General features: G+C 43.5%; 1 pseudogene; it reads right to left on the reverse strand.

The window, feature by feature from the left end:
- Positions 1-21839: 21839 nt before the first annotated feature.
- On the reverse strand, positions 21840-48629 carry LOC106112495 (ankyrin repeat domain-containing protein 26-like; annotated as a pseudogene).
- Between the last annotated feature and the right edge of the window lie 23460 nt (positions 48630-72089).

The following is a 72089-nucleotide window of genomic DNA, read 5'->3' on the forward strand; positions in this document are numbered from 1 at the left end:
TCAGCTCAACGGTCCTTGTACTCACCAAATAGCAAAGGAAGTAGCAGGACTGCAGGGCTGGAACAGGGGAAACGCGAGATTTGCCCTTCAACTGTTATATCGGACAACTAGTTTGCTGTTGCTGCAGCTCAGACACACTTTTCCCCTGGATTATGGGACACTCACCCACACATGGTAGTATACTATGACTCCACTACTTACTTCAGGAGAACAACTTCATAGTCGTTAGCTAGCCAAAACCAAGCTTACTCAGCTTCAACAAGAATGTTGGGCTGTTGTATTAGAGATGGGGGCTGCCAAGCAGCAGCGGCCTTCAGTGCCACAGTCGAAAAGGGCAGGAGAAACTGAAGGGAAGGAAGTACTCAGCAGCCTTTCCCTGACCTGCTATAGGCTAGACTCACCGTTTTACTCAAAAAAGGACAGATTCCCTGGGGATTTAAAAAGTAGCACACAGAATAGAGATTTGACCTCAATCTCCTTATTCCTAGGTTAAATATATATATATATATATATATATATATGTCTCAGACATGATAAGAATATGTTAAGGGCAAAGGGTAGAGGGGCAGAATGTCTTACTCTCTTCCCTCCCTCTCCCAGCAGACAGCAACATCATTCTCGCTACAGATGTGTTACCAAATCAACTGTGTTACCTTGACACACATTTTCCATTATGGTTAAGACGCTATGCATATGCGCCATTTTATAATATCTCTGTATAACTTACATTCTACAAGCTTAGTGAAAAGTGACAAAAGGAACCCTTGTTTTTTGCATCATCCCACTTTTCATCCAGCCATCATAAAAACTTTTAAGCATTTTGTCCTTGAAGTATCTTCAAAAGCTTAAATGTCCTGATAAATTCACGTGATAGGCGTTTGGCAAATAGGCAAAGAAAACAGAAACACAGAGGCAATTGATGAAAATGCATCAAAAAATAATTGTCTTATATTTTAGGCCAGTACATCCTAGACCTAAATTCTTTTCTTCTCCAAAAGAATAAAGATTGCATTGATATTCAGATACTAAGTTAGAACAGATACGTATTGCCATTTTAGACTTCTAAAGAGTGTGGAGATCTGTGGCTAAATGAATCTCCCCACTAGCAGAACAGTAGCAAAGATGCTGACTATGTGCTATTCATTATATAAACTAATACATTTGACAGCTGAACTGAGACTCTCGCTGTTACCTTCAAACTTGAACTTCGACTTGACCTAATCCCATATCGAATGGTAACAGTTTACCATCTATCCTTGGTCAGCCCAATGGAAGACTTCAAAGGATAGATTTAGTAGCATATAGTTTGGCCTTGACATGCAGACAGTATCTGTTCTTACCTAAAGAACAATAAACCCTTGTATTTCATTTCTCTTTTTTTTCTTGTTTTTTAACAGATGGAGGGCTGGTGTCTTATTCCATTCTGTCTCCCCACCTGGATGCCTTAAATGTGATAATAAGGGAAGCACGGGGTGAGCCCACCAAAAGCTCAGTTCAAGTTGGGATACAGTGAGAAAGGAAAGGAAATAGACTGATACCTGTCTTGTGTCATGGCAAATTAAAGCCTTAAATAGGCTGCCATAGGAGAACGTGAAGCAGAAATCAGCACTGACTTCTGAATTAACGGTGGCAGAACATAACAATGCAGGACTGGAGTGCACTGCACCCTCTCAAAGAAGTACAGATGCTCCATCAGTGACACCTAATTGAAAATAAACATTTTTGTCAGTCAGTTTATGTGGCACATTTCAAACCAGCAAACTGCAAGTCTAAACATCACCGGAATCACTTTCTGGTTACTATTCCTCCTGAGATCTCACCTGGCTGAGTTTACCACAGGAAAACCTTCTTTGGGAAATTCAAAGAACGTGTTTCACTCTCACTGCAAAATTAACTATTTTGCTCTTTTCTGAATGAGCTTTTCATGATAATCCAGAGTTCAAAAGTTCTTTTGTGAAACACCTTAATACAGCCATGGCATTTTTTGTAACTCGGAGTAGTAGATTTGGTTAACATTTTTCAAAGGATGAAGGATTACTAAAACCACTTAGTCTGAGCTACTATCTGTTTAACACAGGGCAAAGGGTTGAATCCCGTCATTCCAAAAGGAGAATATATTTTCATTACTCTGAAAATGTAGTGGAGTAGTAGTATGATTATAATAAGGATCGTACCAGTGCATGCTGACTTCTTTGTCTGCAAATGCTCTGCAGAGACAACTAAGGATGAGGTCTTCTCTTTTCACATCTCTGAAGTAACAAACATATTCAGTAGTGCTATAAAATAATAAATAGCAAACAGGTTTATTTTTAGTGGTCATTCAGAGTTTACTTAGGTCATTTACATATGTGGACTTCAAAGTCCCCTTGAATTGCAGAACAGTGAAGCAAAACCTTATCGATGGTGCTTTTGTGTTAAGGTGATGCAAGAGCTTCAATCCCCAGTTACCTTTAACTTAAGACTTTCATTCTAGTGAGTCCTGACATTAAGAAACTTGGGGAAAGACATGATGGATGGCAGGATGACACAAAAGCAAAAGATTCATGCATATTAGTAATTTATCCCCATCCCTTCCTGGTGTTTGTACCCCTCAGTAGATATGAAAAAGCAATGTAATTCTCTTCCATCCTAGCAAAGGATGTTGGATGAGTCACCATGGACAAAAATGCATCATAATGTTGTCATGTCAATCAAAGCTTTGACAGACAATTCCAAGTCAATTGAGCAAAGATTTATGAAATTATGAACCAGTTTCTGCTCAATGAATCTCTGCATAACTCCTCTAATCATATTTGAGAATATTATTTACCAGGTGAACCAAAACAAAAGAATAAATAGACAAAAATCAAATGCATCCGAACCAAATATATTTTTGTGTTTTCTGTAGCAAAGATAAAATCACTGCATTTTGTTTGGACTGAAATGAATCATTATGGTAACTTCCCCCCACCCCCTTAAAAAAAAAAAAAAAAAAAAAAAAGAGCAGAGAAAATGAAAGTCTAAATTGTTACAAAAGTGCTGATGCCAACCTGCCCCATTGTCACCTCTGACTTCTATTCACAAATTGCAGTGCTTGGGTAGATCACTTGGAACGGAACAGCCCTGTTTTCAGTCTCCCAGGACAGCACCCCAGCCCTGAAGCAATAAGGCTATTTGAGGTATGAATCTCTCCTAGGGACATTGTTCCACTTTGGGAAATAAGCATTTCCTAGACCAAAGGCTGAAACTTGAGTGAGTATCTTAAACACAAGACCGCATAATTATTTTATATAAAACATATCTAGCTTGAAAGCTGCAATGTAATCTCAGCTTCAAAATGCACTCTGGATAGGGAGTTACGTACTCTTCCGACACACAGGAAGGGCTTGATTTAAATCCCTGTCGTTGGTTCCTCTGTAAGAGACTGCACGACAACGCTTCCTTCAAGAGCAGCTCTGAGAAGCCAATTTTTCAGGAAATAGTGAGTGAGTGTGCATCTGCGTGTGTGCTGCCACTTCTGAGCAGTCAAGAACTGGGAAAGGAGGATCTGAATGTGAAAACATCTGTCCTCTACCAGTACCTTGGGCACTCAGCTTGAGGCAAGCCAGCCAGCACCTAAACGCCCAAATCCCCAACACTCACCTGAACCATGAGGGAATGGCACCTGCCAGTATTGCAAAGTGGAAATCTTCAGAAAAGTGTTTGTTCATGGTAAGGGATGTTTCTACCTCCTTTTCTCTTATGGACATCTCTCCTATTCACTAGCACGCTTTTACTGGTGTTCTTGTGGAAGTAAGCCCGTCTGCTTTGAGATAAAACCTGCAATGACGCTGGGATCAGCACCAAACGGGGGGAAAGGAAGCATCCAAAAGCCCTTTACCGAAGATCTCAGCTGATCTAAAAGACTCAGTCTGCAGCTCTTCCAAAGCAGATCTGTTTTTCTTAACGATCTGTCCTTTTTCGCCTGCAGAGAGAAAGTCAAGTGTGTCCTCGTACCCTGTTTTAGTAAAATGGATGTGCAGTACTCACTTCATTATAACCACTGTGAGGATTAAAAGTAACTTGAGCGAATGGCCTTAACTCCTTGTAATTATCTTTTGAAGGCATTCGAAGACAAAAGAAAAAAAACCCCCAAACCCCCCAAACTAGCTCCAGAACAGCAGTGCTTGCCAAGGGACCAGTGAGCAGCTGGCAGGGGCTGTGGGCGCAGCAGTCCCCCCATGAGCCTGGCTCTCCCACACGGTGTCCAGGGCCGATGGCAGGGTGGCGGGACCCATGGCACAGGGAGGGTGCAGAGGGCCTCAGAGAAGGAGCTCTTCCATGGATGTGTGCGGGGTAAGGCTGAAAGGCCTCTGATGCTGCCCGCCTATGGCGTCGCTCAGCCCACGGGCTTCTGCGCTGACACCCCTCAGTCTCCAGGGCTTCAACAGGTCCCTAGCGCCACTGAAAAGGCAAAAGGAGGGGGTACGGGACGAGCAGTCGGTTATTCGTTCTGGCCTGGGGCCTCTGAACCATACTCCCAGATGAGTGACCCAGCTGGCAGAGCCCCACCTCTGCCCAGGCCCTCCTGGGGGGCACAGCCCTTCCCAGCCCTGGGGCCCCCTTCCCTCTGAAGTCTCTCAGCTGTGTAGCTCCTTCCCCTGTTAACCCTTTCAGAGGTAACGCAACAGAGAAGCAAGAAGCTGAGAAGGTTAATTGCGAGCGCAAATATTCTTTCAAAAACACACCTTCAAACCACGACAGGTCCAGGCCTGCAAGAAGCTCCTGACTGCAGCTGTGTGCCCCCTTACTGCGCCGTGCCAGGGGGGCGCAGCCCGGCCTGAGGCCTTGGGCCAACCCAGTACCGAGCCCTCTTCCTTCTGGCGGAAGACTAAGACCTCTTGCTTAAAGCTTGCTTTTCTTTTGAAAACAGTTTGTAGCTCCTTTCTTACTACTTGCTAGCAAAATTCCTCTTCTTCGTTGCCACAAACTGGCTGCAAGTGGAGTTCTCTGCAGACCCGACTCGTGGCACATCTCTACAGCTTTATGTAGACTCCCGTCAGTACAACCACTCGGCCCTGACCCCCGCTCTGGGCTCTTCTCAGCTTACTGAAAGGTCTTTCCACTACACCACTGGTCCCCACTGGAGTCAGTCGAGGCCTGTGGTTTATTGGCGGGACCTGGCTTTAAGTCCTGAATACACGTGAAGATTTATTAAATAAGCACACTGCTTTTCTGCAATGTGGCACAGAAGACTACAAGGTCAGGGAGTAGTCCAGCAATGACAGAAATTTCTTTATGCAGGCAAAGGCCCACAGCTACATTTTTGTAAATGCTCCTTGTGGAGAAGGAGGCTCAGACTGCGTACATCTCAAGCTATTTTTACTAGCATTACAAAACACCTTTCATTTAAATCAGACTTGTAAAAACAACGGAAGACCTTTATTGCTTTTTAACCTTATGCTGAGCATTGTTATTTCCCTTTTTGAGAAAACATCCTCTATAAATATATATTTAGAATTCTTCCCACAAACTTATGAACCTATTGCAATCATAGAATTACTAGAAAACTGACAAATTTTAAACAAATATTTCGAAAGGTAAACATACCTGATCTTTTATTAATGATGTACTAGCAGCTTCCTATAAAATAACAGCTATCATTTTGAAAAGACTAGATCCTCAAAATGCCAAGAAAATATACACCAGCTCAATGTCCATACTCATACAAAGAGGAAGGTTTCAAGAATGTAATGAGAGAGATTGCACTTATTGTTGCAAATAATTAAAGAATCAGAATTTGCTTTTGCACTATAAAGTGCAAAGTTATTGGAAACAGACTATTGAGTTTTCCCTGTTTCTTAAAGAGAGTTGAGAAAAGCTCCAAACCAAATCCAGTCTCAGCAACAGAGGCAGACACTGAAACCAGCACCATGCTGACTCCCAGCACCCTGCTGTAAGCATTAGGAAGTTCCCTCAGATAAAGAGGCAGAAATGTGCTGATTTCTGCCCTTCATAACGCTAGCGGAGTCCTAGAATTACAGTTAAGGTGATGATACAACCTAGTCAGTCAATCATCTCATGTCTGCCCAGGTAATTATATTTTAACTGTTAAAGGGCTTTTGTAAAGGGAAATTGTCAGCCACGTGAATGCTTGGTTGATGCAGCACATGCATTTACTATCTTAAGGTGATTAATGTAATTCCCAGCCCAGGGGAGGCCACATGATGAGTTCAATGCAACCCCTGGTATTTAAGAGCAACTGACCAAGAGAAATAATGCAGGACATACCCACACTGCTCTTCATTCGTGGCAGATAAAGGAGTTTAGAGAAGAACCTGTATAACTTCCACTACAGATAGCTCCTTAGCTTTGACTGAACAGACTGAGGCTGGTTTACTCCACAAGGCCTCCACAGGGCACTAACTTTGCTCCTAAATAATTTAGCTGGTCAGTGAACAAGGAACAAATGCTTTTCAGGACTTGTATGAAGGACCAGGAGATGAAGTGGCACGTGCTGGGTGGGGATTTCATACGCAGTTTACCACTTGACTTAGCATGTAGTGCTGCGCAATATGAACAGTGTTGCTGGTCCCGTTTCCCTGCCTTTAAAAGGAAGAGGGTACCTGGGAGCTAGATATGAGTTCCTCCTCCTAAGGCCATAAGGCTCAATGTTTGAAAAATAGCTTAGGAACGTTGGAAGAAAGGTGTACGAAATCAGTATTGATCCCAAATGTTTTGTATACTCTGTTGCTGCACTCAATAAAACACTCAAATATAGAACATGTTTCTGCAAAGCCAGCATGCAGAAAATTCTCTATTGTCTCTTTCTACTCTATCAAGCAGTCCATGGAAATCTTTAGAGTCCCCGGTCAATACTATTTAAAACATCAAGACTGATTTTACACTCCACATTCTTTGTAATTTCTCTTTCTCTCCAACAGGTAGTACACTTGTGGGAAGAATGCCTTCCCTTCATAACTATAACACACAAAGCTTCAGGCATGCACATTTGAGGTGAAGGCCTAAAATTCTGAAGGATCTCATTATCCTTCCAACACAAAAAGACTTTCCTGGGGACCACTGCTTTTCTGTGAAGGGATGTGTATTTTGTTTCCTTTCAATGTTACTGTAAAAGATAATGTCATGACCACCTCATAGACTTACTGGTAATCCATTTCATGAAAAATCAAATCCACCCACTGTATAAGCATACATTTATTATAATACAAGAACCCATACAGGGTAGCCAGGAAGCAAACTGGTTCCAATTTGTCCCTCCCAATCATTCAGCTTCCACTGCATGTCTCTAGGAGTCATGGGGCAAGCCAAGTGCATCTTGACAGCCCTGGAAATTTTTCTAAACCAGTTCATCATATTCCCCAACACTTCTGATTACAAAGTTAATAGCTTGAAATGGACATTCTGGAGTTAACCCTGTGACCTGCTTAGCAGAAGAGCAGCAAAGTGTGGTGCGAGTGCCATGCTGAGAGTGACAACACCTAGTGATGCTTGAGGCTCCAGTACTACAAGCAATGCCAGAAAATGGAGGTAATTGAGGGGATTTCATTTCTTCTTTCGGCCTGCCTAAGTTTGCTTTCCATAATTGACTTTCACATGCAACTTATGATGTGTATTTCTCAATAGGCAAATGGCAGTGATGAGGGGCAATGATGCAGCTTGATCGGGTATTTGGCTAATTCTCTACTGTCTGAAGGCAGAAGGGAATTTCTCAGAGAGTGTAGGGCTCTTAGGACAGAACATGTATTCAGAGCTGCCCAACAACTACTTTTGGCCAGTACCAGAATGGTTCACGTCCAGTCCAGTAACAGATGACATTAAAGTATTACGGGCCAGGGAAAAATATTTATTTCTTAGATAAAAAGGGCCTTTAAAATTTCCTTCTGAAAACAAACACCACCACCACCCTGACCCCTGTTTAAAAAAAGGGATGTACACTCAGCAGGTTTAGCCAGCTCACCACAGGCTCGAATGAGCAACACTGGCACGGTAAAGGGGGCAGGAACACGTAACTAGGGAGCAGCAGAAGGAAGCAGGACTGTGCTACTGACCCCATGAACCCATTAGATTAACTTTGTTGTAAAGCGAATCTGCTCTCTGACTGGTATCCAGGCTATCTATAGAAACATGTGAGACAGGAATCAACTGAATGAGTCTCATTCTCCAAGTGTAAGACTTGACAGGTCTGAATGTGGGTTTCAAATGCCTGAACAAGGAAGAAAAGAGATTCTGGTGATGGAAACTTTTTGCAGAACAAAAAGATTCCAACCTGAATCCACACTGTGTAAAGCATTAAGGACATCTTTTTATCTTTGGAAATTATTTTACAGTTAACTGAATAACAACTCTGAAAACAAAGCCTCTTTTTATTCTCTCTCCTTGCATTTGCAATGGGAAGGATTTAAAGAACTGTATTTGATCCACTAGGTTGAGGAACTCACAGCACTGTACATTGGTTTAGTGTACTAAATTTAGTTGACTTCTGTCTCTTTCAATTACCCCTCTAAAAAGGACAGGTGAAAAATGTCTCCCTTTATATCATTTTGTTTGCTGTTAATTCTTCTCTTCTGGTGCTTGCTTGTTTTTTAGGGTAGGCAGAACAGAGCAGCTTAAGGGGGAAAATAGCCCTATAAAAAGCTCTTTTGCTGCATTTGAGCTTGTAGAGTCTTCCATTTCATATTTATATCTCATCAGTAAAGTGTCAGGATTGCTGATAAGAACAGAAAAGTCAGACGGAGAATGGACTGAATCTTAACTTTGGTAAAATAGGCTAACTGTAAGACATCCTGAATGTAAAAATAAATTCCCATGCATGCTATCCTCATCACATTAATGGGAAGCAAAACTAAATACAAGTTTTACATAATTAATCCACTGACTTGTCCATTTCTTCCACAGCAAAGAACTGTAGAAGAAGAGCATGCCCTAATTCTCAGAACTGTGCTCCGCATCAGAGGTGCTCTTAGACATTTCAGAAACAGTTCACATTCCTTTTGGTATCACTTCTGTGTATGCCCTCTGTAGGCTATGTGCTACTCTTAACACCCCTCGACCTCTCAAAAGGAGCTAGAAAGTAGGCATGAATGCTGGGGCAGGTCTTGAACTCTACTTTTTCTTTGCAAACGATACAACAGTGAGAGGCAAAAGGTTTCTGACTGTGAAGTCCTCCAACCATCAAATGGTAATCAAATACTTTGATGAGGAGGAAGCAAAAATATTAATGTATTTTAGTGATCTGTTTAAATTTCCAGAACAGTAATCGTTGAATTTGACTGCTCTCAAAAACCTTGTTCTGAAAACAGAAAGATGCAGCAATGATTTGTTCCGAGTTTCTTCAGAGTCTGAATGACCAAAGACATATCGAAGTTTAATTCCTCCACCTTTTTTCCCCAGTACCTGTGCAGGACTCTTACTTCTGGTCCCAGGGCTCTGAACACTGCAAGCACGGCTCTGATTAGACATCAGTTGTATGATCACAAGTGCCTCAACTAGCAGTTAACATTGTCTGCACTTAAAGGGGGAAGAAATCCGATTGAATAGAACTGACAGAGATGAAGGGAAGAGCCAAGGTGGATGGCTCTGTCTTGTTTTGTGGTGAAGAGGAAGCAACGAGGCAACCATTGCTGTGGGAAAGGCCCACACCTTGGAACTTCAACCCTAGGCAAGGATCAGAGAGCCTGTCCAGGAAAGCAATTCCATTTCCTCAGCTCTAAGCACAACGCTCTGGTGTGCCCTGGCCTGTTTCAGTGCCTGCCAGTGCCTCAGGTCTGCTGTGGCTCCTCTCATTTTCAGTGCTCTTCAGGGCAATGTCAATTTCAATAAAGCTAATAATTAGCTTAATGAGGCTAAATAATTAGTCTAATAAAGCTAAACTACTGGTTGGAATAACCAAAAAATTCTCTTGGAAGGCAGAAGGAAGAAGTATATTGACATGAAGTAAGCAAAATACCTGATAAAAGAAAATTCCCTTCACCATCAGCACTCAACATCTCACATTCTAGTACCCGAGGTACTATGCACATGGGTAAGAAGACAACCACCTCTTGAAAGAGCTTAAAACAAAGCCGACAGGCAAAAACTGTGAAGAACACAGCAAAACCATGACACATTTCAATACATGTGTTTCTCATGCCTGTGGTTCCTCATTGCCTTGCTCACAGTACCTTTAATTTTGGAATGTCAAGTTCAAGCACAAGTTCTGTGGGTTAGCTTAAGAGTTACAGTCTTGCAGCATGCAATTTCATTAACAAATTGCTCATTCTGTTTTAGGGCCTCTCTTGCAATTTTGCTTCTATCACTGCTCTTAAAGATACATCAGCAGTGTGCTAAACAGCCAAAAATATCATCATCTTTCTTGCAGGCAAGGGGTGTATTTTTAGAGGAACATAAACCTGATTTTCAGTGATACCGGAGAACTGCAGCTCTTACTGGCTTCAAATGATATCTTGGGCACTACCACCTCAGAAAACTCAAGCTTTCCACAGAAACAATGGAATTCATCCCCAAAACAGAATAGTTTCCACACAGAGAAAAAAGTATTCTGGTCAGATTTCGAGAAAACCTTGTGTTGCACTTACACCAGAAATGGATGACAAGTTTCAAAGCTGTTTTTAGGAGGGCTTGGACTTGAGGAAAGGAAATAAGCAATCAGTGAGGTAACTCACTGCCACACATGGAACCAGCTAATGTATGAAGATAACAGAGGCAAAAAATGTTGTCAGTCTCTCAAGTGGTGTATCAAATAACATTTGGTCTGGATAAGAGAGAGTTTTAAATTCCACCTCATCCCAGGTTTGACAACACTGATTAAAAAAGCCCCAAATCCTACAAATTACTGATCATCAGCTCCATCGGTGACAAAAGGAACTAGCTGTTAGACCATGACCAGATATTTTCAGCACCATATTGTCTTCTGAATGTGGTGCCGTTTACTCTATACCTTTCTCTATGGCTATCACCAAGCATTATTAGAAGTGAGTCAGGGACTGCACATGTGCTAGTGCAGATCCACCTTCACCATTCCAAAGGAAACATTTCCATAACGACAGATTAGTGAGAATGCAGGAATAAAGGCATTTTTATAGATATATCTGTTTTCAGAAAGGAATTCAGTTTATTAATAAGACTATTTTTGTTGAAGTTTAGCAGCAGATAGACAAAATTAGCTGGAGGGTTACTTACTTTCAAGTAGATCCAGTGTTCCACTCCTCTCCTGGCAGAAAAGAAAAGTACCTTCAGGTTTTCAAGGCACAGATCGTGTATTTCTTGTGGTATGAACTAATTTCTTTTAACATTCAGCTGTGCAACTCACCAGTTCCAAGGACTGTGTGTTATACTTTGCATTCTAACAAAGCTAAGTACCTTCCCTTCCAGGGCTCTTTTGTCTTCTAAATGCATCCTCCTTGGTTGTATTTCATGTTACTGTGTTCTCACTGCTTCTCTATAAATGAACATATTAATCCTTAATTTTCTAGGTTTCTTGCTCCATTTGCCAAAGAAGCATTTTCCTTCTCTCAGGAGCTGCAGATGCAGATTACCACTGTGCCAGCTTCTTCCTGTCTGGAGTGGTTCGGCAAAAGGAATTAGTTCCGGAAAGTTCATAAACGTCTATTTTCTTTTCACTTCTACTACACTTCACAGCTGTCTCACTGTGCTCTTGTCACTTTTCTTTCGAGTATACTTATGAAAACCCATCACAGCAGCTAAGGTCTGCAGGGTTGGAAAGCTGACCTGCCAACACAAGGGGCAGAAATACGGGAGGCAATCTTTCTCCCATCAAATAACAGTTCCTCCACAACCCTTTTACTGTTTGGGATATCCCTGAGAAAATGCAAAGCCTCAATTTTGGCTTGTTGCAGCATTCACAATGATGGAGAAAAAGCTGTCAGGATTCACTTGTCAGCAGCTTAGGCAGTTGTGGAACTTGAGGTCCATTTGAAAATACTTCAGTTATTTGTATGCAGTAGACCTAGATGCAAGGGCATTAAAATCTGGCATGAAAGCCTATATGAGCAGGATATGCTCTAGTCTGAAAGAAGACAGGTTTTGATTGAGATAAGATGAAACACAGACAACCAGAAAGAAGTACAAGTGCAATACAGCGGGTTGACTTCACGTTTAAAAACATGGCACATCAGTGCAGAGAAAAACTAGTCTGTAGCATCCAATTAGAGCTGCTGCATTTTTCTAAGCTGTCCGGCTTACTCTGCATCCAGGCAAAACAGTTCACAGAAATAGTATATTCCCTTTTTTATGTATCACTTCAGGAGAAAAGGAAAAAAAAAACCAACCCAGACAACAAGACACACAAACCCCCAAAACTGTTGCTATAGAGGTATCATCTACAGAGATAAAGAAGGCCTAAAATGAAGCAAGAATTCATAGAATCACCTTTCTAAATCTTCAGTTGCTCAGTCTTGAAAATATGGGGGAAGAAAACTGAAATGCATGTGAGTTAGCATGTGGTTGCATAAAGCTATCCATGAGATCAACTAGGACTCTAGGAATTTCCAGAGAAGTTGATCCCACCACATCTGCTTTCTCCCTACCTGTGAGAAAGGACATCATGAAAATCAACCTTCAGACAGATGAGATTCCTTCTCCCTTTGAGTACTGCATCACCACAGAGAGCCCAGCACCCCAGAACAGCAAGAGAGATGAAGGAACCGGCACTTACTGCCACAGAGCATCTCCAGTCGGTTTGATACTGCAGGTCAGCTACAAGCAACAGGATCCAACTCACGTTCAAAGAGCTCCAGCTCTACGTCTTATTGAACAATGGAAGTGGTGCACTCTGGAAACTCTAATTTAGATGTCCCACTATATATGCTGGTAAAAGCATATATATATATATACACACATATATATACACACACACACACTGATTATTCAGACATAATCTGGGGTTTGCCTCACACCTCCTGCAATGAAGCCACTGATACTTACCTATCATCACACATACAGGGCATTGCAAACCAAACCATCCTTGAAAAAACTCATCAGCAACTAGTAGACTCTGTATTAAAACTGTAGCAGTATTAATATTTGATGTCTTCACAACAGTAAAGATTTATTTATTTTTTTAAAAGCAGAAAAGTCTGAGAAAGCCATTATTTGTCACGGGATGATCCAAAGGCTGTTAATCTCCTGTCTACACCTTAAAGAAAGAAAAGAGGAGAAAAATCTAATTTAAACAAGTGTTATTAGGGATAAAAAAATCAGACTGATGTTACATTAAATTATTTGGGAGGCTAAGGTATCCAGCCATGGTCTTCAGTATAAAAGAAAATTATAGGGTCTATCAACTAGAGAAGCGGTGCTCTGAGCCTATGTGCTGGCATGCTTACAGTTTTTTTAATGTCTGGCAGGTTGTTTTACAAACTAAACTCAGCAAGACGACAATTCCACCAGAAGGTGCTTCAGATGGTTTTGCTAATAATTTTGATCAGCTGAAATGGAGAAAAACATAACTTCATTTATTTGGCTTTTCCAGAACCTGTCAAGTCTGAGCAGAACCATTAATTTCCCCCTTCTGCATCTCCCCCACCTTCTTCCAGAAATGACGCACTTCAATTTTATTTTTTTTCTACAAGTATTCTGCATAATCAGCCTTTTTTCCCAAAACAAACTTTGGTCATTCTTTGTTCACTTCCTTTGCTAGAAGGAAGTGCCATTTCTTGAGAATGTTCATTGGAGGCTGGTACTGCTACTGCTGCAAACATGGGAGTGCTAACCACATCTATTGGCTTTTGTTTTAAGAGCCTTTGAACCAACTTTGTTAATGGACTGAATGCAATTTAGATAGGGAACTTGGCTAAAATGTAGCTTCAATTGGCTATTAAAATTTAAGAGCCAACTAAGATAGCTAATTACAAAAAAGCTCCAGTGATAATGCTAAGCAGAATTAGTAATAGCAAATGACAGTCTGTCTAGTCTTATTCCCAAAGGGAAAGAAACTCTTAACTAAGAAGTCGACCAGACAATGTGCAGAAAACCTAATTGCATTACTGTTATTATGGCATCCCAAATCTGGCAGCTCACCAGGATAAAACAGTGAGTAAAGTCTGTCAAACTACTCAGGAAAGCAACTGACCCCCTTCTTAATGCTAGCTGTAACAGACATCGGGAATTACCTTATCATTTTATATTAACTTATTGGGAAATATTCCTGTAAAAATTAGCAAAGCAGCACCATCTAAAAAATATCTTATACCCATCCTGAATTTGACTCTTTCGCCAGATATTTTCGATTAAGGAAAAAAAAATAGAAACAATCTGTCTGCAAAGCGTTCAAGCGCTAAAAGAAGCATTCCGTGCTTCATTATCAATAGCCTCATTACACCATCAGCTGAAGTGCCGACTAGCTCTCCTGTGAAGATTTATCATGTATAGTGGCCACTCTGAAACATAGGTAGCGGAGTCTTTTACATTCCCTACTCAAGAGTCTCCCTGCTGTGCTGGAAATGTCAGTCCGTTTTTTTCACGGCTGTGCGCAGATTGGAAACAGCAGGAGAGCTTGGGAGCATGACTGCAATACCAGTAAGGACACTTGTCTTCACGGCACTGCTCACGTGGCTCTGGGAATGCAGGACCCTGCTGTTCTCTAATATTTACACACACCTGGAGCCATCAGGAGCAGCAGATGCAGTCTAAAGGCAGCTTGCTTCTTTTGTGTTGGGGGCTTCACTTTCAAACAGGGATGGCAACAAAATCCTACTGTTTCCCTATCCCTGTTCTGCAAAACAACACACACGTGTGCAAGCACATACAGCACGCGGTATGTACAGTAGCACTACAGGGATTATCACAGCCTTCCGCTTCGCTTATCCTGACCATCCCACGCTTTAAAACATCATTGCAGTTCACAGTGAGCCAAAGACATTCTTGCTTGCCAAGACTGTAGTTTTGCAGTCTCTTGTGAGCAACGGCAAGCCCTGAAACAGCATTCACCTCGGATGGAAAGCACCCTTTTTCTTCGCAGAACACTTGCCAGTACAAACTTTTTCCAGGACTTTTTTGGGGTGGGAAGAGGCAGGGATGGCTTACGAAATCTGCACCTCAGAACATACATTTCAAATATATGGAAATATCTGTGTTTCCTGCATTTGGCTTTGGCAGTCTCAAAAGAAAACACACTGCTTGTAACCTTCAAAATAAAGAGAAAGTTTACTGGTAAGTAAGTTTCTAAAACAATTAAAATGTCAAACAACTAAAGTACAAAAGGATGACATTAACTTTGAGTATGCAAGACAGCAAGAGAATACCATATGCTTTCCTGACAACAGTTCTTCGGAATAGTGTAACATACTTTTTGAACAAAATGATTAAATGAAGTCATTAAAATGATAGTTTGGTTTGAGGAGTTTTAAATATGCGAGAGGCTTTAGCAGTCCTGTTTTTGCATCTGAAATGAAAAGAATGCTATGCTTAAAGTCACCAGCCACACTTTGCTGATTGAGTCTGTATAGCAGTCAGAGTAGAAACGAACTTTTAAATATGTTATTCCAGTTTTATTTAGAAAAAATGGATTCCCTTGTTTTCAAAACATAACCTCAGCATTCATTCAACATTTTATGCTACAACATATTTATTTCAGTAACGATTCAGACATAAAATCAAGCTAGCAGAGCACTGGACATCCACACAAATACACCACCCACTGGCTCACATGCATTCATTTTGGTTTGCCAAACTTCATAAAGCACTCTCCCTGATAAGAATAATGTTCATGCCCTAACTTTTTTTTTTTTTTTTTGCAGTATCTAAATGTAAAGTAGTGGTATTTCACACCAAAATTAAACACTGCATTTTTTTACTTCCAACTCTGAAAACGACTCAAAGCCAGGCAAGGAAGTACTTTTAAGAAAGTTTTTGGAAGGTTACATGCTTCTCAACTATGAAAAAAAGGTAAACCATTATTTTGTTATGAGAAGCACATGTGAGTCAAGCTTCCACTGGAACTAGACACTTTACAAAATTATTAATAATTACAGCTTTTCACTAACATAAAAAGAAAACCTGAGGGGGCAGTTGAGAATGGACCTTGGGTTTTGGTTTGTACTTTTCTTTGCCCTGGGCCCTATGTCTGAAATGCTGGTCTCCTCCTTTCCAGAGAAAATCTGAGTAATTAGAAAAGTGACACAAACACAAATACTATGAAAAAAGTAACTAACATTCACTACCTGTTCTCCAAATAATTGTTTACACATATTTTGTAACAAACTGGAATGCAAGGACGTGACTTTTGTCTTACATTCTCTTTTTTTAATTCAAACGCTTGAAAAATATTTAAAAGGTGTCTCTACCATTTCAGACTTCCTCTTGGTGTACATCTAAGTGGCCCTCAATAGGACTCACTCAAAATTAGAAGAAATCAGATGCAACACCACTGTTCTTTATAAAGTACCCACAACAAAAGTAAATAAAGCTTTATTTCTACATTATAAAGCAGAAAAAAGCACTTTAGTTTGCCTTTAAGACATGAATTTGTGTATATAAAGAAAACACATCCTCACTTCAAAGTTGGCAAAACTTTGCATTCGTATTGAAGTATTCATAAATCATGCAAATATTTTAATAAAACAGCTATTTAATAAACATCTATTTTAATAAAACATGTATTCTTCAAAACAGGTACAAACAACATTTCAGGATTCATCACTTTAAAAGGAAAGAAACAGATTCCAGTGCTACAGTAACTGAAAAAAAAAGACAACCCAGAGGTAAGGCAAAGAGCAACTTAATTTGTTGTTCCATCTATAATTTACTTCTGGACTCCCCTTCTGGATGCTGTGCCTTTCTTGGCTTTTGGTGAGGTCATCTTCCGCCTTCTGGTAGCTACTGCATCAGCAATTCAAACAACAACAACAAAAAAAGACAAGACTTTCTAAAAAATAACAGAAACAGATCAGAAGAAAATATGTATAGTCTTAAAGAGGACAGATCGACTCAGATCATGCATTTAGTTTTGACGGGGGGGCAGGCGGACACATGACAGGGACTCAGAAGAATTTACCACAACTTCTGGGCACAACATTTTTTCCTGAAAAACATGTTGTACAATTCAGCTTCTCAAACGGTAGCATTGCATACCTTGGAGCCAACTTAATAGCTCAGGTCCACTAAAGGATGAAGAATCAGATCCTCTTCAAAACCTAAACTCCTCCTTCGTCCCCATGCACCAACTTTTAGTTCCGCATTAAGCCATTTTTGGTGCTCTTTAGCCCTTGTGCTAAGCTGATCCAGCTCCACAATCTGGCAAAGAACTTTTCTTTGGTCCAATAGTCTAGTGAGCTGCAGCATCTTAGAGCATTCTGAACGAAGCTTATACAAGGGAGGTGGAAGGCACACCGGCAGAAAAGAGGAAGATTTTTGTTTGGCACTGTTGAGCTGTTAAATCAGCTCAGCTATCAGTGCAACTTCACCTACACATTTCAAGCTACTATTTGGCAATATTCTAACAAGTGTAACAAACAGTGCCATCTAAGTAAGATTCCTAACAAACTTGGCAGGCAGGTTGTTCAAAAAGACCATACTCAAGTGCAGCAATAAAAAACTCCCTGCACTTTGATTCTTTCCTGCCCACTAACAGGGAAAAGGGGAAAAAAACCAACAAAACACCACAGCTCATTTCTGTAAATCACATTCAACTGTAGTCACTTTGAGAAAAAAATATTACTTACCATAAAAATTGCTACCATTTTCGCAAATGCAGTAACAGTAATATGTTTTTCATCTCTTAGCCACAGTATTATTTGGTTTACATTTTTCTTTATCCTGACTTCCCCCTTGCAGTCAGTATGCCTAACTATTTAAGTTCTTGCTTGTAAAGCTATATGTAACTCTACAGTTCCTGTTAACCTTTTAATCTGGAGTACTGACAAAGAAAAAAAGATAAAATTGAGTTTCATGGAAGTCTGTAAGAAAGAAGCTGCTTGCGTAAGACAACAGCCTTTGAGCAGTAGGAGTCACGGATTGTTCAAGCTCAATGAGTATGTCTGGGGGAAAGTAAGAGGTGGAGAACAATACAAAGCAAACCCAAACAGTTTTGAGGCTGCCCAAAGCCAAAACCACACCAAGAAAAGCAGCAAACTACTGCAAACAGTTTTGCTTTCCCGTTTGCTTAATTTTACACAACTTAATTTGCTCTGAAAATGTTGATTTGAAACTAAAAATACCAAAATTAGCTTTGAAGAATTCTAGTCTTGAAAATAAAATGGAGAATGAAAAAATATTCTTGTTCCTTTTTTGTCCAAAAGCACTTGCTGCAGCCAACACATAACTATAAAAAATTGCCAGACAATACATCTTTGATTAATAAATCACTTTAAAAAACCCAACACAACGGACAGCTCTGGTGATAGTCTCTCATTGAGCAGAGCAGCTTTACCAATGAAAAATATGTTCTGGCAAAACACACCGCTGCCTCCCCCCCGGCTGCTATGTAAAAGTCAAACCCATTCTGGTACCCTTACGTAGCTAAAAGATACACAAGCAGGTATCATAAACGGAAGTAGTAAATTAACTGTGTAAATCTTTCCTTCTCTCAGCTAAAATCTGGTTTATGTTCAAGAATTATTTTATCATTTTCAGAGTCACAAAAGTATTACAGCTACTATAACTGAGAATTCTAGCAATAGACGGTTCTCCTGAGTTTTCCAATGGAGTATTCAGTGGTATGTAGGTCAAGCTGTCCTACCAGCTGCATGAGCTCAAAGTTTTCCTCTCTCCACCCCTCCCGAGATTTTTTTTTTCGTGGAATCTTTGTATTGCAACAGAAAGCAGAGAACGACCCAAGGTTTCTCTTCAAGAAAATACAATAACCTGATCTTTTCCCCTTTCATTAATCCCCACTGGTTATGACTGAGGTAACCGTGATTTTTCTTCGCATCCAATCATAAGACTGTGTGATCAAACACGGCAAAGACAGGTCAAGTTCATGGTTCTATTATCACAAAGATGGTCAATATGAAAATGATGAACTTCAGCAGGAAGGTGTCGGTTTATAGAGAAAAAAAGAAATGAGTTACCAGATTTTCACGTTTGTATTTCAAGAATGTAGTGTTTCATGGCTGTCACAGACAATACAAGCAGCTGCAGCTCACCCATCCCTCATTCAGCAAGGGCTTACCCATTTCTAGTGCCTGTGCTGGAACATCAAAAAGGAGAAGACAGCTGCCCTGTCTCTGATTTGTCCTTTATGTTTATTGCATTAATGAATTGTTTTCAAGGCTTTTCTAAACTGTTCCCTCTGCAGAGCATCAGTGGAACGGAGTGGCAGCGATCAGCAATGAATCATAAGCAAACGCCTGGATGTTTCAGGAGTCAGGCCTTGCTGGGTAGACATACTAGTGCTGCAGCAGCACTACTCAACCACTGCTCTGCCAATGAGAAACTGAAAAACTCATGTTTTGTAGCCACAATTCAACGTGGTATTTTGAAGACAGCAAAACCTGGGAAACTCCTGACACATTTGCTCATGAGGAAAAAGCAACTGGCATAATAAGGTTTTCTGAAACAGAGTTGTTTATTCCATACAACTGACTGCAAAGATCTGCAACCTGCTTGGAGCTACTGACCCCAAAGGGTTTCTAATGTACCTGAGCAAAGAAATCAAGAAACACGCTTGCTTTCTTCTTCGGAAAGAGATCAGGAAGTTCCTGAACCTGAACTTGACTGTTAGGGCACAAGCCAGAGAAAGCCTTGCTAAAGCCAAGGTAAGCAGCACGCGCTGCTCTTCCTCTGTCCACTCAGTTACTCACACATCGCTAGAAAGGTACCAGGTTAGTGCGGCATGATTTCACCCTGTGCAAACCCATGCTGACTCCTCCCTACCAACTTCTTGTCCCCAATCTTTGGAAACGGCTTCCAGAGTACGTGCTCCGCCACCTTCCCAGGCAGCACGGTGAGGCTGCAGTTCCCAGCTCCTCGGGCTTGCCCTTCTTGAAGATGGGACAGACATTCCCTGTCTTCCAGGCCTCAGAGCCTCCCCTAAGTGCCATGCCCTCTCCTGCTTCATCAGGAGTGTCCCCACAGTGACACCGGGGATGGACTTTCGAGCGCAGGAATTGCCTGGCCTTCTCTGTACCGCCCTCACGCCTCACCATAACTGCCATCAATGCCGGTTATGGCAGATGCCAACACCGAATTTCTGTTCTGCTGCTCCACCAGCCAAGAGCTCTCCCCTCTCACTAAGAGCTGGCAGCAGAGAGCGGTGAAGAAACTTGAGCACAGGCCACGTCTGAGTTTATCACAGTGACTGACAACACAACGTGAATGTCAAGATGTTCTGTCCCTGCTTCCTCTGTGGAGAGACACTAGAAAGCAGCAAAAGCTGAACTTCTCTTTGACCACTCTGGTGCAGGCTGGAGAAGTTTCTTTACACCTTTTTCCTTTGCAGGGGATCAAAACCTGTGCGATTTCCCAGCGTTCCACGGCCACCAGAAGCTCACCTGCTACCTTCTGCCCAAACCACAAGGAGGACTGCTCTAAAATACAGGGAAAGTCTGGGAACTGATCACGAGTACCCCAACACCAGCCTGTGGCCTTAACACAATTGTGGAAAAGGACATACACACATGCTGGCCTTTTGCCTGGCCTCCAGGACAGGCTGAAGGTGCAGCGGCGAACAGAGCTGAAAGGAGCAGAGCGCTCTGGAGAGCTGTACGGTTAGGGAAAGGGGTAGAAAGCGATGTCAAGAAGGGGAACGATAAAACAAAGACATATATTAGATGACAAAGTTTATTAAATTTCAAGCTGAAACAGAATACCTGGAATTAAATACAGTATATTAACTCCACAAATATGTATTCATATAAAGAGGAACAGCGTCACAGCAACATTCATTGCTTTCCTCACTGCCTGTTAACTCAGGTCCTTGAATTAGTGGGTAAACCCCCCAGATTTTTCCAGTCTTAATTGATCTCGGGACAACCATTCTTCCTTTCCCAGAACTGGGACTTTGTTCTGTCATCTTCTGATCACTACTGACTTCTGTGCACAGGAAATGACAACGCAGATCTTCAGTAACAGGTAACTCCCTGAAATAAGTAAACCTGCTTCTTTTATTGACACAAATGTCCCAGAACACTGGCTACCATCTGGGCTACCGCCACCGTATTGTCAGCTGCTAGCAGCAACAAAAAGATTGGCTGCCCTATCATACAAGGTTTGGAAAGTACTGAGGAGACTGGAAGTTAGTATTTTAACATTCATTTTTCCCGCACATGAAGTGTTTCAGGTACAGCGCAGCTGCCGATGTAGTAACTGGGAACGTCTACAGCTGCAGCGGCCTTTAACACAAACCCCAAGATGAATACCGTGAGGGGCCACGGGCACAAACGGAAACACAGAGGGCTGGGGCTGAACGTCAGGAAATGCCTCTTTCCGATCAGGGTGACTGGGCACTGGCACAGGCTGCCCATGGAGGCTCCATCCTGGGAGATACTCAAAAGCCAGCATGGTCCTGGGCAACCAGCTCTGGGCGGCCTTCCCTGAGCGGGGGAGCTAGAACGGATGACCTCCAGAGGTCCCTTCCAACCTCACCCGTTCCGTGGTCCTGTGATCCAAAACAAACATACCAAACCCACCACATAGCTCTCTCTGCACTGCTACACACTCACAGTAATGTTAAACCTAAGGCGCATAAGGTGACAGCAACGTGAAGTGCCCCGTCCTCCAGCATGACCACTGGTAAAGATTTCACTTTATCGGCAGAAGCAGTCACGGCATCTGGACTGAAGCAGCAGGCTCAAATCACATCAAATGATGTCCTAAGCATTAAAGTAACACTGGAAACATTAAAAACACATAGGGTGAAAGGATTAAGCAGAACAAAGGGAATGCTTTTGTTAAAACACAGAACATCAGTGGAGAAAAAATAATGCTTCTACGTTAACAAGAAACATTTTGACAATTCTGTCACGCTCAAGAATCAAGGTGAGTCATTCTGCTAGTCCGACAAAAATAGGTGTGCTTCTTGTGGCGAGTGCAAAATAAAACACCTATGCATCAATAAACCAACAGGCAAGTGCAATGTGCTTGACATCCATTTAATAGACTTAGAATTCACATTCGGACTGCAATAAACACATTTTCCCCATCTGAACTGTGGGATGAGAAACTATAGACGCACTATGTAAACAAAATGATTTCCAGAGCTTTTTTCCCAGCATTTTGTTCAAATCAGGTAATTTTTGGTTAAAACATCGCGGTGCTCCTGTACTGCCCTGCAAAGGGGATCCTGTCAACGTGGATACTTTCTGAAGATCCGTCAGAAGATACCATGGGAGAAGCTCCAGCAGATCCAGCTTCAAGTTCAGCAGTGGCTAGGGAGAAGAGAAACAACATTCCGGTGTTGCTTTTACACTAGACAGGGCCAAATCAGTCACTATGAAAACATCATGGATAACTGGAGAGACTACAGTCCAGAAAGAGATTTAAAAACTTCCAAGGGGACATAACAATCAAAGGGCTAGGCACAAAGGAAGAAACAATCTTTTTCCACATTTGCCTACCAGCCAACAGTATTTCTAAAGCCAGTGACAGAAATTCTATAGGCCACACACTGAACATCTTCAGGGAATCCACAAATGACTCCTGCTTACACCAGTGCTAAACTGAGCCCCCCTGCAGACCTCACGAACCTCCAGTATCTGTTTTCCTTGAATGTTCAAAGCAGTGATTTATTGGAACTCTGCTCCTAAAAACCAGCTTCTGCCTTCTCTGTGACAAACTTAAAAAGAATCCGCCGGTGAAAACGCAAACACCTTTGCAATGCAGTCAGGCCAGGACAAGTCTCCTAGCCTGGCACTTTCTTTGAGGGGCGTCTTTGTAACTCACCCTGGCAAAACCCTCTTTCCTCCACAAAAACACATACTCAAGGAAAGCAAGCCCACCTTTCCTGTTCTTCTCCAGCCACATTTTTCAGACAAGGTCCTGAAACCAAACGCACTCTATGACACCTAGCAGATGCACAGTCAGGTTCAAAATGCACACGGATGAAATGCAACGGCTTTGTGTCCATTCGGACACATGGAACGAGCTGTGAAGCTACAGCTGAACACTCTCTGCATTACCAAAAGCATGCAGGAACAGAAGGAAATTCTCGCAGGGGCTACCTGCTTTGAAATAGCACCAGTCACTGCAAAGCAAAGCAGTGACTCTGGAGGAACGACTACCCTGAAACAGGTGGAATTCCTCTTTCGACACCTGGCCTCATATTATAGAGCATGTTTCATGCTATGTGTTAAAAGCATTCAACTCATCTGATGTTTGCCTAAGTGCTACTAAATGATCTTTTCCCAAAGAAAGGGTATCTTTCATCACTGATTATATTTTTCTTGCTTATTCAAAAAAGACTGCAACATATAAGCTACAAATACAAGCAATGGACAAGAAACAGCAAAAATCCAGACCCAACAGCAGAGAATGGGCGCGGTATGATGTAGTGCGGAATGCAACCGACGCACATGGAAGAAGCAGTGATGGCTGAAGTCTATAAACGTCTTCTCTCAGGGCTTCTTTTACGTTTGATGTTTGTGCTCAAGGATTCACTCTAGAAAAACGTGACTTCAGCTTAAGCCAAGTGCACCCGTGTAGAGGAAGCGGGTTAGTTTTCTCTGCACTTGTCTTTTTCAGGCAACTGCATAACATTCTACACAATCTTTTGGTAAGCAGGAAATTTTCACATTCAAGTCTAAACTGGAAAGCTAGCAGAAAAACCTCCCTGTGCTTAGCACAGGAACTTGACAGCTTTCAAGCCATTACATTCAGGAGTTAGGAACACTCCTCTTTTTCCTTAAAAATGCCCCTAACAGTGACACATTACCTTGTTTAAGTTCTTTAGCGATTCTTTCATCTAGTTCCTGCCGTACCTAGAATTATACAGAAAATATAGTTAATATTTTAACAGTTACATTTTTCTAATATTAAACTTCTAAAACATTCTTAAAATCCACACATAACGAGAGAAAACCTAAAAATATAATTCCAAGTAGACACACCTTGGTTTGGGGTTTGATTTTTCTTGAAGAGAAACTTTTGGTCAGTCGGGCTGCAGCTGCCTCATTGCTCAGCAACGTTAACAAAACAATTTGTAACTCGCCAGCTGGATTATTACTGGGCATTTAACAAAATACACAGGAAGAAAGCAAGAAAGCCTAGCGCAGTTATAGCAGTGAAGGTACGGCTGAAGTTTATCATCAAACACACAAACAGGATGCCAGCTACATGCCGAGATATGTACAAATGCCACCCACAGGGACAAATCAGCCAGTTGAGGCTGGCTTCTGCAACTTCACAGAGAGAAGAGCTGCACCAGCAGCTGCTGCAGGATTGACATACACCATTTGTACAGAAAAAAGCGTGTGCCAATATTCTTCTTTTCTCCACCTTAAGATGGGAAATTGAAAGAGCTCCTACAGATGACGCCAAAACTTCTTTATTGTTATTGCAAATACCACGACACACATTTATAAAAATATAAAAGCACACACAATTTTTTCTTGCAAACTGTGTACTAAGAAAAACAACCGCAGCTACAGCTTCTACGCAGCGAGTGCTGTGGGGTTTATTATGTAGCTGGAATCAGCCTGGATCACTGCAAAGGAGCACTTACGCCTCTTCTCCCCTAGAAAGTGGGTATTGTTACCAATTAAGTTATTCTCACTTATGATTCTGCCTTCAGAAGCCTTCACAAGAAGGAATCACATCTCCTAATTTAAGAGTCACAGTCCAAGCGCTATATGCTGTTGTTTACGTTTGATGGTACTTGCTACTCCTACATTTTTTCCATCAAATTTGTGACACACAGAAGTGAATTTCCAAACACGTATCATACAGCTTCCAGGGCTACGACGGCCATGAAGATGCTGCAGGGCTTGGACCTTGTGAGCTATATGCAGAGGCTGAGAGCTGCAACTGTTTCTTTGCTGGAGAACAGGAAAGCTCAGGGGGACCTTATCTATGCGTCTAAGTACCTGGTGGGGGGAGTACAGAAGATGGAGCCAGACTCTTCTCAGCGGTGCCAAGCAAAAGAACAAGAGGAATAGGCACAAATCCAGATAGAGGAAATTTTAACACAAGGATTTTAATAATTATTATTTTTTAAAAAATTGTAAGCATGGACAGCCACTGGAACAAGTTGCTCAGAAAAGGTTGTGGAGGGTCCATCCTTGGAGATGTACAACACCTGGCTGGACAGAACAGTGAGAAACCTGCTACGGCTGACCCTGCTTTGAGCAGGGGTGAGGTCGGACTAGATCATCTCTAGAGGCCCCTTTCCACCCTCACTCCTTCTGTGACTCTCTTGATTTTAGTACTGAATTCCTGGGGGAAGGAGCATTTATTTCATGAAATGAGCAGACCCACCTAGCAGCATAACAACAACAACAAGAACGGAAACACTGCACAGGGTACTCGACAGGACAGAGAGAGCAAGAGCCTCAGGAAGGAAACCACTCTGCTTACCCTCACAAGAGCAGCAGTAACAGGCAGTAACTGCAAGGGTCAGAGGAGCGGGGCTGTAAACCAGCGAAGCGGAGGGAAGGGCTCTCTCTCCAGGAACACAGGGAAAGCTGGGACCAAATTCACCGGATCCTGCAGGAGAAGCACCCCTCCGTGATACTTCATTGAAATACTCTGTGCCAACAGAGCTGCATGAACAATGGAAAAGGACCCCCCAAATCTCTAATTGTTTTCAAGCAGGTACAAGCAGAAGCAAAATTCCGGGGAGAAAGGACCCCCTAACTCCTGAGATGAGACACAGGTAACAGAGAAAAGCCGGAAAACTAATGCCTAGACCAAAATACGGCCCAAACCCAGGACCAAGCCCAAGCAAAGTCGTAGTACTTAGTGGTGTTAGAAGAAACCACTTTCCCTGGTTTCCTGAGTCTTCACAATGACTAGAAGGTCCACAGGACCCTCCGCAACATGTACAAATCAATCAAGAGAAGAAAAAGGTCTTGTTTTCCTCTTATTCATTCCATCAACGTCTTTGTGATTCTCATCCATGTCTGAGGGAAGAGAAATAGGTGGAAATAAAGCCAACACACTGATTTCTGAAAAGGGAATGAATGAAGAGCCAGGCAAAATACACCTCCGAGGACCTTAACTTGCCTCCACTTTTCTCCTTCCCCCCAAACCCCCGGGAAAGGCATCACAGCTGAGTGTCCCAAACCTCCTGAGCAGGTACTTCTCACCTCACTGCACATCTCTTCAGGCGGTAACACACCAGGTGTTCATTTGCAGCAGGCACCTTCTCAACAGTTCTTTTTCAGAAAGTGGTGTTGACTTACTACTTATCCACACAGGCTGCTTTAGCACAGAGTAAGCTGGATCCTGTAAGACTCCGTGAAATGATGCTCCGAGTCTGGAGTACCAGTACTGTTCTGAAGTTGAGTCCCTAGACACAACTGCTGCGACCACCAAGAACTTTTTGTATATCAGAAGTGGCAAGGAGGGTAAACCAGCCTACTCCTAGAGCTCAAAGTTCCATTATAACAGATTAAATCCATAGACTATCATCTCACAGACGGTTAACTACCACCGAAGCCCTTGCGCTACACCTCACAGACGGTTAACTACCACCGAAGCCCTTGCGCTACACCTCACAGACGGTTAACTACCACCGAAGCCCTTGCACTACACCTCACAGACGGTTAACTACCACCGAAGCCCTTGCACTACAAATACATAAAGCAGAGAAGTCCCCTGCAGCAGTCATTCTTTCACTTGGACAAACTAAAGTTCAAAATATGCGCAGTGTTAGGAAAATGTGAATACATCAGTAAGTTTTAAATCAAAACCTAACAGCATAAACAGACAACACTTCCAGTATAAAATACCATCCCAACATTAAACAATGCTGGCTGCAAACCTTGCCATGTATCTGGCTGCAGAGAAGAGAGAGGGACAGATTTTTGATGAAGGAGCTGAAGAAGAAAGAAAAATGGCCTTATGTTCACATGTCTTCAGTGAGAAACAAGAACGTGGCCTACATGTAAATGAAGCAAGTAAAAAAGCTAACAACAAAGACTGCTACAAGAGTGCAGAAAGCCAAATCAGAAATGGAACAGAAATTGAAAGATGAAGAGGAAGCAGACATTTCCCTTCCCACATTAAACTGGTTTCATTTACCCACTGATTCACCCTGGTTGCAGAGTTCACTGTTCTTGTCTGTCAAGACACGCACGTTCATTTTCACCAGCCTTTGGCACAGCTGTTAGGATTTAAGCTTGACATTTGTTAAACCTAACAGCAGGACTCCAGTCCCAAAACCTCCTTGCAGCACTTGCAGGAGACATTCCTTGCCTTAGTCTACGGACTAAGGGAGCAGGTCTGAAATGCTGAATTGCTAGTTGCTACAGTCACTGTCTAATGACATGCACAGAATTTGTCAAGTACTTGTAATTTATTCCACATTACTGAAGCTCTAATACAAATAAAAACCACCAAAAACCCCCGAAGACATTTGCATGGGATTGGGATTCTACTGGTTAATAAGCTTGTGCCAATATGAACTTTTTTCTATTTTTAAAGATCCTTTTGCACTTCAAGGTTATTCATTTCTGTAGCGTATATATTTGATAAAGGGGAAGGGGCTATACTGGAATGGAACACATTTCTTTATGCTCTTTTAAGAATAACACGCTCATTTTTTACTGAACATGTGATACTACCATCTTCAACATGTACGGCTCTAAGTGTAATCACTGATAGTCATGCCTCATGTTTAGGAAAGCGGTGCAATCTTTCAAGCCTTTAAACACCAAATTCCTTAGTTAAGTCTAAAGAAGAAACTGTGTCCACTTGCTAGTGGAGCACTCCTTCCTCTTGTCAGCATCATTTACCAGTTTTTTCCAACAGCTGCAGGACCAATGATTACCATCATTTTGAATAATAGCAGTGTGAACTATTTTCACCTCTTTGCCCCTGAAGCTATTTCAAAGCTTGTGCACAAACGAAATTTACACAAACATCTTCCTCTTCAGAATGGCTGGCATGTTCCCTACTTCCAATAGCCTTTCTCACCTTGAGGAAGCTACTACAAGGAACACCAAATCTGCAGAGAGCTTTGACTAAAAAAAGTAGTGCAAAAGGACTGCCTGAGGCACACTGCAATTCCAGCTTCTTAACTCCCTGTCATTTAGAGCTTCAGTGGCAGAAACATTTGTCATCTCCAGCCAAGGCAGCACTGCGCATCCTGAATTTAAAGGCAAGGCAAATTCTGTAGAAGGGAACCAGGTTAGTGGCAAAACAAAGCTGAGGCATAACTGAAGTAAACAGTGAAGTGAAGAAAAGGCTTAGAGTCAGAGAAATTCTTCTGCTTTGAAACAGTCTGGTGAACAGACAGAATACCAGGCAGCACAACCAGCAAAGCATTTCAAAATAGACTAACACTATAATCTCTGATTTCTTCCCTCATGCTCCAACTTGCCTCCTGAATGGCACGGGACTCCTGCGGAAATGACAGCACAGACTGTGCATCTGGTGATTTTGCATTTGGAAACTGATTGAGATTTGCCACCCATTATTGTATGCAGAGGGATACATGCAGTTTTTCCCTTTTGTTACTTCCTGACTTCAAAGTCTTATGTTGCAATTCAATCCTCTTTTCTCAGATGCATGTTATGCACATGACATACTGCACCCGACTGAGAACAATTAAGCCCGCAGTTCTAAGCGAAATACTCACCTAGTCCTCTAGCAACTACTGCACCTCTGAGAACTCAGTTCCTTTCTTCTGAAGGACTCCAGAGAAGATCAGGTTTTAAGACTTCCCTGAATACACTGAACGTCAGGTGACTCGAGGCTACAAGCAGTGACACTACAATTAGTCTCAGTCGTTCCCTAACTGGTGATTACAGGAAGAAATACCATAAAAAGATGTGCAGCTGGATTTAGTAACAGGGAGGTTATTTTTTTTTCCTGTTTCTTCTTCAAAAAAAGAAACCACAACTGTTAAACCCTTTTCTTTTAAACTAGGACAGCTTTTTTCCTAGAAGTGGGATGGTTTCCTCCTTTGCCTTTTTCTTCTTGTAACATCTCGCTCCCGTCTCTCTCTCTTTTTTCCCTGCCCTCACTTGCTCCCTGTCCCTCTTGTTCCCTTGTCCTGGCTTTCTTCTTACTTCAGTTTTGCAGTGGATCCCTGAATTTCGCCTCCTTTCTGCTGCTTGCGTGCAGAATAATCCCTGCAGGTGGTACAGTACTAATTGCCTCCCACGTTCTTTAGGTAGTGTTATGTCCACCCCTCTGACACAAAAACCACATTCACAACGATACAGAAAAGTTCATCTCTTAACTGCCGCTGCTACGCACTACCTACACACTGCTTTGTCTATTTTTGTTTTGTTGTTTGGTTTGGTTTTTTTCTTTTTCTTAAACCAGGTGCAGTATGTAGACACGTTATTTTAAATGGATTCTTTCCAATGTAGGTGGGACCACTGAACCAGGGTAAGGCTTAAAGGTGACCAAATGCTTCTCACATCCATTCAACAACAGAATGTGCGAGGGACAGACACTGACTGAACAGGCAAGCTTGCCCATGCCTCAGTCCTATGCTAGGTGGGAAACCGATTACAACTACTGACATCTGTTTCCAAGTCTCATGATATCACGTTTACCATTCTGTGAGGGATGTGCTATCATGCTGACTGCTAATTACAGGGCATATTTTGACCAGAGGTATTGCAGAGGTTGCAGCTTTTTACCAAATTAGAAAGCTCTGTAGACTTCCTGAGGAGCAGTTACATATAACACCACATAGCAGGACCCACAAAATCAAATGCCTCCGAGGCACAGCATTCGTCCCGCACTCAAGTGAGAAGTAACGTGCCCTGTTCATACCATCCTAGTTTTGAAGCATCCCTTTGTTGGTATTGTACTAAAACCAGTTCCGGTGAAGAAACTGCTAGCATGAACATCAGTGAAGGGGGAAAAGGTGTCTCAAACAAAGAAGTCTATGATGAGTGCAAAATCCCATCAGAGATAGCTGTTTTAAAAAAGGTCATCCACAGAATGGCTTGGGTTGGAAGGGACCTTAAAGATCATCCAGTTCCAGCCCCCCTGCCATGGGCAGGGACACCTTCCACTAGACCGGGTTGCTCCAAGCCCCACCCAGCCTGGCCTTGAGCACTGCCAGGGATGGGGCATCCGCATTAAATTTTACTGAAGAGCTTATTTGGGAGCTTCCTATGCCACAGTATTCTTCACCACAGTTTCTCTTGCAAAAGAGAACTTGCAAAAAAAACCTGTTACGCAGTTCATCATTTAGAACTCAGTATTTTTTGGTCTTTGAGCGCTTCTGGAAATTTTATAACCCTAATGACCAGAAGTCTTCATTTCTACCACCTAGTTGTATACTGGTTTGATGAGCAATTTGGTTTAGCATATTAGAGCATATGGTTTGGAACTAGAAATGGATTCTAACTTTAGACTGAAAAGCACAACCTTGCTTACAGATACTCTTCAACACTAGTTGAGAACAGTATTTAAAAACGCTTACCTTAGCCACATAGGCTTCAACTCTGTTTCTTGATGGTAACGTATTCACGGTCGGGGTTAGGAAGCTTCCTCCTAGATTTAGACTTCTATTCAGTGCCGGATTGTTGCTAATATGTCCCAGTTCAGTTGAATACAGAACTGGAGCACTGACAGCGCTGCTTGCAATTAAAGGTTTGCTTCTATGGCACTCCTGAAGGAGCTTAGCGTTGGCTTCTGCTCATCTCTCATTAGCTCTGAAACATTCAGAAGCATACAAAGAATTATCTTTGGTAATAACACTTCCGCAAAGTTACCCTCCAGGTCTTTGACTATTATCTGACTTCTGAAAGTGGAAGGGATTAAGAGAGTTCAAAAAAAAATGTCCATAATTTGATCTGAGGTTTTTTGAAGAGCCTATTTCTAGGTAGCCACACTACCTGCAGGAAGCAGCAAGAGTTAACCAATTCTTTGGACTTCTCAGCATTAAGGCCTCAAAGCAGTCTGTGCACACCGTGTGTTTACATAGCTCTTCCTGAAAGGTACATCACCGGCGTAAGAACTCTGGGCTTCCCTTCCTTTCCCAAAGCAAGCTGAAACCTATGACATGCGGCTAAAATGGAAGCCATAAGATTTTTGTTGTTCTTCTTCATAGCACCAAATGCCGTTCTCTGAAGGGCCTATCCTTATTCAAGCAGTAAAGGACATGACATTCTCTTTTCTGCCGTACTTAGAATAAGAAGAGGAGATTAGAGACTGGCAAAAAGGCTGCCTGTTAAAACAAACTCAACTTCAAAAATATCCTATTAATGCCCATGATCGGTGGTGTTACTGCTGGAACACTGAAGAGAAACGAAGATAGTTCCAATGAACAGGGGGGAGCCTTAAGGTACTTTCACCACAAATATGCTCTCTTATGCATAATGCTGACCAGATGTAGAAAAGGTATTTAACGAAGAAAACTGCTTGAGGAAAAAGTAGTATCTTATTATCACGCCAAAAATGCATGGACTTACCCTTCCAGTTTATTTCCTAGGCACCTTCCATTTTTAACTTCCTCCAGATACAGGTCTTTGTACTTTTCCGCTTCTGCCTGTACAGATTCTTTTTGAAAAATACTGTCTCGTTGGGTATTTTTTATCCTGTCCAATTCACGTTCGAGGTCTCCAATTCTGTGTTCTAGCTGGCTTGTCAGCAAAGCATGACGACTGGCTCTGATTTGTTCTAATCTGTCCTGGGAGGCTGCCTGCATCTGAAGTAGATACACACTTTCAACCACCGCAAAGAAAAAGAGAACTCCCCTCGCCAGTCAATTGCACGTACCCAGTTTCAAGGGCCCAGCTCTATTCAGCGAGGCAACTGTGCCTCCTCACTGCCATCAGCGACCAGGGCAGAACCCTGGAACTACCACACTAAATGATTCTTTTCATTCAGAAAGAACCCCCATCTTAGCACTATTCTTCATCAAAGCTACTGATGGAAGAACACAATCTCTGTAGGACAGGGCATAGCATTCCTCAAAGAAATTATGGAGATGCCGCACCCCCAGCCCCCACCCTGCAGCTTTGGTGACTTCTTTTCTGAGCGTTGCCCCTTGTGCAATGACTAAGGAAGATGTGTATGCCTGGCTGTGACAACTCTAAGTTGCAATACCCATTCAAGGATAAACAATGAGAACAAGACCAGTGGACAGTGATACCCCTCCAAGAACTGCAAAATGAAATTCTACCTTGGCAAGTTTTTGATTCAGGGCCTGCAGGCACACTGCACGCACATGAAAGCATCTTGCCCAACCATATTCCCTTCTCCCACTGCCCTTCAGGAAAAACAGAAGTACAGCATAACACATGGAATCAGGCACCACCCCCCGCCCCTAAAAATGACAACCAAAACAGAAGTCTATAACAGACACACATAAGAAATTAACTTACCTGCAAAATCAGATTGACTTCTTGCCGTTTTTGTCTTATTTCTTGTTCAGCTCACTCTTCCACCTCTCTTTTGGATTGTTCTATTTGGCTGCGATCCACCATGTTAGTCTCCATATGGGTGTTTGAGATTAGCCACCTCTTCTTTCAGCTGGCTTTTGCTCTTCTCCAGTTTTTCATGGTTCCCACGCATGGTGGACAACTCCTCTCGCAAATCATGATTTTGTGCTTCTAGCTGCATGCCTTTTTTAGGCTCTATCTCCAGCTGCTGGGAAAGTTCATCAACCTGTAGACAGGAAAGGGGAAAAAACCAGGGAACTCAGAGGGATCTAAAATTAGTCAAATCTGTGAAAATTGGTAAAGGAGTTGGCCATCAAGACTATTTATCACAAAAGTGAAACCAGGCTCTTCTTTTAAAACAAGAACAGCTTTCACATAATTTCTGACAGCATTCCTCAGGTTCCCATCCTTCCTCAGTTCTGCAGTGGGTCACGGACCGAGAGGTACCAAACCAGCGGCATGACACCCGCAGGGCTAGGCTGAAAAGCACCAGGGCTATTCTTCTGCGAGGTGTTCATACGATCATAGGAAATCAAACACACCCATACCCAGTTACATCACAGCCACATTCTGGTTTCATCAGAAAAAAACCATGTGTCACGCTTCAGAGGAACTGTCACATGCTGTCACACGGTCAAAGCTTTGTCACAGAACTGACAAGGCAAGAAACGGGTACCCTTCTCTTCCATTACGCTAAACGATCTGGAAGTAGCGGTTCAGAACACCGCTTTTGCAGCAGTGGTGGCAGAAGACAGTCTCTTTAGGTCAAAGCTGCAGTTTGTTTTCAAAAGATTTCCAGGAAATATCAGACTTCCCATAGGTCCCAATGGTCAACTACAGCTCTATCCCCTTCTTTCCCCCTCCAGAAACATCCATCGTCTATACCTATTAACCATAAAACATGATATCCCATCATCTTTTATTTTTAAAAAAGTGGGGGAAACCAGCAGAGTCAACACTTGAAAGTCTCTAAAATACGTAGAAACTTTACACTTATTTAAAATTGCCCAAACGTAATTCCATTCCCTGTCATTCAAAATAACTCTTCCAACAGGAACACAAATATGCTGCTAACCTGTGAACTAAAAATGAGCCACTCTCAAGGCAGTTGACTCGTTCTACAATAATATCTTCTAAAAAGGAGCATAACTTTGAAACACAGCTATCTCAGTAATGAGCGGAGAAGCAGCTAAAGGTCACATGCTACCGAACGGCCAGAGCAATGCAGGAGCGGGCTGGAAACTAGGACCACGCGTGGCAATCGGTTAGCTGAGGGGAATGTGCTCGAGCTTGTCTAGACAACAATTAACATGATGAGGCATGTTTGCAGAGCACAGGGGAGTGGGAGACGGATGGCACCAAGGAAAGGTAACAGCTTGCTGTTAATTGATGGCAGTTAACCACCAATCAGTGATTGCCTAGTATGCAAGGCTTAGCTTCAAGAACCAATTAGTTTGAAACGCGCAGCTTCTGAAAGTGTATAAAAACGTGTGCTTCTGTACAATAAATTGACATTTGCTTGCATCAAGCTGCGTCCCGTCTCTTCATTCGCCGCAGAGCAACCTCAAAACCATTTGTGGGTCTCTAAGACCAGGAAAGACGGACTGAGTCAGCTACTAGTAAGCAACAAGTTACAGGGTTTCTTCCGCACCACCTCACACTGCATTGTGCCCTGGGAAGCAAAGACACCATTCCGAAAAGCAAACCCCCACCTGCCTCCTGCTCAACTCGTGCCCGAGACAGCCTTCAGGGGGTGACCTTGGGCAAGGCCAACTGCACAGAGCTGTTCCGAGTGATGGTGGCGTTACTCCCCTCTCTTCCGAGAGGGAATGCATCCGTCGGAGCCCGACGATGCTGCCACGGCCTCAAGCTGCAGCCAGGCCTGTGCTGGGCCTTCACTGCTCTCAGCCCTGACCCTCACCCATGGACGTGACGGCCCAGTAGGACTGCAGACCTGCCCATCCCTATGGACCGGCCTGGTGATCTGCACTCTTGGAGGACTCTGCTTACTGTCCCCAGAACTGTCCCCAGAACTCTTCTGCTCTTCTTGGTGAGGGCCTGTGGGGCTGATCCCTGGCCTGTGTGGTCACAGACCCTGCCAGCCTTGCTGTGGCTCTTGCTTTGCCCTTCCTCTGCAGGACAGCCTACCCCTGATGTGCCCTCGCAGATACTGCTGTGTACGTAACACTTCCGTCTTTACCCCTAAGAGCTACATCAGTATTACAGTCGCCTACTACTGTGACCATAGAAGGAACATCAAAAAACAGCCAAATAATTTCAGAAATACAGCCAAGAAAAAAAGTCAACAATATGAAAAGAAGTATAAAGAAAGAACAAAGGTTTCACAAGAAAAAACACCACAATAACCCAAACAAAGCAAAGCTCACCTTTGTTCTTAATCTGCCAATTTCATTGACCACTTCAGAATACCTGTTCTTCACTTCTCCCTGCAAATTAAGCTGGGACAGTCCCCCTCTCTCCTCATACACCCTTAGTTCCTTCGTAGCTCTGCTCAGCAGCCTCTTCAACCTGCACAGCAAACTAGTCATGAAAACAATGAAGCAAAGGAACAAAACTGGACTTTTTCACATACTCTCATGTAAACAGCACAGACACAGCTTGCTTCATCTTTAACGTGCTTGACACACCAGGAATTACCAGGAAAAACCAGTATTCCTGCGCCACATACACTTGGAGAGTCCAGATTTCACCTGAAAAGAGGAATGAAAGACTCCCTTTTTCCCAGGAGAACTGCAGGGCTACCTGCACCTGCAGTTGTTTTGGCAGCTAGTGAAAACTAGGGGCTGGTGTACAGAAGTACCTTGCAAGAACTAACACGAGGCCGGCATCTGCTCACAGTTAGGTACACCTATTTTTACACTAAAGTTTAATAAAACATGACTTCTACGCAGGGATACCTCTTCACCACGCTAAAAAGCCGTCCCTCTTACAGTCTTTCTGCAGATCGAGGTTTCTTTTCATTTCTTGGGCCAGACGTAGTTCAGCTGGGCGTTTCAACTCTACCAGCTTCTTCACTTCCTTTCTTTCACTCTCGCACTTTCAAAAGAGAAAAGAAAGATTTATCACACACACAGAGCACAGGAAAAATACCTACGTACAGTCTGTGCATCTAGCGCTCTCCACAGAGAAGCTGCCGGACGTCTCTATCCGTTAGCCACGTTCCACAGAATGCCACGGGACGGAATTCCTGAGGATATTCCATCCCTTCAGGTTTCACATCAAACAGACCAATACGTAACTACAGAAACAGATGCCCTCGCTGAAGCAAAGGCCATCCTCTTCTAGACATAACAGGTGGAAAAGATGCTGGAGAACACTTTTGGCAGTGCCTCTGCTCATAGTAGGGATTACGTAGGTATGCACTTCATGGGAGAACATGGATCCATCCAAAGCTTTCATGGGATCTTCCAGCAACCAGCAGGCAGGGGCTTGTGGAGGAATCTGATCTTTTGGAGTTCTTCAACATTTTATTCCCCTCGGCCATTACCTCCACCTCTTCTGTGTGGCCATTTACTTAGCCACATGCTGGTTTTCCTCCTCTTGGTGTTTTCTCAGCCACACCAGAGGAGAGCTGGCAGCTGTTTTGACTTTGTACTTCCATTTTCCCTCTACAGAAAAGGAGAAAAGGGGAAGGCTGTCCCTTGGCAACTGGCAGGCGCTGCTTGTTTCCCAAGCACTTGTTCATTTACCCAGCATTCCTTCAGTATGTTTTTCGGCAAGGCTTTTAAGCTCCCGCTACGCTGAAAACATACAGCAGCTCCTCCACACACGCACTGGAAACATCAAGCATTTTAAACCTGCCCAGAAACCAAGGGGTCAGAAGATGACCACACAAAATCCAAGGAAGAATTGGGAACTGTGGCCTTGCTCGATGTGCTCAACTGATAGCAAACCACACTGGGAACTCTTCCCAACAGAGCCACTCCAGAACTTACACAAGGATACCCATCTAGCTTTTATTTGCTTCCTCCATGACCCCCAAACGATAAGGTACTCGCAGCCTGAATGGCAGGGATAACAGAAAACAATGATACGTAAGAACCTGACCAGAAGGTGCATGTGGTTCTCCTGGGTATTGGCTCGGTGCCTGGAGAATTTTCTGGGCTCACCTGTTGCAACAGTTCAGCCTTCTCCTCGTCCAGCTGAGCAACGCGCTCTTCAAGGTGGGATCTTGACTTCAAGTGCTCCTCCCACGTGCTGTGCAAGTCCTTGGATGTCAGAGCCAGCATGTTCTGCTTCTGCGTCTGTGAAAGCAACAGTGGCAGAAGAAAAAGTAAGGTGGCCGGAAAAGACAAGAGCGCAGGAGAATGCAGTAACTTACACAGAAACAGGCCTAAGCTCTCCTCCACCCATCCAAGACCTATGGCCAAGGTTGGCGTGGAGTGTAAAACACACCTTAGGAACCATAACCAAGAACAGCAGCTGGAGCTGGTGGGAAGAAGGAATACTCTAGAAGCGACAGGATGAGGTTACAACTTTGGGGGATAAGATGACATGCACACACACACAGAATCACCCTACAGCTTTCCTGCAAAGCTCCTCTGGTTCCCTCTATACTTCAGTTTTCGTAAGAACACTGCAAAAGGTGGTGCAAAAGGACAACATTCGCTCCTGCTTTCAACAGCTACACTCAGATTTATTCATATAGTTACAGACATTAACTACCTTAGTTTTCACCGTTTTTTCCAACTCCTTTTGCAAGCGCAGCTTGTCTCTCTCCAGGTCACTGTGGTAGCGCGTAGTAACTTCAAGTGAAGCTTCTGGCATAGATTGCTTTTTAAGTGCAGCAGCAAGCTCCTGCTGCAGTTGTCCAAACATGCCCTAACGAAACAGTTAAATTAGCATGAAGAAAGTTCTAAGAACACGAAATACGCCTTTAACTTATTTTGTTATACGGTTAGACCTGTCTAGATTGAACCCAAAAGTATGAAATTTTGCCTGCCACCAGCAGGCATCTGCACAGATGATGACCTCTCGTCATCTTTCTCAGCTGAGCACCTTTGACTATCAGCAGCTGTTCATGAGGATTTCTGTTTCCTAACACATAAAAAAGGCTCAGGTATTGTTCTTCCTTGAACAATACACAGGAACACACTGCAATCGGGTATTTTTTTCTAACAAAACCCAAAGAAATCTGTTGTGATCTAAGAGCCACAGTTTGACTGCAAATATTACTCCGGTGACTGAAGGCAGGACTTTGTGTTAGATTGTTCTTTCTTCTGTTTCTTCACTATACAAATACAATTAAATGAATACAAATATCTGAAAGCTCCTTTGAGATACACTTTAAGGGTATGTTGAATCACATCCTCTTGTAGTCTTCTTACTCAGCTCGTTTTAGAAATACTGATAGATTAGGTTTACAAAAATCTGGATAGCTCATATATATATATAGCTATATACATATACACACACACACTCTCTCACATGATCTTCAAAAGGAACCCATTATTTTGGTAGTAAGAATACAAAGCAAGTCACAGTTTACAATGATTGACAGTACTGCTGGAGTGTGGCTACACATCATAGAAGAGAAAGCTTAAGGTCACCGTCTGACATGAACTTTGAGGAACAGGCAGGCCCCTCAGAACCCTCAAAACACATACAGAAATCAACAGCTGGACATTACTCTTCAATCTTGACAGCAGCTTACAGAGAACCTCTTTTTTCCCCTCTATAGAAGCTTCATATAAATCTATCCCCAACCACTTCACTTCTCTGTATCTTCATTTCTCAGCCCTCGTGTATTGGATGGTTCCTCCTTTTATACCACTCTCATTCATGTCATCTGTGCAATACTTACATCAAAACCATCAAATACTTTAGACTATTCTATAGGGCATAACATGGACTAAGGAAAATAGATGGAAAAAAGTTCTAGAGAAGAATCACCTTTCTTGATCAAAGCTTAGACTTGGGTACCTTTTTTCTGTTCTCTGCTTAGATCTGAGGACTAATATCCCCGTTGCCAAAACTTTCCGCAGTTCCGAGGGAAACATAACAAACCAGAACAAATGAGTATTCTTTGGTCCCATGCATGTAACTTACACCGGATACATTGGAGGAACAAACTAATTTCAAGAACGGACAAACTTTAAATTGTTCTTTCTACGCATATACTTTACCTGTCTTTCTACTACGTCAGTCTCGTATTTAAAGACTTGTTCCCTTAAATCAGTACGCTTGGCATTTAAATCCTTGTTTCGCTCTTCTATTAGATAAACTTGCTTTTCTGTATCAGCTCTAAGTTTGTTGAAAATGTCATTAAACCGGTCCTGCCCATAATCCGCTATTTTTTCTTTCATGATCCTCTTGTTCTGCATCTCTTCCCATTGCTGATGGAGTAAGAAGGTTTTCACTCTGGAGCTGGGCCAATCGCTCCTGCAGGGACTCCTGTTTTATTACAAGTTTGCTTACTGGATCTTTCTCAAGTTGTCGAGCCTGATCACATTCCTTTGCCCGACACTGGCCTTGACTTAATTCTTTTTTGTCATTTCTAAAAGCAAAGCTTTTTCTCTGAGCATTTGCTTCAACTGGTGAAGCTCATTTTCTAGCCTGTTAGCTTTGCTTTTAGCTTTACACAGCTGCAGAGACAAGCTCTTGTTGGTTTCTTGCACGTCAGAGAGGTCACGATGGAGCTCGACTTGCAAGCAAAGGCATTCATCACGTTCTCTGGGAAATCTTCGTTCAGCATTGCTTTCTGATGACAAATGAAGTTCAAGTTCTTGAACTGCAGCGTTCAGGGAGGAACGCAATGATTCAATTTCTGTCTCTAGTCTGTCTTTGCTTTTGTTTGTCTGCTCAAGTTTGGAAGTCAGCACTGCAGATTCTCTCTTTACTAAGTCCAGCTCCGCGTTGAACTGAAAAAACATTTGTCTTAATGCTTCCTTGTGCAGTTTAAGTTCCTTTTTGAGAGCTTCATTTTTTTCTTTCAAGGTCTCATTTTCCTTTAAATATTTTCCTTGTTCCTCCTGGTGCCTAAGTCTTACTTGAGTGAGTTCTAGCCTTAGCATAGCAATCTCATCTTGTAGTAACTGATTCTTGTACAACAGATCCTCTTCTCTATCAGTGCTGGATTCCTGAATGACAGGGAAAATGAATAAAGAGCCAATTGGGAAATGAATCTACAAAAAACCTGCAGCAATAAACTGCATTTTAACATTTCTAGTACCGAAGCATGACTTCAAAGATGAAGTTTCAGGCAATAAGCTACTCTGTGAACCCATGCACATGTACAACATACGTACCCAACGGAAGTGCAACATAGCCTTAAAACCTAAATGAACATCCCAAATATACAGTTACGGTTTTTTCCCCCCTTAAACCAGCAACCAAAGCTTTTAAAATGACAGCGCTTTCTTGTATGTGCATGCCTTTATAATACTGCCTTTAAGGTTGAATTAGTTGTGCTACAGATCTGGTAAAAACAAGGCCAGAAAGGGTATTTTCCTTCTCAAATGTCTTCTGAACACTTATCCTTTTGTATTACTGGAAGTTAGCTATAAGACTCAATCACCCCCGGAATGCAATAGTCCTGTATATTTCCTCTTTATTGTATGTATAACTTTTTCCCACTTAAACACATTCACCCTACATTTATTGGGCAGCACAGCCAAGAACAAAAAGGCTTCAAGGCACTGCACATTCTTTAGGAAATTCAGTAAACTCTTTTCAAGATCTTTTTTAATACAGTGTTTATGATTGCTTTTTCTCCTCCAGTTACTCTAACTCTTACAGAGAGTTGAATTCATTGCTGAGAGTCGATCATAAAATTTTAGTTATGTGGAGGTGGCAAAGAAAAGCATACTTGAAGTAAGTTCAATAAGGGAATAACTAATTAAAAAATAAAAGCAATGGAAACACAAACACTGTCAAACAACTTTCTTCCTGGTCAACCTTGCCATAGGTAGCTAGGTGTTTCACTGCTAGAAAGCCTAAAAAGCGATGACAAAATGTCTATGAAATGGAAAATAACAGATAGGTTAAGAAACGGTGTAAATAGTGTCTTCTATTAGCTTCCGACTTGCACAAGTAATTCAGGTACATACAGGAGTGATGCTGCTTTCCAGAACTTTTAGACATAAGAGAAAACAAGAAAGGTATTTACCCAGATAAGTTACACTGGTAAACAGTAAATAAACATCAAGAAACAGAAAAAGTTATGTAAGATTTATTATGACTTTAAAACAAACATGGTGAAATGTAATTTATTAGAAAAAAAATCTGCTTACCTCTGATTTTTTTCCGATAGATCTTCTTGTCTCTTCTTCTAGTTCCTTTTGTCTCCCAAGGTGGTTGTTCAAAATTCCTTCTTGAAGGGCTCTGGCCCTCTTTTCCTGAGAGAGCTGTCTCTGTGTTTCATCACGTTCCTCTTCAACCTGCAGTAATACAATAAAACTGCTTGCATCTTAAGAAAAAACAGAGCTAGCAATACATCTTCCCATTCTCCCTTGAATACTTGAAAACATTTTTGATTCCCCACCGTTATGATAATCCACCTATAAATAAATAAATTTAAATTTTCTTATGAAAATTTAAGAAGGCGAAATACAGGATGTTTTGTAGTAATTCAAAAAAAGGTCAGGCTTTGCCTGAAATACAAATGAAACCTAAATTTTGAAAAAGGAAAAAAGGAATAATAAACTGCAAAGCAAAAAAAAAAAAAAAACAACCACCCAATTGTGAACCAACTGTACTCTACTGTTCTCAAAATTTGACAACTGTTATCCAACGCCTCTTCCGTGAACAAAGCGCCTCCTTCTCTAGGCATACTGGAATACAATTGAAAAGAAGCAGAAAATAAGACAAAGAGTTTAATTCATTATTTAATAGACCTGTTTCAAGAGCCTTCTCAGTGTTCTTAACTCCATTTCTAAATTCCTAGACTGTAACTCAAGTTTCTGTTTCTCCTCCATCTCTTTACAACATTGATCTTCTTTCCTTCGGAGGTCTTCTCTCCTTTTCTCACACAGCACTTCTACTCTGAGCCTCTTTTCTTCTTCTTGTTTCAAAGAAGATCTGGGATTTAACGGAGTATTTGAGAAACAAAAGCACTGATATAAACGTAGATATTCCACATGATGAACTTGCAGAGACAACTCAAACCATAAAAAATGTTAAACGTTTTCAGAGTTCGTATTTTTACTGTACTTTTCAACTTTTTAAAGAATTCTAACTTCATGCCATTGTGCATGGTATCAGTTGTACAAGATACAGAAAAAAAAACTTTGAGTGATTTATCAGTTATTTGTAAGTTTGTATAGGGAAACACACACCAGTGTGCACACTTCTATAATAAAATTAAAAAAATCCATCTTCATATTACAGCCATTTTGCTGAAAAAGGAGTTTGTTGTCTCATCAGATCAAAGCATCGCAAACTTTTACTATGGTTAGTATACATTTTCTTAGTATACTGAGCAGTGCCTACACATTACGGATTCAGTGACCAGAAGCAATACTGGTGAATCAGCACGCCACTTACCTATGGCAGACCCAACAATTTTTCAGCAAGCCTTCTGTAAGTCTAAAACAACTGCTGACCACAGGCAGAACAAGCAGCTTCTGTTTACTCCAGAAGGATGTCAGTGTTCAAAACCAGATTCAGAAATGCATGGGGTTTAAGCTGAATACGATTAAAAACAGTTTTAAACCCCAGTCGGATCTACCTCTGGGAGAAACTACAGCAATTTCATTTTGAAGCTGACTTACAAGGAAAGCCTTATGGAAGGTCAGCTTCTTTACCAACTGAAACAATCAGCAATAAGCACTGACATGGTAAAAAACGGTCCATGGTGTGCCCACGGTACCCAAACAAGCAAGCAGCTTTGTGTTTGATCATTATTTTGACTATTTTTTCCCATATACTCGCAACAGTGAACAAAAAAAAAAATTTAAAAAATCAAGTGTCAGCGTAAGGGAAGAACTGCCAATTGAAAGCCTGCTTTAGAAATTCTGCAAAACAAGAATCAACCACCACTAAAATTACTTGAAAGACTGACAAACGTTTGTATTTGAATGGCGTATATTGCAAGGAAAAAGCTTTACATATAACTTCTAGTGTAATTTCGCAAAAAGTGTAACTTTTAAAGTATAAATTTAACGCTGCTTGGAGAATTCACTTAGAATGAAAATACTACTTCTTTATACTTGACAGATGCTTGAGGATTTTGAACACCTGCTGAAGTCAAACCCAGGCCAAGCTGGGACCGGCCTCGTCTTCCTCGTACTCCCCTCCCCCGCGCTGGGAGGCCCAACTCCCCCAGGCCCAGCTCCCGCAGCCTCCCCTCACAGGGCTGGTGCTCCTGCCCCCGCGCCAGCCCGGCATCTCCCTGCCGACCTCACACGGACTGGGCAAGATCTCCTGGGCTGGGCGGCCAAAAACCGGACCCCGGGCTCCAGACACAGCTCAGCAAGCCCTGAGGAGGGGTGGGCACTCACTGCCCCCAGTGCCCTGGCACTGCTGCCCTCCAGACAGCCCAGGCCGCTGCGGGCCGCCCCAGCTGCCAGCTCACGGTGGCTCCTGCTGAGCTCGCTCTCTGCCTGGGCCGCCTGGCCCTGCTGGGCCAGCTCCCCAGCCACGTCATCCCACCGGGGATCACCACGAGGAGATCTCCCCTCCCAGGCCAGGGCTCTGCAGTTGTCCTTGCTCAACTGCCTACGGTGCCTGCTGGCCACCCCTGTCGGACGTGATGTCAACAGCGATGAGAAACCTCACACCTCCGGGTCTAGCTCAGGAGTGTGGGGAAAGGGGCAATCCCAAACTTGACCTTTCCAACAAACAAACAGGTAAGCAAACAAATGCTCTAAGCTCTGCTTTGACTTGCACTGGGTGGAGTTACCAGAAATCCTAGTATTATAGGCCAACTGAAGCTGCGAGGACAAAACGAAAAAAAACCCCACACCCAACCATCTCTCAGATCTCTCTTATAAATCTGATTTCCCCGTACACACTCTCTTGCTCTTTTCTTGCTAGAAAACAAAGTTAGAACAACATCCAGAAGACTGTACATGGAGCTGGTATCCGGACGTTTTTCCCCTCTCACATTATGTACTTCATAGCATAACTGGCCCAAAAACTGGATTCAAAAAACCCAAACCCAAAAGACTGGAAACTTCTCATCCTGTTGCCTGCACCATCAGTGTCTTTCGGAACAAAACCACTGACAAGATAATACATTATCAGACCACAATTTACATACTTAAGGCTTTGGATACCCCTTTTCCATTCCGCTTCTTGGTGAGCCAACACGGATTTCAAATCTTGAGTCTTCTCTGCTCTGAACTGTGACTCCTCCCTTTCATCTTCCAATTTCCTTACTTCTCTTGAGAGCGCTTTATACTGATTTTTCTGACGTTCTATTCTCTGTTCATATTCAAGAAGCATGTTTTGCATTTTCAACAAAGTAGCAGAACCTGTTTTGAGACAGAAAAGACACAAAGCTGCACAAATACTGCCCAATGTATAAGCTGTTCAATGCTTTGCTGTATTAGGTGCAGGTGGCAGGTTAGTGGGAAGGTCCCTGTGAGAAGAAGCCAGGGGTCGCCCCGTGCTGGACATGGACGGTTTCGATGGACCCACCGCAGGGCACAGCTGAGCCTCTCAGCCGTGCTGGCAGCTCCTCAGGAAAAACAAATGTAGGAAAGGGCGAAACCACCACACGGGCAGAGAAGGGGAAAAGCATGTGAAAACCAGCCCCGCAAACGAACACCCAGGTCAGCGAAGGAGGAGGGAGAGGTGCTGCTCCAGGTGCCAGAGCAGAGATTCCCCTGCAGCCCCGGAGAGAACCATGCTGGAGCAGATACCCACAGCGCAGTGCTGCGGAGGACCCCGCGCCAGAGCAGGCGGATCCTTCCCGAAGGACCTGCGACCCATGGAGGGCCCAGGCTGGAGGAGATTTTCCCCAAAGGACTGCAGCCTGGGGGAGGACTCACACTGGAGCAGGGAAAAGGGACGAGGAAGGAGCAGCAGAGAAACTGCTACGTCCCGACTGCCGACCGCAGCCTCCCCGCGCTGCCTGGGGAGGTGGCAGGGAAGGAGCGCAGCAGAGCTTGAGCAGGGGGGGTGCCGACGTGTCCTTCTCAGGTTTGGGGTCTTTGTTTCTCACTATCCAAATGTATTTTAATCGGTGGAGTCTGTTTTGCCAGTGACAGTCACTGGGAAGTGACAGCCCTGCCTTCACACTGACCCACCAGCTTTTTCACCCCGTTTTGTCAAGGAGGGGCAGTGGCAGCACTGGGGGGGGAGTTTGGCCTTCGGCCAAGGTTAACACTTGCCTAATGAAATTTTAGCATAGTTTAAGAGCCCTAGTAAGTGATGCTTATGTTTATATAATGCCTTGTGCACATATGCAAGCATCTTATGACAGTTGAAATTTGTTATATATATGTACTTACTATTTTTAAGCAAAGCCATTATTTTGCTGTACTCTTTGTCATTAGCTGTTGAGGGGGGTGCTGGTTGTGGCTGGGATAGTGTTAATTTTCTTCGCAGTCGCTGGTACGGGGCCATGTTTTACAGTTGTGCCGCAAACAGGGTTGGTAGCACGGGGATGTGTTCCTTATGGCCCAGCAGCGCCCACACAGAGCCAAGGCCTTTTCTGCTCCTCACCCCACCCCACCAGCGAGCAGGCTGGGGGTACGCAAGGAGCCGGGCCGGGACACGGCTGGGACAGCTGACCCCAGCTGACCCAAGGGATGTGCCATGCCACGCGGCATCATGCTCAGCATATAAAGCTGGGGGAGGACGAAGGAAGGGAGGGACATCCAGAGTGATGGCACTTTGTCTTCCCAGGTATTTGTTATGCGTGACGGAGCCCTGCTGTCCTGGAGATGGCTGAACACCCGCCTGCCCATGGGACGTGCTGGATGAATTCCTTGCTTTGCTTTGCGTGCATGCGTGGCTTTTGCTATTAAACTGTTTTCATGCCGACCCATGAGTTTTCTCACTTTTCCCTTTCCGATGCTCTCCCCCACCCCACTGGGGTGGAACAAGTGAGTGGCTGTGTGGTGCTTAGGTGTTTAGGTGTGGCTGGGCTTAAACCACATCAAGGGGATATAAAGAAGAAAAAGCTCTTGCTGACTTTTGATGACCGCATTAGAAGGAGCTGAACTGTACTTTGCAAGAAACTGCTTCTCCAGCTCTGACTAGACAGAGAACCAATGATAACGTAAGGCACATCGGCTGGTAATGCAGGCAACATCTCAGGTTAGGTGTCAGTTTCACAGCTTTTGAGGGGGATCTCTAGTCACAAAGAGATACTATATCAAAATATGAAATTAAAATACTTAGGAGTGCCTACAAAGAAATCATGTTTTAAGGGGAACTTGTAACAGCTGAAGACAGAGACTTGAAAACATACCCGTATGAACCACGCTAAGCTCTTCCAACAGCAGCATAGTCTCCTTGTAGGCTGAAGCTTCTAACCGGACATCCTCTGAAGTTGGGTCAGATGAGTGAGTTAAACCAGGGCCATCAGTTACTTCCATTGGTATGCTGACCTACAAAAAATACAGTACTTTCTGTAATTCCACTGTCTAGTATTACAGACCATTACAAATGCAGGAATGATTCATTCTCTCCCTCACAGCCCACAGATTTGTCTCAAATACAATAAAGCTGCGTACCAGCAGCAATTTGTACATCTGGTTGATCACTACATAAACACTGCTCCCATCGAAGTGATTAAAAGCTGATAGAGACTGTTTACCAAGAAACTAGTTTTACAGTACCTCGTTCCTTTCACTCCTGGTTGTTGCTGCAGGTCTAGAAAACAGAAATATATTTCAGTACTGAAATGCTTACTTTGCATTATGAATAATACCTACCGTAGCTTTGAAAACTTAATTGCAGAACTGAATTAAACTAAAATCTGGCATAGTAACTTTGCTAGATATAGTTCAAGACTGAAACAGTTATTGTGTGCTATTAATGTCTACTGGAAGGCTAATTTTTCCGCAAGATATTAAGCAAATAGTTGAAATAACTGTTCCCTAAACTTCACGCAAAGTGACAGAAATCTTACAGCTACAGACATGGAGCTATACGGTTACGTGCATTCCCTGTTTAATACCAGGGGTTCAGCTCCCTTCAGTAATGAGAATCCTTCTCCTACAGGTCAAAGAACTGTAATTTTGGATTCTCTGGTGTCCTGCGTCTGGCTGGGATGCAGTTTATTTTCTTCACAGCAGCCCACACAGGGCTGTGCGTTAGATTTCTGACCAAAACAGTGTTGCTAACACACCAGATTTTTAGCTAGGGCTGAACGGTGTCAACAACTTCTCTTTCGCACTTTGCCACAACCCACACAAGTAAGTTCAGGGTGGGCAAGAAGTCAGGAGGGAACAGCTGCAAGAGAAAAGGTGGAGCGGGGAGCCGGGCAAAAAATCCTGAGGTACCTGCAGTGAAAAAAACTGAGATACCTCACCCTTTTTAAACACATGAAATACTTCTATGCCTGTGCACACACTCATGTAATTAATCAGAATTTGTGCACGTGACCTCATTGTTGACTTGGCCAGCATGTTCAAAAGCACTCTAAACAAAAGTGAAGTGTTTGTCAACACAAAGCGCATCAGGTAGTCACAGGAAAGAACAAGAAAGAACAAGAAAGAACATCAGGTGGTCACATGAAAGAACAAGAATCTTCATAGGCGTCAGGTTTACAAAAAACCTAAACACACAACAAAAACCCAAACTAGCCTCTAGCTCTCAGGCCAATTTTTATCATTAAGTAAGTTTTATTTTCAACATTCCTTATATGCATACCTTCCTTCATCCTCAGATGTTTCACTGGAAGTGCTCTCATCCGGTACTTGACCATGATTGCCACTGGAAGAGCTCATCTGCTGATGAGCCTTCTGCTTTGAAGGCTGTCTTTTACTTTTCTTTGCACCTTTGGCATTCAGGGCAATTTTACTGCATTACACAGAAAGAAAGAAAAAAAATCACCAAGTGAATAGGTTTATAAAAAATATTTCTGTGAAACAGACATACTTAAGATGATGTCCAGAAACAACCGAGACAAAAAATATCTATGATAAAATCACAGACTTGACTGTAAAGATCGTGGAATACGCCCAAGTATTTAAAACCCTTCCCCTAGGAGTGAGTGGGACACGTGGAATCTGAGCTAGATCCAGGTTAAGCTGGACTATATCCAATAGCCACGGTACAGAAAGCACCTAGAGCAGAGATTCCTTTGAAGGACAGACAGAAAAAGCTCCTGCTTAGGTCTGCATAAAAATACGTGTGCCTTCTGTAGACTTTTGAGATTGGTTTGGTAATATCATCTTTTCCCCTCTCCTGACAAAGGGCATATTAACTTAATGAAAAGGAAAACACCAACTGCACGGAGATCACTAAAATCACCTAGAAAAGGGAGGAGTAGCAAACCCCAAGTTCCTACTTTTCTTTTCTAGGTGGCCTTTTCCTACAAAAATAACTGCTTTTTCCAGTCTTCAGTTCTGGTTTTGAAGATGCATTTTACCTCAGTGTTGACATGGAAATCACAGGAATTTAGGTGGGGGTTTTCTTTTGGTTTCCCCTTTTCTTTTTTTAGAGCAGGCCATAAATTTGAACCTCCATCGTGCGCTTCATTTTGTCAAAAAAGAATTTTTCTTCATTTTTTGAGAAGCAGTGGACTACTCACTATGGCTTTCACCACTGAGGAAACTACTTCAACTACCACAGTATCAGAAAACCTAAGACACTTACATAGCACTACAAATAAGAGCTAGGGATTATTTCCTTAGCTTACCCTTTCATTGGCACTTTAATCAATTTTGAGCTCTCCCCAGATGAAAAACTCCTTTTGTCTTTTTCTTCTATCGTGTTTTCATTCTCCATTTTCAAACAGTCATTCTTCCTTACAGTAATCTTTTGTTTCATTTGCCAATTAGTGATGTTAATTAATTTATCCACACACTCCTGTTTTGCCACGGTCTGCACTTTTGAACATCTTTGTTTGCTTTTTTCCTTCTTAACCTATAAAAACAAAGTTAAGCTTCACGTATTTCTAGAAGACAGAAACACCACATCCAAGATTGATTAATTCAGGGTTTACCCCTGAAATAATATGATTTTTTTTAATTCATAGAGAAGCATTTTCACAAAATTACACTACAAAGTGTATTATGCCATTGAAAGTACTTTGAATTCACTCATGATGCAAGACATAACAAAAATACAGCCCTTAGAAAGAAAACAATAGTGTCTCTTAAAACAGGAACAAGAAAAAAGTGAAAACATTACTGATGGACAAAGCGTTAGGAGGACTGCACAATGTTCGTTGTAACACCACCAGAAAAAAATCAAGTGGATCTGCGAACAAGGAGAGGAAAGAAAAAAAGATCCCAAACCCACAAACACAACTGGTTTCACAGGAAAGAGGAATTTTAGTGAAAGGCAATGAAGACACACCACGCAGATAGCACAGCACGTGAATTAGTAGTCAAGACCCTGTTTAGAAGCTATTTTCATTCTTTGATTCAGAATCAGAACTGATATAATTGTATGGATTTCTTTTTATGGCAATGAAGTGATAACTACTTGCACTGGAACCAAGTGCCACCTATTGTTAAATTGGAACAATAATGCATTCCGTTTTCCAAAAATGGGGAAAAAAGACAACTCTCCACTGCCCTCTTTATTCACAAGTCACCTATTCCCATTAGAACAAACCCCAGTTTGTAGGAAGCATCTTCCCGTCGTGACCAATAGCTCAAGTGAACAGGAAATACTCTGCCTGGCTCCAGAAGGCTGCAGGTCTCCCCAGGCTCTTTTACACACGCTCCATCGCTGCTATCGCTTCAGCAGCGGCTTTACCTCCCAACAGAGACTTCCTTAAAAACATGTTCTGACTTTCCTGAACAGCGGATTGTATCTCACAGTTTCGTTGATTTGCACAGCAGAATCCTGCAGTTTCCGTTGAAGCTAACGAAGACCGTGTGCTTTCAAACCCAAGCACATTCAGCACCTCCACCATAACTCTGAATTAGAGCTATTGCCTAAACCACTACAGGCTGCACACGCTGCCCGTGCCACCCTGGCTAGCCCAGCCCTGTTTTACCGATTCATCCAGGCACTTGCATCAGTGCCTCTGACTTGGTGAATTTACACATGAGAAACCAGGCCTTTCTGACCAACACCCATGCTCTTTAACTGCACCGGTTATTTTTAAATTAATGACACATTACTAATTAAAGTGACCAAGACAAGTCAGAACTACAGCTCGGTTGTAGTCAAAATCACATGCGCCGCAGATTTTCCCTGAATTTCTTCACAGCATCACCTATGATTGCTGTTGTCAAATACATGACTGCTGCTTTCTTTTCTTTACCTGCAGAAAGCTTGGCACAACACGTACAATATTGTACAACATACAGCTCCAGCTGACAGTCAGACCAGAATGACCTTCCTGCAGTGCAGGCGGGCTGCATATCTCCAGTAGCACCCACAGCCCCAGCCTGCACTGCCTTAGAGACAGCAAAGATCCGCGCTGATGAGAAACGCTCTCATGCACATGGCATTTCACCTTGTCCACGGATGTGAAACACGGGTTGCTTCGCGAAATTTAATTGTATGGTTTCGTTCCAAGGCAAAACAGACTGTCCAACAACTTCTGACTTACACTAAAAACCATAAATCTTCACCTTCCATATGAACGGGTACATGCCAGGATATGTACTGCTGATGAGTTTTTCCGCATGTTGCTGGGGAGCAATACCTGCACGTGTTCATCTTTTTGTCCACCTCTACTGGGATTCCCTCTAGCTGGGTACGTTGCATCTCAGGGTTGTATGGAGGGGATTACCTCCAAGCAGCGGGACAGATCACCCCTGTCGCTCCTAAACTGCCTCTGCTGAGCATCTCGGTGCCTCCCACAGTGGTGGCTTGCTCAGGAAGAGGTGGCCTGTGATGGCTCCTCTCCAGTGCACATGCCCACAGGACCACCGAGCAAAGGACTATCCCACACCATCCTCCCCCTCTCTGAGAAAGAAAGCACGTACCTATCTATGGCTGATCTCCCTTCTGAAGCAGTACAGCTCAGCTGAGACCTCAGACTGCTTTTCTGCAGCACCTGGGATTCTTACCAACACTGTCTCCATGGACTCTACCCGGACTCAGTTTTGTGCAGAGGAGGTGTTTACTGCCGCATGCGCAACAGCAACGGCAAGGGCAGGCAGCGCAGCGATCTCCTGTTACCGAACGTGCTGCTCTGGGACTCCCAAACAGGCGGTCAGTTATAGCCCTGGCAAAGTTCTCCAGCAAAGCCACCCCCGATTTGTACCCACCTCAGCTGTACAAACACGGTGTAACCAGACGCGCAGCGGCTCTTTACCTCCAGCACTGTATGTCCCTTTCCTTCCCATGTCACCACCACCTGCAAAAGCGCTCACGGAAATGAGCAAACCCCACCCGCCAGAAAGAGGCAGGGCTTTCAAAGGGAAGGAGGGTATTCAATGGAAGCTGCAGATGTGCCCTGCCTGGAGAAGGCACCACTGGCAACCCCTCCTCTGTGAGAGCTGGGGACATGCAGAGGGGGAGGAAGGCAGGCGTCGGGGAGTAACTAAGAAGCCCTGGTTTGCTACTGCTGCAGTAGCCCTGGCTGGGGGGACAATAGAGCTCGCCATGAAACGACGATCAACCAAAATATTTCAGAGGGGCACAGCAGGGAGCACAAGCTGCTGGGCGTCAGCAAAGGGCTGTGCTCAGCTTCTCTGCGGCACGTTGTCACAGGCAAGGTGAACACGAAGCACAGGGAGGATCTGCAGTTCTACCTGCCTTGCAGGGGCTTGGCCTGAGCTCCCCCTTTGCAAACCAAGTCACCCTCCCACCACACCGCACAACCTCTGCTTCATGTACGTCCCAGCAACTGGGGTACCACATGCAGAGAAATCTGAGAGGTCCCCCCTGGTCACAGCTCTAGTCATCACTGGTTCCAACAACTTCTGATGCTCAGGGTGTCCCCTGCGCCAGGGGTCCTCCCTCCAGGCGCCCCTCCTCCTCTCCATTTGCCCTGGAGTAGACAACATCACACCCATCCTGGGGAGATTTAAGCCCCAAAGAGCTCAGAACTGGCTGAAGCCAGCACAAAAGCCTATCTTCTCTCTGAGAGTTGCAATGTCCTTACACCCTCCCTGTCCTTCCCGTCTCGATCAGAAACCAAACAGGGGAAGCGGTGCACGCAGATACACAGAGAATACTGAATGGGACACACTGGCTCCTCTTCCAACTCCTTTATTGTCTCAAAGGTGTTTTCATTCTGTTGGAGGAAAAAGAGAGAAGTATGTAGAGTCCCCAGGTTTATCCCTGGTAAGCACTTTCACATGTTCATTTAGTAAGGCAGATTAGATTGATTCCTCAGAGATTTTTTTTTTTTTTTTTTGGGGGGGGGGGGAGGGCGGGGGAGGAGGGGATTATAATGAACTCATTCAGTTTTTAAATCAGGCTTAGGAGCCACAACTCACTGGCTACGAATACATGTACACACATGCGTGTACAGGACAGCACAGAATACTCTATTTACTCATATGCCTCTGAAAAGACATTTTTTTTTCTATTATTTGTTGTTCTCTGCATCATTTATGGCTGGACTGCATGGACAAGATGGTTTTCTTAATTCTGTGAAAACACTTGCATCTATTGATGCCTGCACCTCTAAACACAGTGATATGGTCATACAGCCAAATCTGCAAAGCGGATTACTGTTCTTACACCATTCTGGGCATAGCAGGCATACCCATAGAAACACCCCTGATGGCCTAATGGTCATGCCTATTTACACATTTATTTCTGCTGTTTCATCCTCTGTAAAGAACAAGTGCTCCTTTCCTCGACCTGTCTCAGAACAAATCTGAATACTTAAGGAATTAAAACAGATGAGTCGGCCAAAGGAAAATTTAAACATACTTACTTTAACAACGCCAAGGAGTTATTACTAAAATGCAGGCACTTTGACAGCAGGTATCTTACCAGTGCTGTGCAAAGTGACACAGAAAAGCCTCAAGAAAAATCTACTAGAGTTTGGGTCAATCCACTAAACCCCAGCACAATGGCTCAAGGGTAAGGGCACTTCAAAACAGAATGTGTCCTGAATCAAGTTAGGAAGAAGACAAAGAACATATCCTGCTGGGAAGATCATTAACGATTAGGAAAACTCGACCAGGCTACTATAAATTTGTCCCAGGTTAGAAAAGGCCAAGAATCTTTCAAAGGACACTACAAAAAAATAACATTTAAGACAAAAGGCAGTGTAGGAGCAAATGGAATTAAAAGGAGTCCTAGAAAGTAAATCTTTCAGTAATAAGCAAGCAAGGCTAATAACAATCTAGGGCACAGAAAAGATTAGCTCAGCACCAGGATGCACAGCAGATAGGAGAGCAAATTAGTTCTGTTTTACCAAAAGGTAAATGCGGGCGGGGGGGGGTGGGGGGGTGGGGGGGTGGAAATGCAGTATTTAGTGTTTCTCTTTATTTTTCCTGCATCTAATTTTTTAACTGTTAAAAGAAATAACACAAAAGCTTTATTTTTGCTAATGCCAGGCAACCAGAATCTGGAATTTAAATTAATCCTTTACACACTGCCATTTGGGGATCATTTCTACCAGATCCAACAAGGATACAAGGGATAGGACAAGAGGAAACGGCCTCAGGTTGCCCCAGGGGAGGTTTAGATTGGACATTAGGAAAAAATTCTTCACTGAAAGGGTTGTCAAGGCCTGGAACCAGCTGCCCAGGGAAGTTTCGGGGTGGCCTCACCATCCCTGGAGGCATTTCAAAGAGGTGTAGATGTGGTGCTCAGGGACACAGTTTAGTGATGGACTTGGCAGTGTTGGGTTAATGGTTGGACTCAATGATCTTAAAGGACTTTTCCAACCTAAATGATTCTATGATTCTATGCTGTTCAAAGTGACCTGCAGTCTTCCTTCAAAAAAGAGGGTTTATACTGCTGTTTCAATTGTTCTGGTTATCGGGTAATCCAGCCTCATAGCACTCCTTAAATTAAAGTTTACAAGCACCGAGATATTCCCCAGTGACTGCACTTTAGCTAGTTTGATATTAAGCTAGACATTTTTCTTAACGTGATTAGCAGCATACCTCAAGCTATGTTTGAACATATATTCTTAGGTGAATGGGAGATACTACCAGCTTTTCATTAGACAGAACGTATGAGTATTTTAAAAAGCCAAACTCTAACAGAATACACAGCACAAGCATGTCTTTCTGCCAAGATATTTTCTATTAAGTAAATCAAATGCATATGTTCGGTCTCTCCCTCTTCTGTCCATACTTAAAATCCAGGCAAATTTGCAGAACAGCGCAAAGAGCAAGGTGTTAGAACTTAGAGAGAAGACCCACAACTTCTCTCGCACATGCTCTTCTGCTACCGGTAGCTACGTGCTTACCTTTGCACTCACATTTGTTACACAGCACACTTTGGTGCCCGGGAATTTGATTGATTTAGATTCGCCCTGACAGAAGGAAACCTTTTTTCTTAACCGTTTGACCTTGTTTCACTTCTAACTGGAAGATCAGTCCTGCCAGGAAGGAGAGGTGAAACCTCACGACAGCTGGAGGGTGAATAATCTCTCTTCAAACTCTAAAACTCTGCGTATCAAGTTTCCTTTACAATTTGTACTCCACCGGGCTATTAAAAATCTATGAAAAGCACAGCAAGAAATCAAGCCGCCCGTCAGTACAGAAGGTGCCAGCAGCTCCTCCTCGTTTCGCGAAAATCCAGCCCTCACCCTGAGGCTGCGGGACCAAATCCTGTGCAGCTGGAAGCGGCAGCGAGCCCTGGCCCCGGGGAAGGGCAGCTCAGCACCCTGCAAGGACGAGGCGCATCGCTCCGCTCCCCGCCACCCCGGGATGCCACACAGCCCCGGCGCCGGGCAGCGGCGGCAGCACGGGCTCGCTGACGGTAACGGCGACCCTCCTGCCTCCCCCGAACGCGTAACGAGAGGCGAAAGCACCGTCCGGGCCGGCGGCCAAAGCACCTGGAGCCGCATCTCCCACCCCGGCAGGCCCGCCACCCGCCGGGCCGCCACCCCCCTCGCACCCAGACGGGGGGCGAGCCCCGGGAAGGGCCGCTGCCGCACCGGGACGTCGCGCAGCCCCTCCGAGCGCCGAGCCCGGCCGGGGCTGGCAGCGACCGTCTCCTCGGGACCTGATGCTGCCGTCCAACGGCCGGATCCCATCGCCCGCCGCGCAACGGACCGAGCACCCGCACGGCCGAGGGACCAGCTACGCGTGTCTGCGGGGACGGGAGCTGGGGGGCAAACCCACAAAGCTAGCACAGCTCTTCGCGACAGGAAAATACTTTATACCCCTGGAAAAACCGTTTACGATGACCTTTAGTCACACTTAATCCTCACTGGGTCTTACGAGCCTCGTCCCCATTTAAAGGCACAGCGGTCTTTACTTTCACTCAAGTGTTCATGCACAGTTCAAGTAATTTCTGTTTGGTCCCATTAACCAACTGGTTCTCCTTGAGCTTACCTTGTGCCCCAGCTTGCCCCATGGCGTCTGTTCCCCCTCCCGAGGCCGTGTGCTGCCAAGCGCCTGCGACACGCGCTGTCCCCCGGACCCGCTCCGCTGCTTCGCTGCAGACACATCTTTCCTCTACGCTGCCACTTAAGGCGCAGAGCTGCCTTCTGCTGACCACCGACGTGCAAGCCGTCGGTCCGCAACGCTTCCCGGGGCGCCGGGGGCTGCCTGCGGCGCGGCGCGGTGCGGGGCCGGGGGCGGCTCTGCGGGGGCTGCCGGCGGCTGAGGCGGAGCCGCGAGTGCGGAGCCGCGGCGCAGCCCCCGGGTTCGCCCCCTGCGCAGGGCTGCCCGCTCCCTTCCCTGCGCGCTCCCCGGCGCTCGCCGCCTCGCTCCGGCCTCTCCCGGAGAAGGGGTCCGCTCTCCGGCTGGCAAACGGCTCCCCCGAGCCGGGCACGGCCAGCGCCGCCGTCGCAGGAGCGTGTCGGGCCGAGGGGCGGCGGCGAAACGTCTCGAACCTCGGCAGCGACAGCCCCGACCGCGCGGAGACCCGGCAGCGAGCCCGGGCCCCCCGCGGGAGGCGGCTCCGGCTGACCGGCACCTTCACGCCGCACTCGCGGCCTCTGCCGCGGTCGTGCCCGTCCTCCGCAGCCGCTCGGGGGGCGCCCGTCACCCGCAGCTCCCCCGGCTCGTCCGCGCCGCTCCCGCAGCCGCCCCCGGGCAGGGCGGGGGGGGGACGGCGGAGCCCTCCCCGGCTGCCGTGCGGGCTCTGCGGCCCGGGCACAGCGGCCCCGCCGGCGCACCCCGCAGCGAGCGCACCGCGGCGCGGGGGGGCGGGGGGCGGCCACCGGCTTCCAGCCGCCGGCTGGCCCCGACGGAGGGGCGGGCGGGGTCGCTCCAGCCCGCGGCACCGGTGCCGGACCGCCCGCCGGCCGGGAGGGGTGTCCCCCCGCCCCGGGTGGCCCCGCGCCCCCCGAGCCGCCCCCCTCTCGCAGCCCGGGCTGCTGCCGAGCTCCGCTGCCGAGAGCCCGAGCGAGATCGCTGCCCCCCGGGCCCCGGTGCCCACCCGGCGCTGGAAAAGCGCAGCCCCCTGCGGCGGGCTTACAGGCACCAGGGGCTGGGGGCTGCCTCTGCCTGCCTGTGCGGGTGTGTACACCGCATAACCCAGCGCTGACCCTACCTGCATGCACACGTGTGTGTGGCGGGCATGCCCGCTCGGCACGCGTGTGCCCACTGGAACACACTTCCTTGGCCGGAGCCGGGGGGGGGCTGCAGCAGCCTCCCCTCTCTCCTGGGCTGGTACTGTAATAAGTAACTAAAGGGAATTTGCTGACCGACCAAGGTAAGCAAGAGGAAGGAACCCATCGTGGTGGCCTTAAGAACGTCCTGTTTAACAAGAAGAGACGTTTCCACAATGTTATCTTGCTGCACCAAGCATGGGAACGTCCTGTCTGACGAGAAACCAGGATAACAGAAGCAGCAGAGGGGCTACTGAAGGTGTCAGAAGCGACCTCGGGGAAGAGAAAAAGAGCTGCTCAGCTTGCTTGAATTTGCGCGCCGCTGGTGGAGCAGGAGACTCCCCGGCCGCCCAGCGCTGTTTTGCTTACTTGTCGCTTGCTTTAATAAATCACATTTTCTAATTGGCCAGTCTCTGTCATTTCATTGGACAGGTGAACTCTAACAATTTTGGTGCCGTGACTCGGATAAGGGCAGTCTGGCCTGAGGTCCGTGGCAGGGGAGGCGCCCCGCTGGATAAGCGGCCCTTGTCAGGGTGCTTCTACGCCAAATCCTTTACCGACGAACCTCAAATGTGACAGTACGCAAATAAAACCGGTTACCCCATAACCTTTGTGCACGAAGCCCGAATGAAGACGCAGGACGCGTGAGTATAGGCCGGTTCACCGTTCGGTTGGGGCTGGGTATCCTGAAGCGTGCTTGTGTGCGACGCCCAGGGAGGGCGAAGTGAGTGCGGACCCTCAGTAGTGCGGTTTCCAGACCCCGCGAGGGGCTGCGCCACGAACCAGGGGAAGCGACTGCGCGAGTGAAAGAAGGCGCCTCGGAAGACGGGACAGAGGAAAAGCAAGCCCTCTGATCCCATGGGTGGTTCTGGGGTCCAGATTAGGCTCCCACAGATACCACCGGAGAGTCCGCTAGGACTCATGATAAAATTTTGGGATGCGTACCCTTCTAGGCAGGGTAAGAGTAAAGTAAGATTGATACGCTACTGTATGGAAGTTTGGGGTGGGAAACAAATCAGGGGCGACCACCTCTACCGACCAGTCTTCGGGGCACCTGAAGACTGGATATGCCGGGCTTTGAATAGATATGTGAATTCAAAAGACCCCTTTAGCCCGGAGGAAAGTGAGTATGCTTCCTTATGGGTAGGGTCTGAAACTAGGGCCCTTTTGTTCCCGTTAAAAGAAAACAACGGGGGGGAAAGAAGAAGAATAGAAGTGAGGATGAGATCCCTACCTCTCCCCCTGCGTATATACCTCCACCGCCCCCCCTGCCCCCCCCCCCGCAGCAGCCCTTACCACCTCCCTCCCTCCCCTCCCGCCGCTATCTAGACCCTGTGAAAGTGTTAAAGTATCGGGGTGAGTTTGTACAAAGCCCCGTCGCCCCTCGAAGGTGCGGCTGAGCCCTGCGGGACGCATGGCAGGGTGTTTGCTGTTTGCCTGCGAAGGCGTGGTATGTAAGAACGCAGACTTAAAGCAACAAGGAGCAGATTTGCATTCAGGGTCAGAAAGAGTTAAAACAGAAGTGCTGTAGCAGAGGCAGGCTTGTGTAACCTGCAGAGCAGGAAGAGCATCTCCTGCCCCGAACCCCTCTGATGGTGGGGAGGAGGGGGTTGCTCTTGCTGACAATTGAGCAGAAGGACCTGACAATGTCACCCCGATTGCTGCAGCATTTGCAGCACAACAGGACCGGTAACGGCCCCTCTAGGGCAGGCAGCGGGTCTGAGGAGAGTAGAGGTGAATCTCGGATGGGGAAATTTAGATGTTGGAAAGTTGGTTGTGAATAGGCCTGGCTAGAGGTTTGAGTTGATTTTTACTAAGGTAATCGTGATGTAGAAAAGTTGATAGAAGGAACAGGGAACACGTATAGAAGGTGAGAGAAGAAGAGCTGGGCAGAAGTGAAAGAGTGAATCCCTCTCCTATGGGATCGGATCACTGTGCATATTGTAGGGAAAGTGGACACTGGAAGCGAGATTGCCCTCAGCTAAAGAACCAGCAAGGGGTTCTGGTGAACTAGGGACTAGGAAAAATGAGGTGGAATTTTTAGTGAATGCAAAACCAACTTATTTGATGTTAAACTTCAGTGAAAAGTATTTGTTACAGTTGTGGGGGAGCTGCTGGCCACCAGGAAAACATTCTGAAACCTTTAAAATACAAACTAAGAAAACAATAAGAATGCTAAATTCACCAAAATCTTTGTTGGGATGAGATTTATTAGAAGATCTGGACGTTTAAAGAAGGAGAAATGAAACTAAAGGCTAAAAATAATCAATTAATTGAAATCTTGAGCTTATCTTTAATTCAACAGAAAAGTGGAAAAGAAGACCTCCCTGAAGTAAAGGAAATCTATAACCAGGTATATCTGGAAATAAATTCCAGGTAAGGCAAAAAAAATGCTTTACCTGCTACAGTAAAAATGATAAGGGGAAGGCCTGTCTAGCTCAGGTAAAACAATATCCCTTGGTCAGCAGGGCTGTAGGGGATATTGGCATGAAAACTGAAATAAAATACACTCTGTAGTAGTTCTACTAATGTAAATCTGTGTGTTTTGCCATGACAGTGACTTGTTATGGGATGTGCAGATGAAACTGCATTGACAACGAAGTACAAGGAATAAGGTTGGTCAGGTGCCTCCTACCATAGTCAAGGGCAAGACTGGGTTGGCCTCTGTGTTTGCCACCAAGAAGAATCTTGAGCTCCGCTGTTGGCTGCAACCCAGTAGGCGTTGAGCGGTGGGAACATGTGCCATGCCAGACCCTGATGTGAGGAATGGCCCCCTCTGTTATAAGAGGGTCATCCAGGAAGGAAGAACGTAAGATGACCCATTGAGGCACTGATTTGGAGATTGGAAACTGCCTGGCTGACCACGAGGCCAGACGAGCAGCAGAGAAAGTAGGAAAAGAGGAATTATCCTTAATGCCAGACGGTAAAATCCAAACTGTAAGTGCAGATCAGGAACCAAACTATTCTAAAGAAGACCTAAAGCTAATTCAGGACATGAATCGTAAAATAAAATTAAATAAGTGGGCTTATTTGGCAGATGGCCGTATAGTGGTACCATCCAATTTAATATGGACCACAGCCCTAACAGAATATAATAAGACTCATTGGGGAGCTGATACTTTATATAAAAGGCTAAATCAAAAATTGATAGGGCAAAACTTATACAGTACAATAAAGCAGGTGACTCAGCAACGCGAAGTGTCTTTACATAATAATCCCAATGTAACAAATAGAATAAAACTAGTGAACATTAGTAGACGAAATTATCCAGGATAACAGTGGCAAGTTGATTTTTCTGAACTCCCAAGAAAAAGGGGGGTGCCAATATTTATTAGTTATGACTGATACATTTTCAGGTTGGCCAGAAGCTTTTCCTTGTCAAACAAAGCAAGAGAGGTAATGAAGGGATTGTTGAATGAGATTATTCCCCGTTTTGGGGTACTGGCAACAATCTCTTCTGACAGAGGCTCACACTTTTGTGACAAAACAATACAAGTGAGTACAGTGTTAGGAATAGATTGGCAATTACACACTCCTTATAGGCCTCAAGCAAGTGGACAAGTGGAAAAAATGAACCGTTTAATTAAAAACAAATAGCAAAAATAAGGCAAGAAACAAATCTAACTTGGCTACAATCTCTCCCTTTAGCATTATTAAGAATCCGAACTAAGCCAAGGACAAAGGAAAATTTAAGCCCTTTCGAAATAGTATACAGGAGACCATATCAGTTACAATTTGCTGAACAAGATCTGAGACAGCTGGGAGAGGGATATTTGTGTGAATATGTGAAGGCCCTCCAGGGACAATTAAAGGTTATAAATAAACAGATATTGGGAGCAAGGGCCAGGGGGTTAGATCAACCAATCCACTCCTTTAAAACTGGTGACTATATGTATATAAAGACTTCTTCAGGGAAACCTTTAGAAGAAAAGTGGGAAGGACCCTATCAGGTGCTGCTGACAACCTTCACCGCCGTCAGGATAAGAGAACAACCAGCCTGGATTCACTACTCTTGGACAAAGAAGGCTTCTGAGAAATCATGGGCTGTCACCTCAGCAGGACCCATGAAACTACGATTTATTAGATCATAATTGTAATAGTAATAATTTTTTTAATTTTAATAACTTCTAGAAACACAATGGACTGTCAAAAGGATCAGGGATATTTGTGTAGAGTTATTCTGATCTTAATTGTAATAACTGTAGAGATGTTAGAAACTGAAACATGGATAAACAATACCCGTCTTCAACACTCCAAAGAATTGTTAATGCCACGAAAGCTAAGGAATGCTGGATACGTACCTCTCTTCCTAAGGGAGGCCTGATAACACCCCTGTATGGGGTGGCCTCCCAAAACTGGAATTATCTAGATGGCAAATGGCCTACATGGCCAGACTTTTGGAAAAAACCAACCTATGGTGGAGGATATTACCTATTTGATAATAAAACTTATAAGTTGGGTCCCAGGTTTGATTTACAAATATTAAACCTAACCACCACAGTAGTTATGAAAAGTGATAATAACTGTCATTAGAAAGCTAAAACAAGACAGGAGGAACATGTCCTGGAAAGCCAGGACAAAATACTTGTTCCCAATCTGATGGATGGAATGATTAAACAGACATCCGTAAGATATGGAACACGGTGCAGATCCTGCATGAAATTACTAAAGACAATTTCTCATGGAGTTTTGAAACTATATGGAACAAACTGACTTCGCGGTTACCTAATTTGGAATGGTTAAAGCATGCTTTTGTTATAATACTTATTGTAATAGTTTTAGGAATAATATGTATATTACTTCAATGTTTTGTTTGGTGCTGTCAAAGAATGATCATAAGGCATAATGATTTTTGTAGTTGCAAAAGAATTTGCAGAAGTTGTTAGAAAAGGGGGGAATGAATAGCGAATGCTGTACCACTTATCTAAAGGATGACGCACCTACGTTTAGTTAAAAGTCGGGAGATGTCCGAGGACCCTTACTGCCACATGACGGATGCACAGACTGCTAAGTCCTTGGGTTGGTTATCTTCAGAAGGGACATTCTGTCTTAGATTCCTGTTGTACATGCAACGTGGCGAAGACAAAGACTTTAAACATGGCCCCTGAGGAATAGACTCTGCAGGCACGAGATACGTAAATGAATTCCCAGAATTGGAATGAATATGTAAACAATTTCTTGGAAAACTAATGAATAGGTCTGAGTAGCTTGTATCAAGGGGGGACTGAAAAGTCACCTCGGGGTGCATGACTTTGGCGGAGCAATCCCCCATGCACCCAGCGCTGCCGAATAAAGATAACCTCTGCCCGCCTGCATATTGCTGACTGATTCTTCAAATCAGTAGCAAGTCTGGTACTGCCTCTGTCTTAAATAGAGGACACCATGGTCAACTCAATGTCTTTAATCAGCATTATGTAAAACAAATCCAGGAAAATATAAATTATTTACTAAATTTTTCCATTTCCTGTGTTTTCTGGTTTTTTTAATGATGAAAGCTAGATTTAGATACACCATTTACTTTCCTTTATAAAGGTTGCTTCCAGTTTGTTAGGCTAAACCACAAGCAGCCAGAATATGAGAGAATGGGGACTTCCCGATGATGACAGCTAAAAATTTAGTTAACAGAAAATTAGTTAAGTGAACTGTCACTCAGTCTGTCTCTTCATTTGTTAAGCTAAGACAGAACATACTGATAAGCAGCTTTTTTTCCTCTTATTAACTCATAGGATAGTGGTACATTATTTAACTTTTCATTAGCCCAATACTGTACTTTTGTGATAGAGTCCACAGTATAAACCAAATTTTCCACTCTGCGTGTTTAAGGGGTTAAATTCTATGGTGGAAAGATTCTAGACAGCAACCTTAATCCTAGAAAAAAAAATCTAAGCTTAAATTAAGCTCTGAAATTCACAGTTAAGGTACCTAAACAACATTTGAGCTTCGTAATAATGAGTATTAAGTCTACTATAGTAGCAGCTACTAAGAAGTTTCAAATGCTATGCCAGGTACTTACCTGTCCAAAAAAGGTTGTTAGACAATTATTTTTTAAAATCTTTGTTTACATTGAATGCCATTAATTACCACCTTCTTCTGCAGATATACTTCATGAAACTAAAAAATGGATTAACCATTCCTGCTCAGCATTAGTCACTTGTCCAAAGGAAGATGAATACAAATTCCATGTTATAATCTTAATGAAGAAAAAAATTATATGGATTTATGGTCAACTGTCAATTCCCATCTTTATTAAAAGATATGAGAAGGAACAAACAGATAACATTTAAGATCTTATCAGTTGTAATCCCATACACTCCATACAGCCCCTTGGGGTGGGGGATGGATGTGTGGGAACAAATGTTTTCCTCTAAGGTGCAATTTCAAAGAGGGAACAGCCCTCATTAACCATTAATCAGATGGCGTAAAACCAGCCTAGATAAAACAAACATTACATCACCAGCCTAAAAATCAAGTTATAGAATCATAATATCTAAGGGATATTAATTTTTATTAATGAGAATGTTCTGATAACAGGCCAGACTGACAGAAACCAACGCCTAGGCTGGCAGACACATGGTGATTCAGACATGCGCCCAGGCACCAAGCTACTCAAGGGGCTGTTCTTTTGTCTCAGTATTTTGACATGCTGTTGGAACGGAAAGTAGTCTTAAATGGCGGTAATGGCCAATTTTTTAAGAATTTTTCTTTCATTATTACATCTCAGCATTTCCACCCTACCAGAATTAAAATGTACGATACGAGGCTGTTTCTGCAGGTACATACTTGTTCCATATCAAAAAAGTACTGCACAGATCATGTTTTTAAGGCATTACGATTATTGGAATGAAACTATCTTAAAGCCTTGTCCTCTCCCATATTTACTTTCCAATCCAGGCCTAACTCTTCTTTCCTTATCTCCAAGACACCATCAATATGCATTGCTATGCGTTTGGCATATTCCAGGCACAACACTCTCCAAGCTGCTTGTACCTCTCTACTGCACCGCCAGCAAGGGGATATATTATTACATGAGCTCCTATCCTCACCACTGCCAGGTGAAGCCAAACCACCCCATAATTCTGCCATAAACACCAACACATTTTACTTTCCTGAAAATGCAAAATATTTATCTATATCTTGTCACCTGTAACTTGCAAGGTACTTCTAAATGCCGCACTGCGTGTTTACTTATATATTGTACCTATGAACATGTCTACCTTTACATGTAGCACTTCCAATTTATATTCACAAGGTTTTGTATTAGGTCTTTCGCGTTAGGTCATTTCTCCCTGTAAATACCAAGAAAATGTTACATTCCAATACTACCTTCCTAAGCCTCCAATATTTCTCCCAAGATAATATCATGTACATCGTTATTTCTTCACACACATTATTAATGAAATTACAAAATCAAAAGAAGGTGAAACTTTTCTGCTTCTTTAATTACCAATAACATATTTTTCATCACCATGTTGACTAGGCACAAAGAACGTGCCTCACTATGCTAAACACTATGCAACAAACAGGTAATCCCTGGAATAAAGCAATCCGTATACACCAAAATAACAAATGGATACAGACCAACACATACACACACACACACACACAAATCTTTGAAAAGTGTACTTTATATTTTTTTGTATATCCGCACATCACTAGTCTGAGATACCAAAATTCACACATACAGAAACAGAGACCCAAGAGCAACTATTATGTGAACTTGCAGCTTATCTGTTGCCACACTGCATTGGCCTACCTACATACACTCACTTTTTTTTGAAGAACAGCTAAGGAAATCTGCCTCATATTTGTAAATGAAGAATTCAGCAATCAGACACCTTTGTTATGGCACTTGCCAACTATACAGGTGAAATAACTTCCCATCCACCTTCACACAAACTGTTTAACATTGACTTTCGTCTGATGTTAAAACCCAAAAGAAGCAAACAACCCTTACAGGCACTTACTGTGTTTACAGATGGATCAGGCAAATCACATAAATCTGTTCTCCTATGGTGGGATGATCAACGGAGACGATGGGATTCGGACATAGAGACAGTCTCCGGTTCACCTCAAATAGTAGAACTGAATGCAGTTGTTCGTGTTTTCCGAAAATGGAACGTACCACTCAACCTTGTTACTGATTCCGCTTATGTTGCAGGTATTGTTACACGAGCCGAAGCTTCTGTGCTGTGGAGTGTTTCACATTCACAACTTTTTACCCTGTTACAGGAACTTGTTTTCCTTTTGGACTCTCGATCTGCGCCTTATTTTGTTATGCATATTAGATCTCACACCTCGCTACCTGGTTTTCTTGCAGAAGGCAATCGACGAGCTGATCTATTGACGTTACCAGTTCAAGTACTGCCAGACCGCATTGCACAAGCTAAACTAAGTCACTCTTTTTTCCATCGAAATGCTGGAGCTCTTAAACGACAGTTTGACCTTCCTTCTCAACAAGCGTCAAATATTATTGCTGTCTGTCCCGATTGTCAAAAACATTCTTTCCCATCAGTTGCTGCAGGAGTTAACCCTAGAGGATTACAAAGCCTACCATTATGGCAAACAGATGTCACACATTATTCTGAATTTGGTAACCTTAAATATATCCACTCTTCCATTGATACATTTTCAGGTGCCTTGTTTGCCTCTTGTCACACAGGAGAAAAGGCACGAGATGTTCGTAGACATCTAATGCGTGCTTTTGCTACTTTGGGTATTCCCTCAAAGATAAAGACAGATAATGGTCCAGCTTATATTTCAACAACTATAAAAACCTTTTTTGCCCTATGGGGTATAACTCATATTACTGGCATTCCTCATTCCCCCACCGGTCAATCTCTCATTGAACGGTCTCATCAGTCTCTAAAACGTCTATTGCAACAACAAAAAGGGGGAATGGGAATGGCTATTCCGGAGGAACGGTTACAGAAAGCATTGTATGTTTTTAATTTTTTAAATTGTTCTTTGATAGATAACAACCCACCGATAGTTCGACATTTCACTGCAAATACCTCTTTTGAGGCACGGGTTAAAGCCCCAGTATTGGTCCGAGATCCAGAAACAGGTAAAATTATGGGACCACATCCTCTTGTTACATGGGGAAAAGGTTATGCTTGCGTCTCCACAGAAAAAGGACCCAGATGGATCCCAGCAAAGAATGTACGACCTTTCCGTGAACCTTTACCGCAGACAACTGATACCGACACCGACCCTACAGAATGAAATAAAAACTGCGTGAGGATTTCTGTTTTGCATCAATGTCAGGTAAACAAATTCAGGATATAGCATCTAGATTTCGCTTTTTACAGCGCTTGGAATGGACAATATCGCCCTGGATTAAACCACTTAACAAAGGTAATACGATTGGACCAGACCAGATCCCCAACGCGCTGACGGCACCACTAGCAGATATTATCTTCCCTTACATCGACTTTCAACGACACTGTCATGAGCCAGATTGGACAGCGTCTCGATTTCTACAGTTATGTTGCTATGAACACGGACCATCTTGTCGACCGTGGATCAAGATTCATTGTGAACTCTGTGATCACGATCGCTGGCGAGTTGTAAGACTAAAGGACAGATGGGGTCATCGGATGTGTTCTGAGTGTAATAATCAAATATTAAGGTTTAATCATATACAGTGGGCTGAATGTTTTATGGGAAAACCTCTTTTGGAATTAGAGGGAGTTATAGGGTTAGGTTCTGAGATTTTGTCAAACTTAGTGTTTGCAAATTTTTTATCATTGATTGAAAGCCTAGAAGTACGGGCTATTGCACGGTTGTTGTTTCAATATATTGCATTAGCAAGCAGAATTTATATTATTAACAAGAACATTATTGTAGGATTAGAGTGTGGACAATCAATTGCAGTGCCTTGGTCGTGGACAGTACGACCAGAAGAATGGCTGGTTGTAAAACGGCAATGGAAAAAGAAAAGGAGAAACAAGCATTGTCAGTAATATGGATAATGATGTTCACATCTGGACCTTGGCCTATTGAAGGTAGCTCTTATCCCCCTTTTCTACCAAAGGTAAATGTTTGGGTCACGTTGGCGAACTTGACTGGACAGGATACTCTGTGTCTTGCTATGGCCTCTCCGGATCAGCCTTTTTCCACCTGTCTTGTGGGCTTACCATTAGATGAATGGCCTGTATTAGGGACCTTCAAAGTCTTTTTCCACCCAAAAACGTATCAAAAAATGTGACAGACAATTAGGATGTATGGATACCCCATCTCCCACTGGCCACTTTGGAACCACAAGAAATTGAACTCCTTGGTTCAGTAAAAATGGATTTTTGCATAAAATTTAACTACACGGAAAAGAATCAATCTAGGGCATGGGACGTTTCCCCTATTCATCCTGTTTTTAGAAGTGCAAGTATCTGGTGTAATTACACTGCTAACAACTTGTCTAAATCTAGCAATGCTCCGCTCTCACTACCTGCTGGAGTATTTTTTATTTGTGGTGATCGAGCATGGCCTGTCATTACTTCTCATATAAAAGGAGGTCCGCGTAGTTTAGGGCGACTTTCCGTCCTGACTCCTAACACATCTATGATTTTACAACATCGCTACTCTCGAAGGACAAAGCGCGGCGTTCATGCATTTGCCTCCGATTGTGATGATAACGTGCAATTTTGGTCCTTTGGCCAACGCTTTACTGCATCTCTTCTGTAGCCTGGAGCTGCTGCAGGAAAGGCTCTAGCGACATTAGATAAGCTTGGCTGTTGGCTTGCCAAGCAAACTAATGCCACAAGCAGTGCCCTGTCTGGTCTTTTATTAGATGTTGATAGTGTTCGCCACGCGACATTACAAAATAGAGCTGCAATAGATTTTTTGCTTCTGGCACAAGGTCACGGTTGTGAAGAGTTTGAAGGGATGTGTTGCATGAACCTTTCAGATCATTTGGAATCAATTCATGCTAGCATCCAAAGACTGAAGGATGGAGTTTCTCATCTTCAACAAAGTGATACTTGGGATTGGTTAGATAAACTGTTTAGTGGTTGGGGCATTTCAGGATGGTTAAGAAGTTTAGTGAAGATGATTATATATGCTTTAGTTGCTTTTTTGTTTGTTTTATTACTTATACCTTGTCTTTTACAATGCTTACAAAAATTAATAACTCATTCGATTTCAGGGGTTCTTTTTGTGCAACAGGAAAGGGGAGATGTAGGACAAGGCCTCAAGGACAAGAGTCCAAGTACTGATAGCCTGATGAATAGAGACTTGTTAGAACTTGTAGGGCACAAGCCCTGGGAGCAAAGGAGCAAGCTAACTGCAGACCCCTGAGCCGTCACAGTTGAGGAGGCAACCAGACAGACAAAGAGGAACAAGTAGCCAGATAAGGGAATGGATAGTGCCGATAAGGAACTTTATTAATTAAGAAAGTCACGTAGGAAGAAACCCCCTAATCTTAGAACAGGAATTGTTGCTATGACAAGGTAAACTAATCAGTTCCTATTGTTCTAACGGTGTGCCTTAAATGTCAACCAATCAGTGTTTTTTACGCTTAAGATTTAACCAATCAGTGTGTAATATGTAGAAGGTAGAAACGTATATAATTGTAAGAAAATCACTAATAAATGGACAACTTGCTTGCATCAAGCTGCGTCCCGTCTCTTCATTCGCCGCAGTTTGGATTTTTTTTTTTTTTTTTTTTTTCAGTTCAATAACTGAAGAATCGACGACTAATTCTACCTTCTGAGGACTAGACTAATCTATAACCTGGTATTATACAACTGGAAAAATGAAATGCGTGCGTCTGCCTTAAAGTGTCTTTCAGTTCATTTTATCGTATCATGGCAGCATATGAACTTAAAACAGTTAGTGCCTAATTTTTTTTCTTTTACAAAACATAGCACAATTCTTTAGCTATGATTCTAAATAGCGCTTCCTAGAATCACTGAAAAAAGGTACCACAGTTTAAAAAAAAATATCTGAAAAGCTATCTTGAAGTAAAGGGGTCTTCAAAGCTTTCACTGCATTAGCTTGAACCTTAAGAAACCGTTTCCTGAACTATCTTGACTAAAAAATTAGATCAGTTTTAATTTCTATTCTCCTGAAGAGGCAGAAAGAAGACTAATGCAGTTACCTGTTACCACTGCTGTTACCACTAGACAAACTTCACCTTTTTTTTCTTTCATCAGCTTTTGAGTGCTTGACTCCTCAACATAGTCTTCACTGATCCAACTTAATTCTCTCAAGAACAGTGTCCTCCACTCTCACATCTTGCTAACTCCTCTCCTTGGAGAGACAGGAAAAGGAATATAGTGCACTGAGGTCGCCTTTCGAATTATTTCATAATAAAAAAAAATAATATTGGTGTGAGGCATTAAAAAACCCACATGTTTTCATTAAGTACCCTGCTTCATTTACAAGAACGTAGCTTCCTTTTGATACTGGCTTTTTGGCCATTTGCAACTGAACACTTAGAAAGAGAAATCTGGACAATTGCATTCCTAACCAATATTCTTTTTCATTTTGCTTTCAAAAGGTGTCTCCGGATTGGAGAAGTTACAGTTCAAAGTTATAATGAACACTCCTGATAGTTTGTAAAAATTTCATCATTATCCCAAATCACATCGGCCACACTTACATTTAGGAATCCCATTTGAAGTCTGCCATGTAAACCTAAGCATGTTTTCCTGAGGCATTGCCTAACTACATAGCAAACACCGCTATCATATGCAGTTCAGTGTAATACCATGTTTCTTGTGGTTTTGACATTTCAGCACTTGTTCATTAGGAAATTCAAACCCCACTGCCATTAGATGCTACAAGATAGAAGAATGCAGTTTAGTTACACTGTGAGTGACAGACAATTTTTGATGTCTTGATTCTCTGTTACTAATCTCTCAAATGAAGCATAACGTAGAACTCCACAGTACATCACAGTACTTCAGTGATTTCATTTATCATAAAAACCCCGTTCATTGTTTTAAAACACATTCTATACATAGCTTTTTAGCAAACCTGTGGTTTGAAACATGACATTATGAGAAAAGAAAAAGCTAATTAGACTTCATGTTAAAGTAAACATCTTTAATGAAGCCAGTTTAAAAGTTTTCCCTTGTGTGGATGTTGTGATCTGGTTCTATCTCAGTCAGCTCATAAGGTAGAAGAGAGAAATCATAATTTATTATGCCAAATTACAGAAAAAGGCATAGCTTGGTCCTAAGACAAAAGTCCCACATATGAATAGTAAAGGTCACAAGTTTAATTCTTTTAATGAAAAAAATTAAAATTACGATAAAAGGAATAAAGATCATGCTAGACTGACAAGAAACTTTCAACCTCCAGAGATTCTTGAATGTTTTAAAATTTTCACTTCCACATAACCAAACAATGTGACCTCTTTCCCTCTCATCTCAGGAGCTACACAACCATCATTAAACACACCCTAACTCATTGCAGGGGACACTACTTCCACCTGAAGGGACAGAGTGCTTTTATACAAGTGGTTCTGTTAAGGAAACACAAATCAGCATTCTCAGAAACTCCAACTACCCTTGCAGTCTGCATCCTGTGAAAGTGCTACCTGGAGTGTCACGTACCTCCAACAGTGCTGTGCAGAAACAGCACTCCAGGAAACCTCAGTGTTGTACCAGCTGCCTCGTGGCTTCCTGCTAGCAGATATCCAACAGATTCTTTCTAGCATCAGCAGGCATAGGATTCACGAGAAGAAAAGCAGAGAAAGGTGTATTTCCATAAACCTGTTTCTCCTGCATACTCTTTTTATGCATTCATAAAGAAGTCAGATCAAGCACAGAAACGACCACAGAATTCGGAGAAGAGGGTGGAATACATGAAAATAAAGATGCTTTACTATGTCTAATATTGCTTTCCTTTTCATTGAAGGCTTATAAATACTGTCCCATCTACTCCAATAATACTCAGACTATTAATATATTCAACATACATTTCATTATGCAGAGATGATATATTCTAAATTAGTATTTCTGAGAAGCCAAAACAATTGTGACTGTGCATAGTTGGACTTCGTAGCTTGGCTCCATGAGGACTGAATGGCTAAGTGGTTTTGTTCCATCCTTATCAGGGACAAGATTCATTACACCATCTCTGCTCCTACTGAGGTTTCAAGTAGGAAGTACAGAAGCCAACCATGACAACAGCTAACTGCTTTCCAGAGCAACGAGAAATTTTATTTGCAATGAAACACCTCAATTCACAAGAGATAGCCTGATATTTAGGGATCATAAAGAATACTATGCTGGATCAGGCAAGGTCCCACATGTGATCAAGTGGATTACTGCAAAAGCTTCCCCAAATGCTCCAGCATATTCAGTCTGGGCCTGCACTTTGGCCTCCCTCCATGACTCTTCTTTACACATACATCATCTTTTCTCTAGGCACGTACACTCGCATTTCATGCAGCTTTGCTGGACGTTTAGCTGTTTGACTACATTTTACATAGCACTTTAAAGGATTTCTCCATCATAATATAAAAAGATGACATCTGGAATAAAATATATAAGTCTCAAGTGGAAGTACTGACTGTAACGGAAACCGTCTAAATATTAGCAAGTTTCCTATTTATTTTATTAGCTTTCCCCATATTTAACAAATAGAAAGTTGACTTCCTTGAGCAAGAGAAACAGATGATACCATCTTTTATAATCAGGCAACCTTCTGATTTCTAGAGTTCTCTGTAAACACAAGAACATTAAATTATCTATGGATCAAATTAAACTAATGACATCCAAGAGGTCTCTGAAGTTTTTCTTGCCCAACAGACATGTATTTATTTACACTTCAACATTCAGTTTTAGAATTTCCTACACTATGACAAATTATCCTCATTGTTTACCTTCAAATATTACCCACTACAGAAGATGAAATCCATTAACCAAACACTGAAACTTCATGAAGACTACTGACTTCATTGCATACTGTGTAGCTACAGAAATCCATCTGCTTGCAGACTTCCAAATGCAGCTCTGAAACTTGCATGACAACGTGTATTTATTTCTTCTATACTATCTAAACAATTCCAAACATGCACACATAAAAATTACGTGCAGAAAGAAACCAGTGAACACACAAAAGATTCCCCAATTAATTCAATGGGCCAAAGGTTTCATTGTACTTCTTCAATAGACTTGTCCACTAATTAAGAAGCACAATAAAAGGACAGAAGACAAGGAAAGGGAATGGAGGGGAGGAGAGGAGGAGGAGGAGGAGAAGGAAAAGAAAAAAGGAAAAAGAAAGAGAAAAAAAGCACGAAAACCCTCAACAACAAGGTACACAGCGCATGGGGTGAAAGGCTGGATGAACGGCTCAAGGAGTTAGTAGTGCACGGGGCAATACCTGACTGGTGACCAGTCCCCAGCGGTGTTTCTCGGGGCTCAGTTCTGGGGCCAGTTCTCTTCAATAGTTGTGTCAGTGACGTGGATGCAGGATTTGCAGAGCGCTCTGGATAGACGGGGGCAATGGGCAATCATCAGTGGCATGACATATAACAAGACCAAATGCCGGATCCTGCACCTGGGAGGGAGTAAAGCCGGCCACAAGTACAGCTTGGGAGAGGAGTGGCGGGAGAGCAGCCCTGCGGGAAGGGCTCTGGGGGTGCTGGCTGACAGGAGGCTCAGCAGCAGTCAGCAGTGTGCCCGGGCAGCCACGGGGGCAAACCCCACCTGGGGTGCACCAAGCACAGCGTCACCGGCCCGTCCAAAGGGTGATCATCCCGCTGCGTTTAGTGCTGGGGCGGCCTCACCTTGAGCATTGTGTGCAGGGCCCCCCCATTTAGGAAGGCTGTTAAGGTCCTTGGTTGTGCCCAAAGTAGGGCTCGAAGGCATGTCCCACATCCTTTGTGGAGTGGCTGAGGGCTCTGTGTTTGCCTAGTTTGGAGAGAAGGCAGCTGTGGGGTGACCTCGGTGATC

This window comes from Falco peregrinus, unplaced genomic scaffold, assembly GCF_023634155.1.
Source record: "Falco peregrinus isolate bFalPer1 unplaced genomic scaffold, bFalPer1.pri scaffold_42, whole genome shotgun sequence".
Classification (NCBI taxonomy): Eukaryota; Metazoa; Chordata; class Aves; order Falconiformes; family Falconidae; genus Falco; species Falco peregrinus.